This window comes from Bos grunniens, chromosome 19 (genome assembly GCF_055505025.1).
Source record: "Bos grunniens cultivar Pamir isolate PY7600 chromosome 19, Bosgru_T2T1.0, whole genome shotgun sequence".
NCBI classification, from domain to species: Eukaryota; Metazoa; Chordata; class Mammalia; order Artiodactyla; family Bovidae; genus Bos; species Bos grunniens.
In genome coordinates this window covers 55,745,494-55,817,582 of record NC_141183.1, presented here as the reverse complement: position 1 = coordinate 55,817,582, position 72,089 = coordinate 55,745,494, and the positions used below count along the sequence as shown (strand labels likewise).

General features: G+C 45.7%; 1 protein-coding gene across 1 annotated transcript; it reads right to left on the bottom strand.

Annotated features, from left to right (window-relative positions):
- Window positions 1–20,357: 20,357 nt before the first annotated feature.
- TRIM25 (tripartite motif containing 25) lies at window positions 20,358–45,053 on the bottom strand. The gene is made up of 9 exons (XM_086360888.1): window positions 44,390–45,053; window positions 39,352–39,447; window positions 35,889–36,122; window positions 33,059–33,230; window positions 30,961–31,020; window positions 28,106–28,132; window positions 27,673–27,750; window positions 27,496–27,594; window positions 20,358–25,784 (listed from the first exon to the last, which is right to left on the bottom strand). Exons 1-9 carry the CDS (start codon window positions 44,987–44,989, stop codon window positions 25,255–25,257), a joined length of 1,896 nt encoding a protein of 631 aa, XP_086217014.1. The 5' UTR covers window positions 44,990–45,053; the 3' UTR covers window positions 20,358–25,254.
- Window positions 45,054–72,089: the final 27,036 nt, after the last annotated feature.

Genomic DNA, 72,089 nt, shown 5'->3' with positions numbered 1-72,089 from the left:
TTGCTTCTCCTCCCATCAAAAAATGAAATCAAATTCCACTTACATGGTCTGACCTTAGCGACGTGCTTCCACTGAAGAGAAAGCAGCCGAAATGGGGCATAAAAGGTGATATGACTTTTGCCTGGTTGCTGAGACATTTGTCCTTGGAACTCAGCCCTTTTTTCAGTCCTAAACAGAGAAAATCCACCTGCTGCCAGGAAAGGCCCCCTAGCATTAACTGCCGGATGTTGTGAGTAAGTCAGCGTGAAGGCAATTATATAGCCCAGCCTTCAAGCCACCACCGCAGATGCCAAATGAAGCAGAAATGAGCTGTTTCAACCAAACCTCACGCAAGTCACAGAGTCAAGAGCAAAACTGGTGTTGTTTTCATCTCTAAGATTTTGTGCTTTTACATAGCAGTAGATAACCAGGACACATGAACAGCTGACAGCTGTTGATCCCATTTCCCTTTTTCATCTTTGTGCCCCAAAGAATAACCAAGTACTCAGAGAAGGTGATCCCACCCCAACTCAGGGATAACCAACATGGAATCCCATTCTCTTGGCAGCTGTAGGTGGACATATGACCCAGTTCTGGCCAATCAATCTTAAGAGGGAGATTCTGCTTCTAGAAAAGACTCCCTGGCTCTTAAAAAGAGACACAGAGAGAAAGAGATGGTGGGATGCCTGCAATCACTGCAGTCATTTTCTAACCAGGAAGTTAGCAAAACTGAGGACAAAGCTAACAGGGCAAGAATGGCAAGACCACTGAGAAGGTGGAAAGACCCAATGACTACAGTGTTAACCCACCGAGTCAGCCAATCCTGGAATTTCCCTTCCCTGGGATAACTTGGTATGTGAGATGAAAATGTTTCTTTTTTTTTTCCTTTATTTTTTTTTGAAGGACAATTGCTTTACAGAATTTTGTTGTTTCTTGTCAACCCTCAACATGAATCAGCCATAGGTATATATATATATGCCCTCTCTTTATTTTATTTTAATTTATTTTATTTTGTGGGAAATCCTAGTTCAACAACTGGATGCCCTTTGTCTTTGCTTTTATCCCCACCAACCATGTTTTCCAGGTTCTATGCCCTCTCTTTAGAACCTCCCTCCCATCTCCCTCCCCATCCCACCCCTCTAGGTTGATACAGAGCCCTGTTTGTTTCCTGAGCCATACAGCAACTTCTCTTTGGCTATCTATTTACATACAGTAATGTAAGTTTCCATGTTACTCTCTCCATACATCTCACCCTCTCCTCCTCTTCTGTCCATGTCCATAAGTCTATTCTCTATGTCTGTTTCTCCATCGCTGCCCTGTAAATTCTTCAGTGCCATTTTTCTAGATTCCGTATATGTGCGTTGTCAAAAATAAGGTACCCATAAGCACGTGGGTTTATTTCTGGGCTTTCTATCTTGTTTTATTGGTCTATATTTCTGTTTCTGTGCCAGTACCATACTGTCTTGATGACTGCCGCCCTGTAGTATAATCTGAAATCAGGAAGGTTGATTCCTCCAGCTCCATTCTTCTTTCTCAAGACTGCTTTGGCTATTTGGGGTCTTTTGTGTTTCCATATGAATTGTGAAATTTTCTGTTCTAGTTCCGTGAAAAATGCCATTAGTAATTTGATAGGGATCACACTGAATCTGTAGATTGCATTTGGTAGTATAGTCATTTTCACAATATTGATTCTTCCTACCCAGGAACATGGTATATCTCTCCAAATCATCTTTGATTTCTTTCATCAGTGTCTTATAATTTTTTGTCTCCTTAGGTAAGTTTATTCCTAGATATTTAATTCTTTTCGTTGCAATGGTGAATGGGATTGATTCCTTAATTTCTCTTTCTGATTTTTCATTGTTAGTATACAGAAATGCAAGTGACTTCTGTGTATTGATTTTGTATCCTGCAATTTTGCTAAATTCATTGATTAGCTCTAGTAATGTTTTGATACTATCTTTATGGTTTTCTATGTACAGTATCATGTCATCTTCAAACAGTGAGAGCTTTACTTCTTCTTTTCTGATCTGGATTCCTTTTATTTCTTTTTCTTCTCTGATTGCTGGAGCTAGGACTTCCAGAGCTATGTTGAATAATACTGGTGAAAGTGGACACTCTTGCCTTGTTCCTGATCTTAGGGGGAATGCTTTCAGTTTTTCATCGAGAATAATCTTTGCTGTAGGCTTATCATATATGGCCTTTACTATGTTGAGGTAGGTTCCTTCTATGCCCATTTTTTGAAGAATTTTCATCATAAATGGGTGCTGAATTTTGTCAAAGGTTTCTTCTGCATCTTGAGATGATCGCATGGTTTTTGTCTCTCAATTTGTTAATATGATGTATCACATTGGTTAATTTGCATATATTGAAGAATTCTTGCATTCCTGGGATAAACCCAACTTGATCATGGTGTATGAGCTTTTTGATGTGTAGCTGAATTCAGTTTGCTAACATTTTGTTGAGGATTTTTTGCATCTATGTTCATCAGTGATATTGGCCTGCAGTTTTCATTCTTTGTGGTGTCTTTGGTTTTGGTATCAGGATGATGGTGGCCTTGTAGAATGAGTTTGGAACTGTTCCTTCCTCTGCAATTTTCTGAAAGAGTTTTGGAAGGATAGGCATTAGCTCTTCTCTAAATGTTTGATAGAATTCTCCTGTGAAGCCATCTGGTCCTGGGCTTTTGTTTTTAGGGAGATTTTTGATCACAGCTTCAATTTCAGTGCTTGTAATTGGGTTGTTCATAATTTCTATTTCTTCCTGGTTCAGTCTTGGAAGACTGAACTTTTCTAAGAATCTGCCCACTTCTTTCAGGTTATCCATTTTATTGCCATATATTTGTTCATAATAGTCTCTTATAATTCTTCATATTTCTGCATTGTCTGCTGTAACCTCTCCTTTTTCATTTCTAATTTTGTTGATTTGATTCTTCTTTTTTCCTTGGTGAGTCTGGCTAAAAGTCTGTCAATTTGTTCATCTTCTCAAAGAACCAGCTTTTAGCTTTATTAATCTTTACCATTGTTTCTTTCACTTCTTTTTCATAATATTTCTGCTCGGATCTTTATGATTTCTTTCCTTCTACTAATTTTGGGGGTTTTTTTGTTGTTGTTCTTTTTTTTCCAGCTGTTTCAGGTGTAAAGTTAGGTCGTCTATTTGATGTTTTTCTTGTTTCTTGAGGTAGGATTGTATTGCTGTAAACTTCCCTCTTAGAACTGCTTTTGCTGCATCCCAAGGTTTTGAGCTGTCATGTTTTCATGGTCATTTCTTTCTAGAAATTTTTTGATTTCCCTTTTTATTTCCTCAGTAACCTGTTAGTTATTTAGAAACATGTTGTTGAATCCAGATGTGTTTGTGTTTCTTACAGCTTTTTACTTGTAATTAATATCTAGTCTCATAGCGTTGTGGTTGTAGAAGATGCTTGATACGATTTCAATTTTCTTAAATTTACTGAGGTTTGATTTGTGACCCAAGATGTGGTCTATCCTGGAGAATGTTCCATGTGCACTTGAGAAGAAGGTGTACTCTTCTGCATTTGGATGGAATGTCCTGAAGATATCAATGAAATCCACCTCATTTAATATATCATTTAAGACTTGTGTTTCCTTATTAATTTTGTTTTGATGATCTGTCCATTGGTGTGAGTGGGGTCTCCTACTATTATTGTGTTACTGTCAATCTCTCCTTTTATGTCTGTTAGTGTTTGTCTTATGTATTGAGGTGCTCCTATGTTGGGTGCATAGATAATTTATGATGTTATGTCTTCCTCTTGGATTGACCCCTTGATCATTATGTAGTGTCCTTCCTTATCTCTTGTAATCTTCTTTATCTTAAGGTCTATTTTGTCTGATATGAGGACTGCTACTCAAGCTTTCTTTTGCTTCCCATTTGCATGGAATATATTTTTCCATCCTCTCAGTCTATATGTGTCTTTAGGTCTGAAGTGGGTTTCTTGTAGATAGAATATATATGTATCTTGTTTCTGTCTCCATTCAGCCAGTCTGTGTCTTTTGGTTGGAGCATTTAATCCACTTACATTTAAAGTAATTATTGATATATATGTTCCTACTGCCATTTTCTTAATTGTTTGGGGTTGATTTTGTAGTTCTTTTTCTTCTCTTCTATTTCTTGACTATATAAGTCCATTTAACATTTGTTGTAAAGCTGGTTTGGTGGTGCTGAATCTCTTAACTTTTGCTTGTCTGAAAAGCTTTTTATTTCTCCATCAATTTTCAATGAGATCCTTGCCAGGTACAGTAATCTTGGTTGTAGATTTTTCCCTTTCAGTACTTTAAACATATCCTGCCATTGCCTTCTGGCCTGCAGAATTTCTGCTTAAAGATAAGCGTTTGTGGTTTCCCTTGTACGTTACTTGTTGCTTCTCCCTTGCTGCCTTTAATATTCTTTCTTTGTGCTTAGTCTTTGTTACTTTGATTAGTATGTGTCTTGGTATGTTTCTCCTTGGGTTTATCCTGTGTGGGACTGTTTGTGCCTCTTGGACCTGACTATTTCCTTTTCCATGTTGGGGAAACTTTCAACTACAATCTCTTCAAAAATTTTCTCATACCCTTTTTTTCTGTTCTTCTGGGACCCCTATAATTCGAATGTTGGTGTGTTTGATATCATACCAGAGGTCTCTGAGACTATCCTCAGCTCAGTTCTTTTCATTCTTTTTCACTTTATTCTGCTCTTCAGAAGTTAATCCCAGCATTTTATCCTCCAGCTCACTGATGGGTTCTTCTGCTTCAGATATTCTGCTATTGATTCCTTGCAGAGTATTTTTAATTTCAGTTATGGTGTTGGTTGTCTCTGTTTATTCTTTAATTCTCCAGATCTATGTTAATTGATTCTTGCCTTTTCTCCATTCTGTTTTCAAGGTTTTTGATCATCTTTACTATCATTATTCTGAATTCTTTTTCAGGTAGTTTGCTTATTTCCTCTTCATTTATTTGGACTTCTGTGTTTCTAGTTTGATCCTTCATTTGCATAGTATTTCTCTGCTTTTCTGCCGGGGTCCAGCCCCGGTGGATCCAGGGAATTCGAAGCGGGGACAGCGTCGGCGAGGATCAGGAAACAATTGCTTAATTAAACGTTAATTAAGGATATAAAGAGTGGTGAAATAAGGATAGCTCAGTGAGGAAATTCAGTGGAGAAAAGAGGCTGAATAATTCAGCCAGAAGGCGAGATAAAGAACGACATGGGGAGACCAAGTTTCGGTGAACAAGGCCCGCACTTTATTTTCCAAAGTAGTTTTTATACCTTAAGTTATGCATAGAGGATAATGGGGGAAGGGGTAGAGTCATGCTGTAAGCCAGGCTTTCTTCCTGCAAACTTATCATATGCAAAAGTTTAGGTGATTTGCATCATCGCCTGGCCCACAGGCCTGTTAACATTTTAAGACTCTTTCTTCAGAAAACTTATTTTTCTCTAAAGGTGATTAGTCAGGCGCCATCCTCCAAAAGCATTAAATAAAGTTGCATTCCTACAGGGCAAAGGTGTGGTGGGCTATAACAAGAAAAAGAATTAACTCAAGGGTCCCAGGTTACAAACATTAAAGCTACTACTTACACCAATTATATTAATCAATACACTGCCAGGGACACAGCAGGTAAGGGATATGGAGACTTAGCAGCAAACATTGGCCCAAGAAGTGAAAAACCCTTCACCAATACAATTTCTAATCAATCTTTTAACTGCTCAAAGGAATCTGTATTTAGACAGTTTAGAACATCTCATGCCTCTCACAGTTGTGAACTAAAACCCTCTTGTCACGCCCAGGAACTTTATTAACTGGAGCTGTAATTTAACTCTTTTTTCAGAGAGAGGTAGTAGGGGACAACCCCCCGTAAAGTCAGAGATGTAGGTGATAGCACAAAGCAGTAAAGTAGGCAGACTCTGGTTTTGGGGGTAGATGCTCGAGAATTTCCAGGGGGACTCCCGCCTTCGCATATGCCGAGCCTCCTTCCTCATGACCTTTGCCATGGGCGGAGCTTCTCATGCTGGCTCCCGGCACTTTTCCATTATTTTTTTTTTAACTTACTGTGTCTGAGGTCTCCTTTTTCCAGGTTTTAAGGTTGAATTTTTTCTTCCTTTGGGTTTCTGCCCTCCTAAGGTTGGTTCAGTGGTTTGTGTAAGCTTCCTATAGGATGAGATTTGTGCTGAGTTTTTGTTTGTTTTTCCTCTGATGGGCAAGGCTGAGTGAGGTAGTAGTTCTGCCCGCTAATGATTTGGTTTGTATTTTTGTTGTTTGCTGTTTAGATGAGGCGTCCTGCAGAGGGTGCTTGGGCAATGCCGGGTCTTGTATTCAAGCGGTTTCCCTTGTGTGAGTCCTCACTATCTGATACTCCCTAGGGTTGGTTCTCTGGTAGTCTAGGGTCTTGGAGTCAGTGCTCCCACTCCAAAGGCTCAGGGCTTGATGTCTGGTCAGAAACGAAGATTCCACAAGTGGTTTGTTATGGCATTAAGTGAGGTTAAAACAAATATCCAAAAATGAGAAACCAAAGATGAACCCCAGAAAAATGGCAGTTACAAAATCAGGCAAATAATAATTAAAATAATGGAATATACACATATACATATACACCCATGAGCAAAGTTAAAACAGCCCAACAAAAATAAAGTACGATCGACTGACCTGGTGAACAAAGGAAATGAAAAATCATATTGACCAGTTAAGATCAAAACTAACTAAAGAACAAAGTGAAAAACAAAACTAAAGCAAGGTGCCAAGTGGGGAATAAAGCAACGAAAACAAAACTAACAAATATGTTGAGAGGAAAGGAAGAATACATATGCAAAGTTAAATAGAGGTAGATGAAGATTTATAAACATTAAAGATTAACTGCAAGGGGAAAAGATCAGTAGGAAAGGCAAACAAAGGAATAAATGTAGAAAAAATATGACAGGTTTAAAAAATTAAAAGTTAAAATTATAAAAAAGAGAAAAAAAATAGAAAGAAGAAAAAAGGGGAAAATAAGGAAAACTCCATAGAACTGCAAAAGCCCAATGAGATGCAGAGGTTTATAACAATAAAAAGTGTGACTGAATGTACATATACACATATACACCCATAAGAAAAAACAGCCCAACAAAAATAAAGTACAATAGACTGACCCAGCAAAAAAAAGGAAACCAAAAATTATGTCTACCAGAACAAAACTAACTTAAGCACAAACTGGAAAACAAAACTAAAGCAAGGTGCCAGGTGGGGAATAAAGCAACGAAAATAAAACTAACAAATATGTTGAGAGGAAAGGAGAGAAAGAAAAGAAAGAAAGAAAAGACATGCAAAGTTAAACAGAGGTAGATGAAGAAGATTTATATACATTAAAGATTAACTGCAAGGGGGAAAGATCAGTAGGAAAAGCAAACAAAGGAACAAATGTTGGGAAAATATAGGTTTAAAAAATTAAAAGTATAAAAAAGAGGGAAAAAAAAAAAAGCCCAACATAGAGGCAGAGATTTATAACAACAATAAAAAGTTTGACTGAACATACACATATACACCCACAAGAAAAATCAAAACATCCCAACAAAAATAAAGTACAATAGATTCACCCAGCAAAAAAAAAAGGAAACCAAAAAGTAGAGGTAGACAAAGAAGATTTATATACATTAAAGATTAACTGCAAGGGGAAAAGATCAGTAGGAAAAGCAAAGGAATAAATGTAGAAAAGGTAATAATAGGTTTAAAAAATTGAAAATTTAAATTTAAAAAAAGAGAAAATAAAGAAAGAAGAAAAAAAAAAAAAGGAAAACTCCCCAGAACTGCAAAAGCCCAACATAGAGGCAGAGTTTATAACAACAATAAAAAGTGTGACTGAGGGAAAAAAAACCTCAGAAGCTTCATTAGGTTTCATAGTGCCAATAAAATCAACAACTACAACAGAGGGAGAAAAAGGGGTGGGGGGTGGTGGAGAGAGAAAAATCCAGACGAATCTACAGAACAAGTCAAAACGTAAGAATAATAAATGTTTTAAGAGACCTTTCCCTCGCTAGGTGTCACAGCCCACCTCACCTCCCTAGGATGCCCTCCAACACTGTGCTGATCTCTGGACCCGCTGTGACGGCAGCTCAGATCCTAATCTGGTCCTACTCCTGTGTGTTCTTGCCTCCAATGTTCGCAGCTATCAGAACTAGTGCGTTTTCTTTGGTGGCTGCTCTCAATGGCCTTTTATATATTCCATAGACACAGTCCGCCTAATTGATCATGTGGATTTAATCTACAGCTTGTACAGCTGGTGGGAAGGTTTTGGGTCTTCATCCTTTGTCACACTGCCTCTGGGTTTCAGTTGCGGTTTTATTTCCACCTCTGCATGGGGGCTGTCCACTGGGGTTTGCACCTGAGGCTGCCCTGGAGTGCTTGGGTCTGCCCCTGTGAGGGCCAGGTGTGGAGGTGGTGCAGCTGCTTGGGTCACAGGGGTTCCGGCAGCACCAGGTACTCAGGGGGGTTGGCAGCTAGGGCAGCAGGAAATACAGTGCTCTAGAAGGGTATGGCAACCAGTATTGGCCCACACGCTCCTGTATTCTTGCCTGGAGAACCCCCTCGACAGAGAAGCCTGGCAGGCCAGTCTACAGGGTCGCAAAGAGTCGGACACGACTAAAGCGACCCTGTCCGTGTAGACGTAAGACATATTTTGCCTGTGGCAGCTCTGCCCCAGTGAGGGTTGAGTGTGAAGGTGGCACATCTGCTTGGCTTGCGAGGACCCTGGAGTGCCAGGTGTGCAGGGACACGCACTGCCTCCACCCCAGGAGTTACGGCCCTATCAGAGTCTTTTTCGAGCCTCTTGTAGCTGGGGATCAGAAGGTCTCTTTGGCCACTCTTTCCCTGTAGCTCCACCCATTGAGGCTCTTAGAGGGCTCCCTTGCCTGGGGTCCTTCTCTGTTGTTCGGTGCATCAGGCACACAGAGGGGGCCCCCCCTCGCTGGGGTCCTACTCATAGATCAGTGCATCACGCACTAAAGAGGCACCCTGTGTGGGGTCCTACTCTGTAGTTCAGTGCATCAGGTGATTGATGCGCCAGCCTCTCTGTTGTTCAGCTGCCCATGCTGGCCTTTGGGGAGAGAGAGGCTATGGTGATGGCTCTACCCCCTACACATGACTCAGCAGTATTGCCTTGATTCCATGGCTCCCTGGCTTTCCTCCACAGGCATTTCCCACCACAATCTCCTCCCTCACATCCCCTTGATCCGTCTCTCCAGTCAACAGCAGCGCTCATCCCGGGATTGCTCCACAATCCCCAAACTCCAGCTCCCAGCCACTGCGCCTTCCAGGGGACCTGTGTCCCTGTCCGGGGTCTGTATGGCTGTGGCAAGGACTCTCTGTATCTCATTCCATTTAGGCCGCCACAGATCAGCTGTTTCACTCTCAATCTTAACTGTTTCTCCTCTGACTCAAGACAATTGCCCAGATGTGGGGATGGGACCCCTGCTTCCGTTCCCCTACCCTCAGGGGACAAGTCCAGTCCTACTAACACTCCTGTTTTTCCCCCTAGTTCCTTCATCCTACCGAGTTTTGCCTGATTCTATATATTATTTTCCACTGGTCAGGCACTCCTGCCCACTCTCAGCTGGTGTTCTCCACGCACTTCTGTATCTGAAGGTGTATTCCTGATGTATCTGTGGAGAGAGATGTACTCCACATCCACCTACACCTCTGCATCTTCCTTATTTTTTTAAATTTGGATTTTCTGCTCATTGCCTCCAAAAGCAACATCCTGTTATGTTTATCAAGTGTGGTGCATTACAAGGTACATAAGAACACAGTAAGCAGAAATAAATATCAGCAATGATGATGACGATGATGAAGAAAGAGGGTGAATTCTTGGAAATCAGAATACGCAGGTGAGAATAGCAAAAACTGTGGACTTCAAGGAGAACACTCGACTTTAGGGGAGAGTGGCTAGGGAGAGTCAACAATGGACAAAGTGACAAATACCAGGAATGGAAAGAAGGGAAGCATAATGAAAGCCAAAGAGACGATATTACAGGTATCTCTCAATTTCTGGAAGTTCACGTTACACTATTTTGCTTTTACAAAACACCCACCTTAGTCCCTGTTTTCAACAACTTGGAGACATCTGAAGAGAATCTTCGTTCTTATCAAAAAAAAGTCATTGCCATATTAATGTACTAATGTAGGACTTTTGTAAAATCAAAGTGATCTAACTGGAACTATTATTTTAACTTTTTATTTTATATTAGAGTATAACCAATTACCAATATTTAATAGTCTCAGGTGGACAGCAAAGGGACTCAGCAATACATATACATGTATCCATTCTCCCCTAAACTTCCCCACCCCACCCACTCAACCAGGATGTCACATAATGTTGAGCAGAGTTCCTTGTGCTATACAGTAAGTCCTTGTTGGTTATCCATTTTAAGTATAGCAGTGTATACATGTCCATCCCAAACTCTGTAACTAACCCTTCCGCCCATCCTTCTCCAATGGCAACCATAAGCATTGCCAAATCTAAGCCTGTGAGTCTGTATCTTAACTGGAACTAATTGAAAGCCGGGGATACTCGTTATTTTATCCCATAATAGGTGTGCTTTACTTTTCACAGATGTAAGTGTTGGACCATAAAGAAGGCTGAGCACTGAAGAATGGATGTTCTTGAACTGTGTTCTTGAACTGGAGAAGACTCTTAAAGAGTCCCTTGGACTACAAGGAGATCCAACCAGTCCATCCTAAAGGAAATCAATCCTGAATATTCATTGGAAGGACTGATGCTGAAGCTGAAGCTCCAATACTTCGGCCACCTGATGCGAAGAACTGACTCATTGGAAAAGACCCTGATGCTGGGAAAGATTGAAGGCAGGAGGAGAAGGTGATGACAGAGGATGAGATGGTTGGACGGCATCACTGATTCAATGGACATGGATTTGAGCAACTCTGGGAGACAGTGAAGGACAGGGAGGCCTGGTGTGCTGCAGTCCGTGGGGTCACAAAGAGTCAGACACAACCCAGTGACTGAACAACAAACAACAACTACTTTCAGATACAGGGGAAACTTCTATCAATACCAAGGGGTGATTCCACCACACAAATCCTGCAGATCCTCTTGCAGTCTTATCAGTGCAGACCTCAAAGGGGACAAATACAACATGCAAAAGCCCAGGTGGATGTCTGTGCTGATGCCCCCTGAGGTGTTCTTTTAGATCAATGATTCTCAAAGTACATTTCCCAGATCAGCAGCATCAGCAACACCAATGAACTTGCTAGAAGTATAAATTCTCAAGTCAGAGACTCACAGATGGAGCCCAGGAATCTGTTGCTGTTCAGTCTTTCAGTCGTGTCTGGCTCTTTGTGACCCCATGGACTGCAGCACGCCAGACTTCCCTGCCCTTCACTATCTCCCAGAGCTTGCTCAAATTCATGTCCATTGAGTCCATGATGCCATCCAACTATCTCATCTTCTGTCACCTCCTTCTCCTCTGGCCCTCAGTCTTTCCCAGCATCAGGGTCTTTTCCAGTGAGTCAGCTCTTCGCAGCAGGTGGTCAAACATGGAGATTCAGCATCAGCATCAGTCCTTCCAGTGAATATTCAGGGTTGATTTCCTTCAGTATTTACTGATTTGATCTCCTTGCAGTCCAAGGGACTCTCGAAAGGCTTCTCCAACACCACAGTTCAAAAGCATCAATTCTTCAGCACTCAGCCTTCTATATGGTCCAACTGTCACATCGATACATGATTACTGGAAAAACCATAGTTTTGGCTGTACAGATCTTTGTTAGCAAAGGGATGTCTCTGCTTTTTAATATGCTGTCTATTTGTCATAGTTTTTCTTCCAAAGAGTAAGCATCTTTTAATTTCATCGCTGCAGTCACTATCCAAGGTGATTTTGGAGCCCAAGAAAATAAAATCTGACACTGTTTCCATTTTTTTCCCCATCCATTTGCCAAGAAGTGATGGGACCAGATGTCATGATCTTTATTTTTTAAATGATGAGTTTTAAACCAGCTTTTTCACTCTCCTCTTTCACCTTCATCAAGAGGCTCTTTAGTTCCTCTTTGCTTTCTGCTATTAGGATTATCTCATCTGCATATCCGAGGTTACTGGTATTTCTCTCTGCAATCTTGATTCCAGCTTGTGCTTCATCCAACCCAACATTTCTCAGGATGTACTCTGCATATAAGTTAAATAAGCAGGGTGACAATATAGTCTTGATGTACTCCTTTCCCAATTTTGAACCAGTTTTTTGTCCCATGTCAGTTCTGTTATTTCTTGACCTGCATACAGGTTTCTCAAGAGGCAGGTAAGGTAGTTCTGCAGTCCCATCTCTTCAAGAATTTTCCACAATTTGTTGTGATCCACACAAAGGCTTTAGCATAGTCAATGAAGCAGATGTTTTTCTGGAATTCCCTTGCTTTTTCTATGGATGGATGTTGGCAATTTGATCTCTGGTTCCTCTGCCTTTTCTAAACCCAGCTTATAGATCTGGATGTTCCCCAGCTCACATACTGCTGAAGCCCAGCTTGAAAGATTTTGAGCATTACCTTGCTAGCATGTGAAATGAGTGCAATTGTGCAGTGGTTTGAATATTCTTTGACATTGTCCTTCTTTGGAATTGGAATGAAACTGACCTTTTCCAGTCCCGTGGCCATTGCTGAGTGTTCCAAATTTGCTGGCATATTGACTGCAGCATTTCAACAGAATCATCTTTTAGGATTTGCAATAGCTCATCTGGAATTCCATCATTTGTACTACCTTTGTAGTAATGCTTCCTAAGGCCCATTTGACTTCACTCTAGAATGTCTAGCTCTAGGTGAGTAACCATATCATCATGGGGGTCCAGTTGATTCAGACCTTTTTTGTATAGTTCTGTGTAATCTTACTTCTTAATAGCTTCTGCTTCCGTTAGGTCCATACTGTTTCTGTCTTTTATTGTGCCCATCTTTGCATGAAATGTTCCCTTGGTATCTCTAATTTTCTTGAAGAGATCTCTAGTCTTTCCCATTCTATTATTTTCCTCTGTTTCTTTGCATTATTCACTTAAGCAGGCTTTCTTATCTCTCCTTGCTACTCTTTGGTAATTTGCATTCAGATGGGTATATCTTTCCTTTTCTCCTTTGCCTTTAGCTTCTCTTCTTTTCTCAGCTATTTGGAAGGCCTCCTCAGTCAATCATTTTGCCTTTTTGCAATTGTCTTTCTTGGGGGATGGTTTTGATCACCACCTCTTGTACAATGTTGATGAAATAGGAATCCAAGTTCTTGTTCATGAAGCTGAAGGATGAACTTTAAGAACACACAAACACTCAACGTAACAAGCAAATAGGATTTATTAAAGAGAAGGAAAGTGCAAAACTCTCAGCACAGACACTGAGATGGGGTAAAGAGTCCCCCAAAGGTGGGACTTACAACAGTTTATATGTTTACCATTATTAATCGGTACATCTTTGATTGGCTCCTTTCCTTAAAACAGGTCATTTTTAACCAATCAGTTTAAAGGTCAACTTAATATCTCTATGGCTTCCCTTAATCCTCGGATTGAAGAAATGCCCCCTGGCCATTTTACAATGGAACAGAGGTATGGGCTAAAGATTAGTGATCACCAGTTGTTTTTCCCTCAGGCATATGGAACAGAAGTTAATCACAGGCTTTCCCTGGATCTGAGTGCTGATAATTTATCAGACCAAGGACACATTCCAGAAATTCAGGACAAGGGGTACAGCTTTAGGTTAATGGTGTGAGATGTTTACTGAAAACAAGACTGAGGTCTCAGAGTCCTACACGGATGGCCTAGCAATTTCTACCTCATTACAGACCTCTGTCCATGGTTCTTCAGGCACTTAGTCTATCAGATCTAATCTCTTCAATCTATCCCACTGTATAATCGTAAGGGATTGAATTAGGTGATACCTGAATAGCCTTTCAACAGTACATGAACCATGAACTTCCAGATGTTCAAGCTGCATTTAGAAAAGGCAGAGGAACCAGAGATCAAATTGCCAATATCTGTTGGATCATTGAAAAAGAGAGCTCCAGAAAAATATCTACTTTTGCTTTATTGACTATGCCAAAGCCTTTGACTATGTGGATCACAACAAACTGGAAAATTCTTAAAGAGGAATATCAGACCACCTGACCTGCCTCTTGAGAAACCTGTATGCAGGTCAGAAAGCAACGGTTAGAACTGGACATGAAACAACAGAGTGGTTCCAAGTAGGAAAAGGAGTACATCAAGGCTGTATATTGTCACCCTGCTTATTTAACTTCTATGCAGAATATATCATGAGAAACGCTGGGTTAGAGGAAGCACAAGCTGGAATCAAGACTGCCAGGAGAAATATCAATAACCTCAGCTATGCAGATGACACCACCCTTAGGCAGAAAGTGAAGAAGAACTAAAGAGCCTCTTGATGAAAGTTAAAGAGGAGAGTGAAAAAGTTGGCCTAAAGCTCAACATTCAGAAAACTAAGATCATGGCATCTGGTCCCATCACTGCATGGCAAATAGATGGGGAAACAGTGACAGACTTTATTTTGGGGGGCTCCAAAATCACTGCAGATGGTGACTGCAGCCACGAAATTAAAAGATGCCTACTCCTTGGAAGAAAAGTTAGGACCAACTTAGACAGCATATTAAAAAGCAGAGACATTACTTTGTCAACAAAGGTCCATCTAGTCAAAGCTATGGTTTTTCCAGTGGTCATGTATGGATGTGAGAGTTGGACCATAGAGAATGCTGAGTGCCAAAGAATTGATGCTTTTGAACTGTGGTGTTGGAGAAGACTCTTGAGAGTCCCTTGGGCTGCAAGGAGATCCAACCAGTCCATCCTAAAGGAGATCAGTCCTGGGTATTCATTGGAGGGACTGATGCTGAAGCTGAACCTCCAATACTTTGGCCACCTGATGCAAAGAACTGACTCATTGCAAAAGACTCTGATGCTGGGAAAGATTGAAGACAGGAAGGGAAGGGGATGACAGAGGATGAGATGGTCGGATGGCATCACCAACTCAATGGACATGAATATGAGTAAACTCCAGGAGCTGATACGGACAGGGAAGCCTGACATGCTGCAGTCCATGGGGTCACAAAGAGTCAGACACGACTGAGTGACTGAACTGACTGACTGAATGGTCTAGCGGTTTTTCCTACTTTCTTCAACTTAAGTCTGAATTTGGCAATAAGGAGTTCATTATCTGAGCCACAGTCACCTCCAGATATTGTTTTTGCTGACCGTATAGAGCTTTGCTCTCCCCTTACTTTCTTTATAGTAGTTTTATCCTTAGCTAATACTTTGTGTATTATCTGTATCCTCTGCTAGAGTGTAGGATCCATGAAAGCAGGGGTTTGGGGTTTGTTTGTTTGTTTCCATTGTGTCCCCAGCATGAGAACAATGCCTGGCACATAACAGGAACTCAAAAAATGCTCACAGAATAAGTCACCTGTCCATGAGGCCACTGTAGCAACAGGAGCATTGTTTCAAGGGGGGTGGTGGGCCAGGGTTCCAGGTGAGGACGCACTAGTGAACCAGAGCCGTACCTGGGGGAGAGTGGGGACAGGACAGGTCATACGGAGGTGACACAGCACAACCCTGTGACACCCTCCTGGGTGCAAGTTCTCTCTGTGTCCACTGTTCTTATTGGTAGGCAATAGGTTTCATTCAGCCTCCTTAACCTTCCCAGAGTTCCAAAGGGCAGATTCAAACAGTTGCTAATCAGGGAAGGGAAGGAATACAGAAACAGAGGAGGAGCAGTCAATAAATAACAGTACAGCCTCGGGGCAGGGTCCTGATTCCTCCTGATGAATACACATAACAGTATCTTTGAGTTCTTCTGCTCAAACAAAGGTCTCTACCAAGGTGGAGGACAGTAACTTCTCGATACCTCACCATCAACCAATCAGAAGAAAGTCACACGGCCTGCAGCGCTTACCCCAAAATTTGCCTATAAGAAAACCTTCTCCCAAACCATCAAGGACGTCAAGGTTTTCAAGCACAAGCCACCCATTCTCCTTTCTTGACACTGCCATAAACCTTCTCTGCTCCAGACTCTGACGTTCCCATTTATTTGGCTTCACTGTAGCAGGCAAGAGCAAAATCTGACTCTGAGTTGGATCTGTCTCTCTGAGTTTTTTCTCATTGCTTTTGTTATTACAATCACACATGATGGCCTGCCCCAGGAAATGTGCCCCTCTGTCTGAATGATAAACTAAAGTGACTTTGTTTATCTCAGAGACAGACCATCTGACCCTGCCCACCCGTGAAATAGCTACAGAAAAGAATAAATTGACATATCCCCTCCCTGACGCTGGTCAAGCCAGGAGATGTTTTGTAATATTAACTGCCATTTTACTTTACGTTCTCGTCTTCCTTTTTGTTCTATAAAAGAAACTGGCATCCAGACCCCAATAAAATGGTTCCTGGGGGACCACTAGCCCTCCCCCTTCTTGGTCTGCCAGCTTCCCAAATACAGTTGTATTTCTTGCCTCAACACTTCACCTCATGATTTACTGGCCTGTTGTGCAGGGAGCAGAGCAAGCTTGGGCTCGGTAACATCACTGTGCATCAGGCACGTGTACTTGTGTTCAGTAACAGAGGAGCAGCTGTCCTACATGGAGCAGCTGAAGATGAACCATGACCTGGCAGGCAGACCCATGTGTCAGGGGAAGCACACGGACTGCAACCGCCCACCCTGGCCAGGCACCAGAGTAACCACTGCGAGAGCTGTTTTATGACAGGAGGTCCTGGTAAGGAACACGGAACTAATAGGCCACCACCTATGGGAAGAGTTTGGGAAAGATCAAAAGGAGACACCACGTGTCCGACCACCTCCCAGAATCCTCCTCGCTGGCATCCATGTTGGCTGAGCAATGCGTGCACCACCAGGGAGGGCCTTGAGTCAGAATGATTGGTCAGATACAACCCAAAAACTAATCCCATCACCGTAAAAGCCAAGACTGCGAGCCACATGGGAGAGCTGTTCTCCTGGGTTCCCTTACCCTACTGCTCTCCACCCGGGTGCCTTTCCCAATAAAATCTCTTGCCTTGTCAGCACATGTGTCTCCTCAGACAATTCATTTCCAAGTGTTGGATAAGAGCCCACTTTCGGGCCCTGGAAGGAGTCCCCTTTTCCTGCAACACTTGGGCTACAACAGAATTAGCAAGTTAGTGCAATTTTTCATTAAATATTGGTGCTTTTTACAAAGTGTAGTGGCAGGGGAATTCCCTGGTGGTGCGGTGGGTAAGAACCTGCCTGCCAATGTAGGGGCACAAGTGAGATCTCTAAACCAAGGAGATTCTGCATGCCAAGGAGCAACTAAGCCCGTGTGCCGCAGCTCCTGAGCCTGTGCTCCACAAGCCGCAACTATTAAGCTCCGTAACAAGAGAAGCCCCCGCAACGCGAAGCTCATGCACTGCAACGAAGAGCAGCCACCACTCACAGCAACTAGAGAAAGCCTATGCAAGGCAATGAAGACACAGCACAGTCAAAAATAAAAAAAAATTTTTTTAAGAAAGAAATGTAATGGCATAATTGGCAGCATACATGCATGCTGAGTCGCTTCAGTCGTGTCCAACTCTGCAACCCCATGGACTGTAGCCTGCCAGGTTCCTCTGTCCATGGGATTCTCCAGGCAAGAAGATGGAGTGGGTTGCCATGCAGCAGAGGGAAAAGGGAAAGATTAAAAACACACAAGAGAAAAGATGACTGTGGAATAGAATTCCAACCTCTACTTTTCCATTTCTCTGAGTCTCCATCTTGCCATAAAATTAGGAATCATCACTTCTATTACCCTTTCTTTTCCTCATGGTAGAAACTACTATTTCCTAAAAGTGTTCAAGAGTGCCCAATACCACCGTAGTTTCTGATAGTTGGCTACCTTTCAGAAAGATGACAAAGGTCACTGCGTGCCACTGTTGCAATCTGCTAAGCAAATCTGACGAGGCGTATTAAACAGCTAGGCGTAAAGAATCATGAGTCATTATGAATCATTTAGGGTTAGAAATACAAAACAGAAACCACTCCACCTAACAGGTGGGGCTCCTATTTAATAGACCAAAGGGCTGCTCACAGAATAGCACAAAATTGTGCAGCAACCCACAACAGGAAAATAAATGCAGCTTTTTTGTTTACACTTCATAGAATTGTGTTGCAATGACGTCACTGGAATCTATTTCCGACTAAAGATAGTTGGCACTTCCTACACCATTAGAAAATTTAGACTTACAGGTTTTAAAACTTACAGTTTTCCAAAAAGGGAACACAGCACAGATTGCATTCAGCCTTTTCTAAGTGTTGTATAAAGAGATGCCATTTCTTACAGATAAGCAATGACTGTTTTATAAAGTGGGAATAAATTTTTGAGCTTTTTTTTTTTTAAAGTAGTTTCTGTTAAAAAAAAAAAAAAACAACATTGATTTTGGCATGGCATTTTAAGAAATTAGTTTTTGTGCTCTAAATAGGTGACACGATTCTTTTTATAACTTCAAGGGTTATTGTATCTGATACTCCCAGTGGCATCAGAGGGTGATTGATAATCTAACATTATTCATGGATATTGGTATTAAAAGTCAAATGCCATTTGTATGTGTATCTGGATCTTTTACACAAAGATGAATGTAAAGTTGCAAACTGAGTAATTATAAATATATATAAACGTTCCCTTATACTCAAAACAACAACAATATTTTCATAGAACAATACTAAATTATTACAGGTGTTGGCAAGCTGAAACCAGTGTGTAAGTGAAACAGGAAGGAAGGGGGCATGGCCTAACCTTTAAAAGAATGACATAGCCATTGAGTATGTGCTGAAAACTGGTTAGAACCAACTAGGTTCTGGTTGGCAGAATATATCACTTTCAGTGGCCCTGGGCCTCATCATGTGTTCATCATCATATATTAGCATGTGTTAAGTGATACACTCATCAGCACCTTGTCAGTTTCGAGGCCAACCATCAAAGACCAAAAAGTGGGTGGTGGCCTAATTCCTGCAAATATCCACCCGTTCCTCAAAACAGTTGGAATAACACTCCCACTTATTAGCCTATGAAATTACCCACCCCATAAAAACCCATGCCATACTTTGAGGCTCTCTCTCACCTTCTTAGATGGCCCACACACTGTGGTGTCTTTTTCTCTCTAAATAAATCCACTTCTGACCAATCACTTTGTCTCTCACTGAATTCTTTCTGTGATGAGACATCAAGAACCTCAGATTCATTAAGCCCCGAGACCAGGTGTGATCTCGGTTAAAAGATTATGGGTTCAAGTCCCAGCCTGGGTTTTGGCCAGGTTAAAGTCCCCATATGAGTCACACGGTTTCATCTGTTTTCAAGGAGAAAGACGTGACTCAGAGGATTATGACAGATTTTTTTCCCCAGAGATGACCACAGCGTTATTTCCCATTCTACATGCTCAATTACATTAAAAGTAAATAGTCTAAGCATACCAATTAAAAGCAGACTGTCAGATCTGCAAGACCAAAATACACGCTGTCTATAAAAACACACTTTAAATAAAATGACACAGGTTAAAAGCAAAGGAATGAGAAAGAGATATGTCACACTAACATTAATCAAAAGAAAATCAGACTGTCTATATTAATATCACAAAAAGTGGTTTTTCAGAGCAAAAAATAGTAGCAGTGTAAAAAGGGTCAGTTCATAAAGAGGTCAAATCACCAAAAGGACATCAAAATCCTAAGTATTTATACAGTTAGTAAGGCAGCTTCAGGCAGACCCAGGTTCAATTCCTGGGTTGGAAAGATCCCCTGGAGACGGAAATGGCAACCCACCCCAGTATTCTTGCCTGGAGAATCCCACGGACAGAGGAGCCTCGCAGGCTCCTCCTGGGGTTCCAAGAGTCAGACATGACTGAGCGATTAAGCACAAGGCAACTTCAAACTACACAGAATGAAGACTGATAGGACTTCAAGGAAAGATAGACACATTCAAAGTTTCAGAGATTTTAACACCCTTCTCCCAGTGATTAATACAAGTAGACACAAATCAGTAAGAATATAAAAGACCTTGGAGAAGGCGATGGCACCCCACTCCAGTACTCTTGCCTGGAAAATCCCATGGACGGAGGAGCCTGGTGGGCTGCAGTCCATGGGGTCGTGAAGAGTCGGACATGACTGAAGTGACTTAGCAGCAGCATAAAAGACCTGGGATTTCCCTGGTGATCCAATGCCTAAGATTTCATGCTCCCAGTGCAGGGGGCCTGAGTTCGATCCCTGGTCAGGGTACTAGATCCCACATGCCGCAACTAAGGTGAGAGCTCACCTGCTGCAACTGAAAGACCCCACACACCACAACTAAGACCCAGCACAGCCAAATACCATTTTTTAAGAGTGTAAGAGACCTGAACGTTTATCAACCAACTTGAGCAGCTGACACAGAACCCTCCACCCAACAACAGCAGCATACACATTATTTTCTTTTTTTTTCATTTATTGAAGTATAGTTGATCTACAATGTTATGCCAATCTCTGCTGCAAGCAAAGCGACTCAGTTATACAGCATATGAACATTCTTTTTTACATTCTTTTCTATTGAGGTTTATCCCAGGATGTTGAATATAGTTCTCTGTGCTATACAGTAGGACCTTGTTGTCCATCCATTCTATCATAATTTGCATCTACTAACCCCGAACTCCCAGCCCATCCCGTCCCCACAAGCCTGTCCTGTGTCCGTGAGTCTGTTTCCATTCTGCAGACACGTTCAATTGTGCCATATTTTAGATAACACATATAACTTACGTCATATGGTATTTGTCTCTTTTTCACTTCACTTAGTGGGACCACCTCTAGTTGACGCATGCTGCTGCAAATCACATTTTTCATTTTTAACGACTGAGCAGTATCCCATCGCGCCACCTGTTCTCATCCATCTCTCTGCCGATGAACTTTTAGGTTGTTTCCGTGTCTTGGCTATTGTGAGCAGAGCTGCTATGAACACAGGGGTACGTGTATCTTTTTATAGTTTTATCCAGACACATGCCTAGGAGTGGGACTGCTGGGTCATACGGTAATTCTACAGTATTTTTAGTTTTCCTAGGAACCGCCCCCGGAGAAGGCAATGGCAACCCACTCCAGTACTGGAAAATCCCATGGAAGGAGGAGCCTGGTAGGCTGCAGTCCATGGGGTCGCTAAGAGTCAGGGATGACTGAGCGACTTCACTTTCACTTTTCACTTTCATGCATTGCAGCAGGAAATGGCAACCCACTCCAGTACTCTTGCCTGGAAAATCCCATGGACATAGGATCCTGGTAGGCTGCAGTCCATGGTGTCACTAAGAGTCAGACACGACTGAGGGACTTCACTTTCACTTTTCACTTTCCTGCATTGAAGAAGGAAATGGCAACCCACTCCAGTGTTCTTGCCTGGAGAATCCCAGGGAAGGGGGAGCCTGCTGGGCTGCCGTCTCGGGGCGCACAGAGTTGGACACGACTGAAGTGACTTAGCAGCAGCAGCAGCAGGAACCGCCCCACTGTTTTCCACTGTGACTGCACCAGCTTACATTCCCAACAGCAGTGCAGGAGGGTTTCCTTTTCTCCACACCCTCTCCAGCATTTGTTATTTATAGACTTTTTAAAGATGTTCATTCTGACTGGTGTGAGATGCTACCTCATTGTAGTTTTGGTTTGCATTTCTCTAATAATTAGTGATGTTGAGCGTCTTTTCATGTGCACATTGACCATCTGTATGTCTTCTTGGGACAACTACTTATTCAGGTCTTCTGCTCTTTTTAGATTGGATTGTTTTTTATTGTTGTTGCTCTTATATGAGGTGTTGGTCTGTTTTGGAAATTAAGCCCTTATCTGTTACATCATTTGCAAATATTTTCTCCCATTCCATAGGTGTCTTTGTTTTGTTTTCTTTATGGTTTCCTTTGCTGTGTACACGTTATTTTATTTATAATCTCATGGCTGGTCTCTCTGATGACCAGCCCCGATCCTGGATCATCTCACCTCTTAGCATAACCTCAGATGTGATCCAAGGGGCTGGTGAATAACAAGGACATTCCTATTGCCGAGGGCAATTCCAAGGATTTAGAATCTCCCCACCAGGAACAAGAGACAACAGCCAGTCAAGTTATTATACAACAACCTCAAATCCACACCTCCCACAACTCCCTCCCCTTTTCAAACAAAGATAAAATCCGGGCCCCCTGCTGGCTAGTTTTGTTTCATTGTTTTTAAGTTTTTATTATAGGGATTTTCAAACAGAGACAACAGCAGAAGGAATAATACAGTAAACACTCATATTTCCACCACTGTTTCCTTGATTACTCACTCATAGCCCTCCCCTGCCTCCCTACCCTCATCCTCTGATCATCCTGAAGCAAAGCCCAGAAGGACATTTGGCTGAGAATTCGTGGCAAGCTTCCTGAGGGGCTGCCCCACCCACGCAGCCTCAACTAGGCTCCAGCTCTGCTGAAACCTAGCAGGCAGCTGAGTGGGGGGTACCCAGGGGCCCTTGGGCACCCCATTTGCTGACTCCTGCATGACAGTTAAGGAACACTTTCTACACACACTGTAATGTGTGCAAGAACACCTAACACCGCTTTATTGCACTCAAAGCTTCTAAGGCACGTAAGCCAGCCTTGGTCCTGGTATTTCTCATGCCTTTCCAAAGAATGGTGTCTACAACACTGATAATGTCCTAAAGAATCAACGCATAAAAATACAAGCTGAAGAACACAGGCTTAAATACTCCTAATTAAAACCAATGCAGGGTCGGACAGAATAAGGTAAGAAATAATGTATCGGTATTATTTTATAGATCACAGACCCATCTCAAAATAATTAAAACAGGCAAACCAACCAACCAGTCTTTGAACAACAAAAACTTGACCCCGATCTTTGATTTATCATGTCAGAGTGGTGGAGACAGTCCCTGCTACCTAGGTTGGGAGAACATTTGTATGTTTATCTGGGAAGTTCTGACCCTCCCCCAGGGTACCAAGGGGCATCTACAAGGTAGCTCCTCCAAGACAGGATGGCAGGAGCAGTGAGTGGATCCATCCAACACCTGCCCATCTGACTTACTCTGCAAAACAGGAAGTCAAATGAATGCAAAGTTCCCCCAAGTCTAGGACTTGAGCACTGGGTACCAGCCCTGCAAGGCAAGAGGGGACATGAAGTCTCACCACTGGACACAGTATGGTTTGAGACAGCGAGGGCGTGCTCCTCAATTCACGTCTCCAAGGCACCCGCATAAGCCTCAGCTTGGGTTACCTGCTTGCCTTTCATCACAAGAGGGGCTCAGGCTCCTCTGTCCTGAGCTGGACGATGCACTATCAGGGAAGCGCCCCCCCGGCTGCCCTCATTTCTAGAGGAGAGCCCAAGCAGGACCTGTGGTTTAATCTTGGGCACCCTCCTCAACCCAGCTGTTCCCCAAGCATGAACTGGCTCTGAACAAGGCTTTTGTTTCAGGAGATCAATGAAGGTGCTTTGAACCATCTCCAAAAGCAGAGAAGAATCACCAAAGAACTTTTCTTCCTAGTAGCAAAGGAAGAAAATCTTCAAACACCCACAGTTCAGCTGTTGCAGGGAATCTTCCCTACAAAGATGAATTCTCTCCCAAGGAAGTAATAGTTCGTGTTGGAAGGTGACACACATCAACACTTCCGTCGGGAACATCAAGTGCTCTGGGCCTAACTAGAATGCCCTGGGGATCCTGCCAAGACCAGAGATGAGCTGACATAATATCAAACATCTATATGGAAGGCCTGAGGTGCGTGTCTCCAGTGGTATGGTCCTTTTCAGACCATAAGGAGTAAGGAGCCTGACTTCAGCTCCCCTGCTGGGAAAGTCCAGAGCAGGACTCATTTCTTCACAAGCTGTTACATTTCTCCCACTTTGGGGATGAAAACTTACATACTGACAATGTCAGGATGTAAGGAGCTCGGAAAATTCCAGCCATCCACTCCCTCCAGCCCTCAGTGGACTGAGGCTATTTCCACTGCACAGAAACACTGCAGGAAAAATAGCCCCTTGTACTTGAGCCTGGCAGCTGGTTTCCTCCCTGGTTTGTCTTTCTGACCCTTCTCCTGGTCAATTCCTACATCTGCATTTGGCTCAAATGAGGAAGAGAGTAGAAAGGGTTCCGGCCTCTCTGACTCACAAGAGGACCAGCGCTGGGTTGAACAGGAATGTTGCTGCTTCCCATGGATCTGCTAGCAGGCCCTTCTGGCCACAGGTAAGCACCCCAGCAGGTGACTAGGGTGGTCCTGGAGGCAGCCGCACCGGGCCTGTCTGCGTGGCAGCAGGCTTAGCTAACCGATCAGCTCTGTTGGCCACGGTGGGGTCTCCACCAGCTAGGGCAGAGTCTCACAGTCCTGGAGGAAGGAGGCTAGCACTGAGGAGAGCCAGTCAGTAGGCGAGACGCTCTGATGAGAGCAAAACTGCCGACTGCTAATGCCCTCTTGCGTAGGGGGACCGCTGCTCCACAGCCTGTGCAACCAGAAGGTTCTGGGGCCGCAGTCAAAGCCAAAGGCATCTGCGGAAACGCCTTTCATAATACACGGGAGTGGGTGGGGCTTCTGGCCACATGGGGACTGGGTCATGCTGACCCGGAATCACAAATTCAACACAGGCTGATTCAGATTATGGTTTGAAACCTTAGACCGAAAGTGTGGACTCAACATTTTAAAACCGTGGATGGGGTGATGAGGTGCAGGACAGGAAGGGACGACAGAGGGGGAAAAGGACATACTTCTTTGGGAAACTCCGGTCTGGGTGGAGACCTGCTGTGGGTCGCTTCCCTCGAGCACAGAAAATAATCCAAAGTCTGAGCATTCATCCCAACTCCCACGTGGAGGCAGTGGAGGAGAATGAAATTCACTAACTTTGGCTTTTTTTTTTTTTTTTTAATCTACAGACCCAAATAGCTCTACAAAGAGTCATCAGAACTCCAAGATTTGAAGGCTACTTCGGAGAAGAAAGAAGCAGGCACCAGAGGCCTGAGGAATAACGCACAGTGGCTACAGATTATGTCCAGCAGGAAAGAGACGCTTGTGACTTTGACTCCCCGGAGACCCGCTCAGCCGCCTGGAGATCTACCAGAATCGAGAGGGGTGCATCCGGCCAGAGAGGCACCAGGAAGTGGGAGCCTTCCTCACCCACAAGGTAAACACCCCACCCATCCCCGGCCAACCCTGACCTCTCACCCCATCTGCCCAGCCTCCCGCCCTCCGCAGGTCCCCTCCCATCCCTTTGGCCCTGGGGGACCTAGGGCAACTTCCCGGGGGTCCCACCTGCAGCACCCTCCTGGGGGGGGACCTGGAGAAGTGCGCGGGTGGTCCAGCCGAGCATCTGTGGCCAGCCTACTTGGAGGAGCAGATGGAGAGCATGGCACCCGTGGAGAAGAGCCAGAAGGCGGGGTACACGGCCTCAGTGAAGTCCACCTTGTACTTGTACAACAAGTGGACCTTGTCAGCCGCAGCGAAGAAGAGGACGAAGCCGTGATCGCAGTTGAGAAGTACCCCGACCCGCGTGGCCTTGGTGGAGGGCAGGGTTTTCTCCACATTGTTGTGCCAGGCAGAGATCTTGGTGTTGAACCACTCCACACACCAGGACGCGTTGTTGCGGCCAAGCCGGCTTTCGGGGCCCTGCCGCTCCATGCTGCCGTAGCAGATACCCACCCCGCAGAAGTTGTTCTTCTGCAGCTCCACCTCCCAGTAGTGAATCCCTTTCTTGTAGCAGTGCAGCCCCAGCACCTGCGAGCAGTATGTGAACCTCTGGGGATGCGGCCGGTAGTTCAGGGACGCGTCAGCCACGGACGCGACGGTGTAGTTCTCGGACAGGGCCACCTTGCTGTGGGCAGTGTTGTAGTCCAGGACAACTTTAACCACATCTAAGGAAGCATCAAGGAGTCAATCACGAGGAGCTCCAAGCACTCTCACGTTTCATCCTTTCCCTAGCTGGTAGTATTTATTCATTTGTTCCACCCATCCATTCAACCACCCTTCCCGTCCATTCGTTCTGTCCAGCTCGTCAGACATTTGTCCATGTCTCTAACCACCAATCAAGCCATCTGTGTGTCTATTAGCCACCCATCTGTCTGTCTATTCCTCCACCCAGAACCATTTATTGAGCCCCTGGCTTATGCCAGGCTCTATACAGGACGCACAACCATGAACCAGATGTGGTGCCTGGCCTCGTGGAGTTCCCACTCCCAGAAGTAAGGCAAGCGCATCAGTAATGACAACAGTGAAGACTCCATGCTCCACTAAAGGGCAGGCACTCTGCTGGAGAGACACAGCCATGGGGGTAACGAGACAAGGGAGGGGAGAGCACAGAGGAACACTTACTTCATGGGTGGACTGGAATCTGAGCCAAGCAAAAGGGAGATGAGAAGAATTAAACAGGAGAGCAGAGGAGGGAGAAAGGCTACGCTGGACAGAGGAGACAGTGAAGGCAAGCATGGAGTGACGAGGATGACAGACATGTGCTGGGAACACGGAAGGCTGGGCAGCTGGGAACACAGAGGCTGCAGCAAGAGAAGAGGGACCTCTGAAGCCACGAGTGGCGAGCCAAAAGGTCTCGACTTTAACTGGGGGCAGCGGGCAGCCAACCGAGGTCTGCCAAGCACAGCAGCAATGACCTGAATAAAATCCTTGATCAGGACACAAGCCTGGCCTCCACCTCCTCCCTAGGACACAGCCCTCCCTGCCCTTCCACTCACGGAGGACCCTGGACCAATGATAGACAGCAGGGCAGACACGGAAAATCCTGAGCTTGAGAATTTGGGAAGCTAGAGACCAGGGCTCTCTGCCACCCCCTGGCTCAGGAAAAGATACTTTGCACCTGGCCCTGGGTCTCCCCCAGGGCAAAATGAATGGCCTGGGAAAATGTCCTCTGAATACCCTAAGTCCCTAGAATTTCTTTCCCCTGCTTAAACAGCTGTACCGCAGAGTGCAGGGGGCTCCACAGACATGTGACTCAGCACCTCCCCCAGCAGCTGGCATCAGTCATGGGGGCTGGGGGCAGGGGAGGCCTTTCCCAGCCAGGAAGCTCCAGGGAGGCCGGCCCTGATAACCAGGTACCACTGTTCCCTCAATGGGTGAACCACGCCCACTGAGCCAGGACCACGCCCACAGCACCAGCAAGGGTGAGCCACGCCCACTGAGCCAGAACCACGCCCACAGCACCAGCAAGGGTGAGCCACGCCCACTGAGCCAGAACCACGCCCACAGCACCAGCAAGGGTGGACCACGCCCACTGAGCCAGAACCACGCCCACAGCACCAGCAAGGGTGAGCCACGCCCACTGAGCCAGAACCACGCCCACAGCACCAGCAAGGGTGAGCCACGCCCACTGAGCCAGAACCACGCCCACAGCACCAGGAGGGCCAGAGCATACTTTGCAGAGAGAGATTTCTGCAAGAAAGCATTAGCGGAGAGTGCTCCGTGGGTTAAAGCTATGGATGGCCCGAGGCCTGGCCTGGAGGAAGAACTGCCACCACTTCCAGGCTGGAACCACAGAGGAGCAGTAAGGACACCTTCCAGGGGACAGGCTGACCACGCCAGACAGAGGCAAGGGCAAGCAAGGCAGCAGCTACTCACACTCCAGGAGCTCCGGCCTGGACTTGGTTAGGAAGTTCTCCAGCACCTTGGCGTTGAGAGGCGCTGAGGTCGGCGGCACGGTAGGGGCTTTGGCTGCACCTGGAGGAGGAACAGAAAACCATTTGCTAAACAAATTCAGAGCAGGCATTCCACTGTCCACGGCCCACCAGAACTCACCCTCCTGGACAGTTAGTTTGGGATTCACTAAGTGTTCCGAGGATCCAAAGGTGACAGGCTTGTTGAGTAAGGCAGAGCCTGGGATAAGGGAAGAGAGGTATGAGTTGGGGAAACAACAGAGTGACCTGATGGCCTGGAATCCCTCCCACACTATTTCTCAAGAGCTGCCTCCACAAACACACACCTGGACCGCCAGGGTGACACAAGAGAGTCCAGACAGGGCAACATGCATCATACTGGTCTCGTGCATGTCCACTTATCCTCACCCCCAAGCCCAGACCCAGCGGCCAGCACAAGTCAAAGTCATGGAGCCCACGCCCATCTCAGACCCTCCCCCAACACACACCAGCCCACAGCTCAGCTTTCCTTGCTGGCATTTAGTTCTGCACTCGGGCACTCAAGGAACTAAAAGATGCAGAAATGCATAACTTACCAGGTTTCCTGGGCTTCTTCTCTTCTTCTGAAAAACAAAATTTTCAGAATTAAGATGTTTCAAAGCAGAAACAACCATACTTTCAAACACCATAATAATAATCGCTATGTGAAGGTGACCCATACAAACAGAGCTAGTATGTTTTAAGTTGAAAAATGTAAGGGGGTCAACAGGCAAATTAATCTACAGTCCAATCATGGTTTTGGTGGGGAGGGGCTAATAAGGAGCATGAATGGATTTCCTGGTGAAATGGAAATCTTTATCCCGATTTGCGTAATGGGAACACAGATGTATCAGAGAAGGCAATGGCACCCCACTCCAGTACTCTTGCCTGGAAAGTCCCATGGATGGAGGAGCTTGGTGGGCTACAGTCCATGGGGTCGCTAAGAGTCAGACACGACTGAGTAACTTCACTTTCACTTTTTGCTTTCATGAACTAGAGAAGGAAATGGCAACCCACTCCAGTGTTCTTGCCTGGAGAATCCCAGGGACAGGGGAGCCTGGTGGGCTACCGTCTGTGGGGTCACACAGAGTTGGACACGACTGAAGCGACTTAGCAGCAGCAGCAACACAGATGTATGTGTTTGTTAATCTAACTTTACTTTTAAGATCTGGACATTTTACTGTAGGTAAATCATATCTCCACAAAAGAAAAAATGCAAAAACAAACACACAAAAAAAAACCCACATAGAAAACCAGCCAAAAAAAAAAAAAAAGTGCTTGCCAGATATCACTATAGTCTTTATAAAGTATCTGCAGTGTATATCTATGGGGACTGAGTTTAGCTAAAACAACTATCCTCAAAGCACACACACCAAGCCAGCAGTGTCAGCATCACCTGGGCAGCTGTAAGGACTGCAAATTCCCAGACCCCTCAGACCAGCTGAAACTAACAATCTGGGTTACTAGCCACTGGACTCTGATGTGTGCTCAAGTCTGGAGGGCCGGAAGATTTCGGGTCCACTCTTCACCACCACGACTGAAATGAAAAGGGGAGTCCTGGATCTCATCCCCGCCGGCCTGAGGACCTTGCACATTCCAGACCAGCCCCACCGGACCCGCCCACGGCCCCACCTGGCCCCTGGCAGCCCCTTCCTCTCACTCAGAGCCCTGTCTCAGGGGTCATTTTCACTCTCCCCATCTCCCCACCTGCGTCTCCCCCCGACTCCCACTGGACCAGCATCTTGGGAGGACTCCAGGCTGTGACCTCGGCTGTGGGCACAGGGCTCCCTCCCAGTGACCACGGGAGCCTCACCCACACTGTGACGAGTCCACCCACGAGCCAGCCTGATGCCAGCATCCTCGGCTCATGCATGCAGAGCGGGCTTGTGGAGGGGGAGCAGTGGGAGGGAGGCTCTCTGGGCCGGAGCCTTGAGAAGGACACAGGTTGGCAGTGCGCGTCACCTCGTCTTCACATCGGGTGCTCTGAACGTGTCAGGCTCCCCTGACGGCCCCCTCCTCCCCTGCCCCAGGTATGCCAGCCCCGGACTACACTCCACTCCGAAAGCACACACTTGTCTGCCAAAGACAAGCACTAAATACTAACAACAAGCAAACAACAACAAAAACTAGCCCAGGGTTCTCTCAGCCCCTCACCACCCCATGGCGGCGAGCAGCCCTCCTCCGTCCTCACCAACTCTTTCGGTCAACAGTTTGATGACATTTATTGCTGTTGTCCCGTCGCTCAGTTCTGTCCCACTCTGCAACCCCACAGGCTGCAGCACACCAGGCTCCTCTGTCCTTCACTGTCTCTCGGGGTTTGCTCAGATTCATGTCCATTGAGTCGGTGATGCTTTCTAACCATCTCATCCTCTGCTGCCCCCTTCTCCTCCTGCCCTCAATCTTCCCCAGCATCAGGGTCTTTTCACTCCATGCGGCCAGAGTGCTGGAGTCTCCGCTTCAGCATCAGGGACATACGCCTGGCCTTTAAAGAGCTTTCGCCATCAGTGTCCCACATAAACCTCATACAACAGTCCCGTGAGGTCAACGCCGTTATGGTCTGCATTTGATACATGAGGAACCTGAGGACCATTCTGCACCCAGCCCCCATCTCAACAAGGGTTCCAACATCCCCAAGTGAAAGTGAAAATGACGGTCACTCAGTCATGTCCGACTCTTTGAGACCCCACGGACTGTAGCCCCCCAGGCTCCTCTGTCCGTGGAATTCTCCAAGCAAGAATACTGGAGTGGGTTACCATGCCCTTTTCCAGGGGATCTCCCCAACCCAGGAGTCGAACCTAGGTCTCCTGCATGGCAGGCAGATTAGGTGCCATCTGAGTCATCAGCCAATTACCCCCAAAGTGGAGGACAAAAGTTGATCTTTAGGGACTCAGGGAGAGGTAAGGAAGGAAAAATCTTCTTTTTATGGATCAAAGCACCATATGTAAAAGACACACCATATGTGGGGTATTAAACTTCATGTATGGGGTGACTAGGAAAATTCTGTCTAAAAGGGCTTGAGGGGTAAAAGCAGAGGGTAATAATGGAGAAAAGGCTGAGAGGCTCTGTGAGGGCTGACTCACGTCACACCCAGGACTGAAAAGAGACAGCCTCTGCTCGGGGTGCTGCCCCCCAGGCCAGAACTTGGCATCACATTAAGTATTTCTCAAGACGAACCAGCTTTGGTCACGTTGCCATCCCAAGCAGTGGGAATATCCAGCAGGTCCTCCCAGGAACCCTGCAACCTCCCCGCATCAGGGTCGGTTGGTACTTGCCCCCAGACGCTTCCAGGCCACCCAGAACCCGGGGTAGGCTGGGCCCCCCGGGAGGAGTCGTGACACCCTCTGGTGCCTCAGCCTGAGCGCTGATGCCCACGGCTGCCACCGCCCACGGGGATGGAGGTGCGACTACTTACTCACGACCTTCTTCACAGGCTTCTTCGGTGTGTGTGGTGCGCAGGGTCCTCCAGCGTCCCCTGGGCCAAAGAAGGAGAGGTTAGTTTAGGCGGCTCTTCCACACCCAGCCAAGGAGCCAGCCTCACGGTGGAAGGGCAGTGAGCTGCAGGGAGCTTACAAAGGTGACTCCCACCAGCCTTTCCCTCTGATCACTTACAAGCACTAGAAACGAGGCAACAGAAACACAAATTTGGTGTGTTCCCTCTCTTCTCTGCCTTAAAATGTAACTGGGGTGGAGTCTTTGCCCGCACTCCGCTCCACAACCGCTGACCTGTCTGCAAGCTGTGCTTGCTCTCCTGAACCGTGGGGAAGATTCCTCACCCAGGGGGCGAGACCAAGGCGCCTGCTGTGCTCAGGAGGTTCCTTTCCCCCGGGAGTCTCTCACCACTCTGTCCCCAAGCCAGCGAGCACAGGTGTAGCAGGAAAACAAACACACGGGGCTAATGCACCAAATTAGCTTCCCCTTGGCCACGGCCGCGGCACACCGGTTGCAGAGGCTCTTCAGCAGGGCCATTCGGCCAGCCAGGCTGGGACTCAGGCCTGCTCCCTGGATTACAGACCAAACACCCAGCGTGTGCTGGGCTCTGTGCCAGGCACTGGGGACAGTTCTGGAAGAAAAACAGACCCAGCCCCTGCTCTCATGGATCACAAGCTGGCAGGGGAGACAGAGGGCGATGGCAAGGAGGAGTAAAACGACAGGTGTGAAGGAACTTCCCAGGTGGCCCAGTGGTTAAGCATCCACCCTGCAAAGCAGGGGATGAGGGTTCAAGCCCTGGTTGGGGAACTAAGCCTGTGAGCCTGGGCACTCCAGGGCCTGCAAGCCACAACTAGAGGTGCACCTCAATGCAGGAGCCCGCATGATGCAACTAAGACCCAAGCAGCTACGTAAATATATAATTTTTTTTTAAACGACAGGTACAAAAAGGGCCCCAAGGAAGGATAAGGACCTGGGACCTTGTCTGAGGAGCCGGAGTGGCAACAGGGAAGGTTTGCTGAGAAATGTTAACGTTTTAACTGATCTCCAAGGGAGACAGCAGTCACCTGGTGGAGTCTGAGCCCTCTAGGCGGCGAGGAGGGGGGATATACAAAGACCCCGGGGCAGGGACGTTAACATATTTGAAGAACTGAGCGTAAAGGGATGTATTGGGGGGAGGGGGCCGCTTCAGGGCTGGAGAGGTGGACAGGGCCTGATCAGGCAGGGGCTTAACAGCCAGACTCAAGAGTGTGGTCTGCAATCTAAACAAATGAAATTCTCCAAAGAGGAGGCAGGGGAGAGGGTGCCAGGAGAGCAGACTGTCATCCTGAGGTGCTCTCTCCGGCTGCGACAGGAGCAGCTGCAGAAGAGCTCGTTAGGAAGTTGCCGCAGGTGATTCAACCGAGAGCAGGCATGTGGTGGCTGCAGTGGAACGAGCTGAGTCCGGAGATATTTAAGAAGAAATCTGACAAGGGGCTGGATATAAGCAGAAGGGCATGGGGTGGCGGTTGTTTAATTGCTAAGTCGTGTCCAACTCTTTTGCAACCCCATGGACTGTAGCATGCCGGGCTCCTCTGTCCATCGGATTCTCCAGGCAAGAGTACTGAAGCGTTGCCATTTCCTTCTCAGGGGATCTTCCCAACCCGGGGATCAAACCCACGTCTCCTGCTTGGCAGGTGGATTCTCTACCACTGAGCCACCTGGCAGGCCCCAAGGAAGGGGATATCAAGAAAGAATTTCATGTTTCTCTGACCTCCAAACTAGCTGCTTCCTTACCAAACAACACTGACAACCCAGAATCCACTCAGCCCATCTGAGCCAGCCTCAGATTCAGACCAAATAAAAGCCTATCCAGAAAGGCCCTTCATAACACCTGGCCACAAAAGACACTTTAGGAAGGATGGCTACAGTCTCAGGATGAGGTGAAGACTGCCCACCACCTCCTAGATGAGGGCAGTGGTCTTATAACATCTGAAGCTCAAGCCCCAGTGCTCCAGAGCAGGACTTCCCTTCCCGAACCGCAGAGGGGACCCATCCCGTTTCTAGAACCCCAGTGGAAAGCCTGAGAGGCTGCCAACAGTTACCTGGGATGGTGAGCTCCTCAGGCTTCTTGTCCTGGGGCTGTCTGAGGCACCGCTTCAGCTCATTCTTCAGGTCGGAGGTGCCCTGATAGATTTCCTTAATCAGCTCGTGGTTCAGCTCCACCTTGGGGACAAAGACTGGCTTCGTGGTGATTCCCTGCAGCTTTGTCGCTTTCTGCAATGAGCCAGGGGGTTAGTTCAGGCAGGTCTGATGAAGCTAGGGCCCGGGCTCAGGCCTCATGAACCCCGGAACGAGCTTCCCCGTGCCCATGGGCACTCAGTCTAATCAGCCTCTCAAAAGTGGCTGGGGGTTGAAGTGCCCCTTTAAGACACAGCCATCTGGAGGTGGAAGAGCCCTCACCTTACAAAGGGAAAAACTGCAGTCAAGAAATGACAGGTGTCCTGCCAGGACCTCTGCCGATTAGTACCAAGGACACAACTGGGACCCAGGCCTCCTAACCCATGGATAATGCTCTTTCCACCACTATCGCCCCTCAAAGACCAGCTCTGAATGCACGTTCTGAAAACAGAACAGGAAGGCCCCGAGGGCTGCAGGATTCAGCCACACATCCAGTGAAGGAGAAGAATCTTACGGAAGGTCTCCCAAGCTTGGAGACCAAATCAGATCATATGGTATCAAGAGGCCCAGACGTGGACTCAGAATCCTTCTGGGAGAGCTCGAGGCAACTGGATCAACAAACAGGAGTGAGCATGTGAGAAGAAAATGCCATCCTGCCCAGGCGTGGCTAGAAGACCCTGCACACAGGAGAGAAGGTTCCTGGGCACTCCTGTGCCTCCCCAGGGCCTGAACGTGGAATCTGGGCCTTTGAGGTGTCAAAGCAGCATGCCACCCAGTCACCTGGGCTCCCAGAGACACCCGTTGAGTACCTGGCACTCTGCTGTACAGCAGACACACTGGGAGGGTGAAGGGCCCCTCTTGAAAGGCGCAGACAGCCTTCAAAACAGACAAGGAAACAAGCACGTCTAGACTGAGGTCATCAAGGGAGAGAGCAGAGGCAGGTCACACGCTCTGGATCACCAGCAGTGGGAAAACAATGGGATCCCAGGAAGATGGGGGAACTGGGGCTGCCCTGGACAAATGACAGGGTTTACGAGGCAGAGGCCAGTCTCAGAGTTCCCTGCCCACACTCAGGGCCTCTGAGGAGCACCCTGCTGTGGTCAGAGCCCCAGGCATGGGCTGGGGGTGGCTCGCAAGAGATAAGACTGCTGGCAAAGGCAGGCAGGTCACCGAGGGCCCTATGGGCCACGCTGAGGAACACAAAGTCAGAAAGGGTGTCCATGCTGTAGAAAGATACTTCCGGGGACCATGCAGAGGCGGGATGGGAGGAAGAAGGTGGAGGCCTAATGCAGGCAGCATCCCAAGATGGACCCCGAGCCTCCTGACTGCCCTGGGCGCACACGTTACACATCCTCGCCCCCAGATTAAGGGCAGGACAGTGAGTATGAAAGGGTATCACTCCTGTGAGTAGGCTACATTACATGGAAACACTGAATGAGTACTGCGGATGTAAGTAAGATCCCAAATCTGTTGATTTTGAGTTCTTCAGAAAGATGATTCTTCTGGGTGGGCCTCACCGAATCAAGTAAAAGCCCTTAAAACAGAAAGTGGGCCTTCCCGGAAGGAGAAATTCTCTGCTGGTTCTGAGGAAACCAGCTGCCCAGTCGAAAGAGGACCACATGCTGAGGAACCGTGGCAGCCTCTAGGAACCTCAAGGACACAGGGCCCTCAAGCCTGCACCGTGAGGGACTGAACTCTGCCAACAAGCATGTGAGCTTCCCCAGAAGGAAGCGGCAACCCCGTCCAGCATGCTTCTCTGGGAAATCCCATGGAGGGAAGGGCCTGGCGGGCTACTGTCCGCGGGACTGCCAGAGTCAGACACAACTTAGCGACTAGAAACAGCAACGGCAGAATATGCTCCTTTCTTCAACAGGACAGACTTCCTATTTATGAGTTATTAGAACTCACAGGTACCAAACACACTGGAACCCAACAAAGGAGAATTAGGCTCTTTTCTAAGGCGGAGAGAAATGCATGTCTTGGGGGAGATGTCCAAGGGACACAGGTATTCTGTCTGTGTTTGTCAGACAGGCAAAGGAGAGACATCAAAGAGCAGAAAATACTGAAAAATGGGTCTTCAGCTAAAACTTCCCTGAAGTTGGTAGATTTCTGGGAGTATGAAGCCCTCTGAATGAAGAGTTTAAGCCGTACACAAAGATGGAGCTCAATTAGGACTGGATATCCACAATGACCTTGCTTATTCCAAGTGATTTGACCAGACACTGGCTGAAGAGAGCTTAAGCCGAAAAGGAATTAGTAACGTTGTCACGAAGATTCTGACAGATGTGAATAACAGGAAGAAGAACTCTGGGGCAATCCAGAAGAATAAAAGTGGAAAAGAGGCTGAACGGATACAAACTGCTGACTGTGTTGATTGAATCTCATCCCAGCTATGAATTCAAACAGTAGATCTATCATTTCAGAGAAACAAATCTCTTTTAATAAAGAAAAATTACACAGTGGAAGAAAAAAAAAAAAGCATGTCAGCTTAGAAGACAACCCTGAGCTCCAAAAGGAACATACAGCCTAGTGAGACCACAGCCTCAGCCACACAGAGTGTGAGGTAACGGACAGCTTTTCTTCTAAGCCACGCAGTTTGCGGTAAGTGGTCACAAAATGTAGAAAACTAATACAGCGTGTGTGTCTCGGGGATGCGTCCCAAAACCCCTTACCGCCCCAACCCCTTGAGAGTCCCGCTCCACACTGTAATGCAAGGCAGAAAGAGGATTCAACAACGTGCTCATCATGACCCACCTCCAGAAACTCAAACTCGTCCCCCTTAGTCAGGGCCAGTTCAACCTCCTCCTTCAGGGTCTGGATCTCACTCCTCTTCTTGAGGATGATCTGGTAAATGTTGTCGAACTTGCTGGTGACCCTCTTCTCCTCTTCCTTTATCTTCCTTGTGGTGCTGGCCTCGGAGGCATCAATGAGAGCCTTCATCTCCAGGTATTCCTGTCTCAGCTGGTCCAGCTTCCTATGTGCAGCGTCCTGAGAGGCCAGGACAAGAGGGCATCCATCAGACGGGCAAAAGGGCTGGGCCTGACACACGGAGCACCACAAGCTCTCACCTGGACTTCACGGGAATTCAGACGGGTGCAACCACTTTGGAGAGCAATCTGACAAGATCAGTGAATTTCATACCTTATGACCTAAATCCTAGAGGAAATCAACCCTAAATATTCATTGGAGGGACTGTTGCTGAAGCTCAAATACTTTGGCCTCCTGATGCAAAGAGCTGACTCATTTGAAAAGACCCTGATGCTGGGGAAGTTGAGGGCAGGAGGAGAAGGGGACGACAGATGCTTGGATGGCATCATCAACTCAGCAGACATGAGTTTGAGCAGACTCTGGGAGATAGTGAAGGACAGGGAGACCTGGCGTGCTGCAGTCCATGGAGTCATAAAGAGCTGGACATGACTGAGCAACTGAACCCCACCATCACCACCAGCACCTTAGGACCCAGCAATCGAGTCCAAAGAAGGTACTCAAGAAAAAGACTCTGCTCCTGAGACACCCAAGAATGCTCTAAGCAGCACTGATGAATAGCAAAATCAAGGAAACAAGCTGAGCGTCAGTCAGCAGAAGACTGAAAATTATTCCCTGGGATGGAATATTAACCTATGATAAGGGAAAAACAACTTATAGAAGACACACAGTAAGAGGCACCGGACACAAGACTTAGAAAGAAATAGAATGGCGCACGTCTGCGCGCTCAGTCACTTCCGTCGTGCCCAACTCTTTGCGACCCCATGGACTCTCTGCAACTTCTGGACGAGAGGATGAGGGATACAAAAAGGGAAAGACGAAGCCAGGCCTATATTCTCTTTGGCAATATTTTACTTCTTAAGCTAGAAAGCGGTTCGTGAGTAATTTTTTTAAAGGGCATGAAGCTGCCCTAGACAATTTCCTCTAGAGCTACACTACATGCAGCTGAAGTGCCCTTGAACTATGGCCAGTCCAAGTTAAGATGTGAGATAGTGTAAAATAAGAAGAGTATGAAACATCTCATTAATACCTTATATTGATTAAAATAACACTTTGGATATACTGAGTTAAACAAAATATACTAACAGAACTAGTCTCGTGCATTATTCAGATTCAAGTTATATATAAGGTTCGCTTTATATTTCTACTGGACTGCACTGCTCTAGAAGCTGCCGTTTCCCTTTACAGGTTGGGTCACCTCATCAGCTCAGAATCGAACGTGACAAAGAGAAACACACACAAGAGGGTCAGGGAGACTGGAATTCAACTTTTTTTTTGCGGGGGGAGCCACACCATGTGACATTCAGGATCTTAGTTTTCCTACCAGGGATTTAAACCCAAGCCTCCTACACTGGAAGCTCAGAGTCTTAATCATTGGACCACCAGGAATTCCTGAGAATTCAATTTACTTCTTAAACCAGTACCTGACCCTGCCACTTCCAATGTGACTATCAATGTCCCCGAGTAGTCATCCTCCTTCTCCCCTGTCAGTAAGAAAACACCCCTGGGTTCAGATGGGCACACGGCTGCCCAGCCACAGACTACATCTCCCAGCATCCCCTGCAGCTGGTCACGTGACTACACTGCTGCCTAGGCAACGCAAACAAAAGTGGCAAGTACAACACTCTCCCTCCTTGTCGCTCCTTCTCACAGGCTACAGCAAAGATCTAATGGTGTCCCAGTGGCAGCTAGACACGAGGAAGGGCAGGAAGAAGGCAAGGTCCTGAACCCTGAAGGGTCACAGGCCGCAGACCATCCCATAGCCTGCCTGGGTTACTCAGGTCCAGCCCTGAGCCGTCACAGTGAGGAACTCACACAGCTATCTTATTTAAGCCTCTGATTCAGAGGGGTATCTCTGCTACAAGAACTTAGCCTGCCCGCCAATCAATACAGGTATTCTCATCTGCATTCTTTCACTTAAGCCTCAAATTCACCTTCAGAAAGAGGTTCTGGAAGTAGATGGAAAAACTAAGGCTCAGAGATTTGCCAACATGACCACAGCATCACAGGCTAGTATTCTAATCTAGATCTCATCTAATCTAACCACAGCGGTGGCAATGAAACCAGATGCTGCCACCCCAGAAAGGATGCTTAAAAATCAAACCTTCTCTCAATATAAAAGCACTGTAACCTTATAAAAATTACGAACCTGGAGGGGAAAAAAAACCTCTATAATTCTACCACTCCAACACTTGCTCTACTGCTCCTTGACTATATTTCCTTCCAGTCTTTTTTCCTACACTTTCTGTAATGGGTTTAATGGTGGCTCCCTAAAAGTTACATCCGTGTTCCAGAACCTGGAAATGTGATCTTACTGAGAAAAGGAGTCTATGCAGATGTAACTAAGGTAGAAATCTGGAGCCAAGATGATCCTGGCTTACCCAGGTGATTCTAAATCCACTAGCAAGTGTCCTTATTAGCGACAAAGAGCAGACACAGAGGGAGGAGGCGATGTGAAGATGGGGGCAGAGACTGGAATGATGCAGGCACAAGTCAAGGAATGCCGGAAGCCACCAGAAGCTGGAGAGGCGGGGACAGACTCTTCCTCGGAACCTTCGGAAGGAGTGTGGCCCTGTCGACACTTTGGATTTGGACTACTGGCCTCCTGGAGGTCATTTTACAGATGATAAAACTGAGGCAGAGGGGACAGCACGGGGGTCAAGTTCACAAAGATAGAACGAGCTGAGACAGCGGCTTCAGTAAGTGGCAAATGCGGTCGTTCAAACCAAGCCTCTGCCTGCAAACAGCCAGAAAACTAAACTGTGAGAGACTACATTTCTCGGAACCCAAGTGTGTGGTAATCTGTTACAGTAGTCCTAGAAGACAAATACACTTTTTACAAACAAATAGATGCAGGAACTTTCCTGGTGGTCTGGTGGTTAAGACTCTGCTTCAAATGCAGGGGACATGGGTTCAATCCCTGGCTGGGGAACAAAAGTTGCTCCATGCTGCATGCAGCGCAGCCAAAAACTAACTAGATAGATGCAGCTTTTGCTTCCTGTTTCTCTCCCATTTAAACGGTAATTACTTTTTATGTTGCTATGTTTTAACCTTAATTTTCAGTGATTCCTCCCACCCAGGTTGGACTCGTAGTCTATTAAGAATCTCTCTGGGCATGTAGATTTTTGCATGTTTTGTTGAATTCTGACTCTGTGAGTGGACCCAACAGGAGCTGTTCGGATGCCAGAGCTGTGCTCGCCTCCCCGGAGGGACGGGGCGCCCCATCTCTCACCTGCACCTCCTGCTGCCTGGCTCTCACGTCCTCCAGCGCTCTTGACGCCCCATTGATCTGGCCGTACATGACAGTCAGTTTTTGCCTCAACTTGTTCTGCAGAGAAAACGAACTGGGTAAGAACACACCTTGTCCCAGCCCCCCAGAAGTGCCCAACACCAGGGACCCACAGCTGTTTCCACCACCCAGGTCTCGCCGGCTTGCAGTTTTCTGACACATGCTCGTATTTACTGCCTCCATCCTTTCAGGGGGACAGCACAGTGAGAAGTTATAAGGACAGGACTTGGAGCGAGACATAGCAGACTCAGTTCTCAGCTGTCCAACTGTCTCTCACCTGTTTCTCTGGTCAGGAAACAGATATAGCTGTTCCTACCCTGCAGGGCTAGAAGGACAATTAACTGAAGCAGTGTCAGCCCTCAGCCTAGTGCCTGGATCTTAGCAAGGACAAACGTCCTTAGTAAATGTCAGCTTGGATTATTACGAGCTTCTTCACTAGAACCCATTTTACAGATGATGAAACTGAGGCAGAGAGGAAAGCAAGGGGGCCAAGCTCACCCAGACAGAATGAGCTGAGACAGCCGCTTCAGTAAGTGGCAAATGGAGTTGTTCACACCAAGCCTCCCACTACAAACAACCAGCAAGCAGACAAAATACTGGGGGAGGAGGGACCTACTGAAAACCAATGGGGGGCTAACAAAGAAAGGGAGGACCACACAGTTAAGATCCAGGAGAAAGAAACCCAAAGAGATAAGCCTGGCATCTGGGGTTCTCCCAGGGCCATCTGCCAGTCCGGGAACACAGCTGGGAGAGCCTCTGTGCGCCTTAGAGAGGCAGGAAGACAAAAACCAAAGTCCACGGCTCACCTGATAAGCCCCACAGACCGAGCCCTCCAAGGACTACACCCTGGAATAAGGATGAACCGGCGGCAAACCAGCTCAGTCCCTGAAACTGAACTAGGGTGATTCAGAATCACTAGGCCCCAGGTCACGTTCCAATGCACCAAGGCAGCTAATGCCACCTGAAGCCCCCGAGTATTTTCGTAAATTTTCATAATCACCAGCCGACTTGCACCCAACTCAGGCAAAATGCTGCAGTGTAGAAATGGGTAGGAAAATCACCACCACCTCCACCGTAATAACGGCAGCTGGTGTTGGTCATGAACTTACTCCAAGTCAGACACTGTTCTAGTACTTTCCACATATTAACTTCGTAAAGCTAAAAACAACACTAGGAGGTAGGGGATTATCCGCCCTTTACAGATGACGTCGCTGAAGCAGAATAATTAAGGGGCTTACCTAGGCCACATCACTATTAACTAGTGTTACAAGATGCTGGTATTACAATAACAGACTTATGTCCAAACTAAGCACACAGGAAATTTCTAGGGGAAAAAAATGCACGTCCCTTAAGTAGCTGGCTCAACAATACTCTGGCCTTCCCTTCCTGTCCTCTGGCTCTCCCAGGTCACTGACCTTCACCCTGGATTTGAATAACCAGTGACAGTCACATGGAAAGGCTGGAAGCACAAACCAAGGCCACACCAACTCAACCTCGAAAGCCCGAGTCACTCATGGTGTTTCAGATGTGACTTCTGTGACAATAACCTCTGACCCAGCCTCTAGCAGCGGCCAAGATAAACTGCGGCCAAAGGCAGAAGGCCAGCCCTGGGCACATCCAGCCTCACGGGTCTCAGATCTGGAAGAGACCTCAGGACTCCTGGGGGCTGCCAACTGTTTCCAAGACCCACTCTCAGTGGTCATTCTTGTAGCTGTTCAGTCTCCCAGTCGTGTCTGACTCTTTACAACCCCATGGACTGCAACACATCAGGCCTCCCTGTCCCTCACCATATCTTGAAAGATTTTACACATATTGATCAAAGGCATGCAACAGTCCCTGTTGGTACACAGGGGCCCACATGGCTATAGACCAAAGGAAAGCCACCCAAGGCCTTTGAGAGCAGCCAATCAAGGACAGGGAACATTTCAAAGTTCTGAGCATCCCTTTACAGGCTGGAGACTTTGGTCCTCCAAGTAGGCACCAAAGTCCTGAGTCCACCTTACACCAGTGATCAAACCCAGCTGGGCTGGCTCTGCAGCCAGTACTGACCAGCAGCAGGGCTGGGAAAGGAGACGGGTTAAAGCAGGAGTTCCCAACCCTGGGCTGTAGGCCGGTACTGGTCCAAGGCCTGCCAGGAACCAGGCCGCAGAGCAGGAGGTGAGCAGTAGGCGAACAAGCGAGGCTTCATCTGCCACTCCCCACACTGCCTGAACCACCTCTCCCTGTCTTTCATGAAACCATTTCCTGCTGCCTGCCAAAAAGGTGGGGGGCCGCCGGGTTAAAGGACGCAGCAGGCCAAGAGATGGAGGGCAGGCAAGGCTTGATAAAAGGATTAAAAAGCCGAGTGTGTATGGCATACAGATAATCTGGGCACAGATTTCAGCTCCAGGCCCTGGAGGTCGAGTGGAAGCTGTGGCTCCAGACCAGACTACAACGGGTCCTTCTGCCCCTCCCTGCCTTCTGCCTCCTGGATAAGAACTGCTAGCAGGCCTTCTGAGCAGATCTAGGCCGCCCAAGTCCTCAGGCCCACACGTCTTGAGAAGAAGAAAATCTGGGCAGTCTAACACCCTCCATGCGGCAAACTCTCCTCGGGGAATTTCTGAGTAACAGAAATGTTAGCAGGAGCTGCTAGCGAGCTATAAAAATGCCATGCATGGGGAATTCCCTGGTGGTCCAGTGGCTAAGAATCCACCTTCCAATGCAAGAGACACAGGTTCAATCCCTGCTCAGGGAACTAAGATCCCATGTGCCAAGGAGCAACTAATCCCGTGCACCAGAACTAGAGAGGCTGTGTGCTGCAACTAGGACTGTCAGAGCCAAAACTTAAAATAACTATTTTTTTTAAAAAAGCAACTCTGATCTCTGTCAACTGAAAAGAAAAAAAAAAATACACAGCCTAAAAGCTAAGAAGTGAAGTGTTAGTTGCTCAGTCGTGTCCGATTCTTTGCAACCCCATGGACTGTAGTTTGCCAGGCTCCTCTGTCCTTGGAATTCTCCAGGCCAGAATACTGGAGTGGGTAGCCATTCCCTTCTCCAGGGGATCTTCCTGACCCCGGGATTGAACCTGAGTCTCCTACACTGAAGGCGGATTGACAGCTGTGTTTAAAACAAATAAACAAAACCCGCCATTTATGGATCACCTCATTAATCCTCCCAACCACCTCCTCAGATAGGCATCATTATTGGGCCCTTTGATGGGTTCCCAGCCAGGAAGTAGAGCCAGAATTCAAACCCAGGTCTCAACATTCAGCTCCGGTCAGAGTCCGAGTCAACCAGCTGGGCCCTGGGGCCTGCCTAAGAAGAACTTCCCAAACAGCTCAGCCCCGTAAGAGCCTCCTGGCCACTCTTGGATGTGCAGAGGGAATGCTATTAATTCCATTTTAGGGATGAAGAAGCTGACCCTCAAGAGAAATGCAATGACTTGCCCTGAACCACAGCTGATGTACGCAGAGCAGGCCTCCAGGCTCTGAAGGCCAGGCAGGTTCTTTCCTATAACAGGTGGAGACCCAAGTGGGCTGGGCCTGAGACAGTTGTACCTCCCAAGTCAACGTCAGGCAAGGCCTGAGGGACTCAGGGAAGCAGGCCGCAGGAACCCAGCTCAGCCTGGACAGGCAGACGAGGCAGGGAGGGTCCTGCCCAGGCCAGAGCAGCACCTGCCCCCGAGCCGTGGAGCCACTGCAAAGGTCCCCAGGCTTCACATCTCCTTAGACAGCACAAGGACAGTCCCGGTTTTCCCTGAGAGCCTGGGAGAGAGAAAAGAACCCAGGCCTGACCCTGAAGTTTGACTGAAGCAAGGAAAGGGAGTGGGACTACGCCTGTTCAACCTCTGCCTCCATTCCAGACGGGACATCAGGGTCCGCGAACCACTGAAACCATCTCAGACCAAGAAGGGCCCTGAGGAATCCACCTGATCCCCCTCCTCACATTGCTGATGAGGACCAACCCCAGGCAACCACTGAAACCATCTCAGACCAAGAAGGGCCCTGATCCCCCTCCTCACATTGCTGATGAGGACCAGCCCCGTGATTTAAAGTGGCTCAGGCAGGAGAAAGGGCACAGCAAGCGTGCGGCTGGGCCTCCTGTCCAGGGCTTCCGGGGACCCTGCCCACCCTCCCCCTCATAGTGGTTGGTCCTCCCTGGTCACCAGAAGTCTCTGGCTCACAAAGACTTTATCTCACATGACCTCAGAAATGTCCTGTGCTCTGAATTCCAGGACTTGGCTTTGAGGCTGATCCACCAGAAGAAACAGCAACAATGGTGTCAGACCAGCTGGCCAATGACCACTTGGCCACTTGGGTTAACTCAAGTGAAATGAACTTCTCTGAATGTCCATTTCCTATTTCCTCAGCCGTAAACAACTCATTATACCCACCACCTGGGAGCTAGGGGAACTTAAGAGAACAGAGGTAACCTCTAGCCCTCGTATTTGATGTTCAAAACCCTCTACTAAACATGTCAGACCACTGCTAAAGTGAAAGTGTAGTCACTCAGTCGTGTCCCACTCTTTGAGACGTCAGGGACTGTGGCCCGCCAGGCTACTCTGTCCATGGAATTCTCCGGGCAAGAACACTGGAGTGGGTTGCCATTCCCTTCTCCAGGGGATCTTCCCGACCCAGGGATAGAAGCTGAGTCTCCAGCATGGCAGGCAGATTCTCTACCATCTGAGCCACAAGGGGACCCCCAGATAACTGCTAGGCTTAATGCAAACAACATGTCACCTGTGTCTTAAGTAGTTAGTTCCCTCTGTAAAATGGGTGAGTGGGGTGAGCCGCGAATACGAGGGCTATATGTTCTCACGGCCTTTTCTACCAGGACACTAGCTGTGCTCCTGCCCCCATCTCAGGCACAGCAAGGCCTGAGGGTGCCCCTCCACCGCCCCCACGGGAATCCGCCTGGTCGGCCACACTGCCCACAGCGGGGCCCTGTGCGCCACCCAGCCGGCCCAGGCTGCCTCTCGGCGCCGCCGCCCGCCGCCCCCTACCTCCAGGTCGGTGCTGGCCTCGTTGAGGGGCGCAGGGGAGCAGGTCTTGTGGTCCACCACGCAGACGTGGCAGATACACTCGCTGTGCTGGGGACAGAAGAAGTCCCGCAGGCGGTTGTGCCGGGCGCACTTGCGGCGCATCAGGTCGCGGACAGGCGGCTGCAGCGGGTGGTCCTGGAAGGCGGGGCTGTCCAGGTGCGGCCGCAGGTGCTCCTGGCAGAAGGAGGCCATGCACACCAGGCACGTCTTGACGGCCGTGGCCTGCAGGCAGTGGTCGCAGGCCACCTGGCCGGCCGCGCTGGGGGCGGCGGCACGGGTGGGCGGCGTCCAGTCGTCGGCGGCCAGCGCGGGCCGGGCCTGCTCGGCCTGCAGGAACTGCTCCACCACCGCGCACAGCACCGTGTTCTTGCGCAGCTGCGGCCGCGCGGCGAAGCCGGTGCGGCATTGCGGGCAGAGGTACGGCGCGCCCTGGACGGCCCACGTCTCGTCCAGGCACGCGCCGCAGAAGTTGTGGCCGCACGGCGTGGTGACCGGGCCCTTGAAGGGCTCCAGGCAGATGGAGCACGACAGCTCCTCGGCCAGCGGGCACAGCTCCGCCATGGTGTGTCGTGGGCGCCCGACGGGACGTGCGGGGACGCGGCGGCGCAGTGGCCCCGAGGCCGCCGAGGAAACGAAACCAAGAGGCGGGGCGGGGCCCCGGCTTCCAGGAAGTCACGTGGGGCAGGCGGGGCGCCCCAGGCGGGGGCGTCCCGGGGTCCCCGAGGTCCCGGCCGCCGCGCTCTGGCCCCGGCGACGGGCGCTGGGTGGGCGCGGGGCGCGCGGTGCCGGACCCCGGGCGTTCAGGCCGGCCTTTCGGCCCCCGGGCCGTTCCCGCGGCCGCGCGGCGGAGGAGGAAGCGGGCGCGTCGCGAGGAGTGAACCCCGGGTCCCGGGCACGCCGGGGCCCCCGGGGGGACGCGCCTGCGCGGGTCCCTGCCCTCGGGGAGCCAGGCCGGACGCCAGCCGCCCCCGCGAGCCAGGCGGGCTTATCGAACGGACCTGTGAAAAAAGCTACAGCAAGGGCTTTCCGGGTGGCCCGCGACTCTCTTCCTTTTTTAAATTTTTATTTATTTCATCCTTCCTTTCTTTTCCCTGGTTCTGAGCCCTGGCGTTTGGGCAACACGATCTCCGCAGGCTGGAACTCGTGATCACACACTGAGGCTTCAACTTGGGAGATTTCTTTCCCCGCCGGACGATGTAACACGCTTTCCCCTCTACGCCCCGCCTCGCCTTCTAGTTTCCTGGAGTTTGGAGATACCCCAGTCTCAACAAAAATCTCCTGTCTCGTACATACCCACTTTCACGCGCGCCTGTGCACGCACACAAATATAATTTTGAGACATTGTTCTCAAAATTGTTTATTTAGTTATTTTCTTCTAATTGTAGCTTTGTTTCCCTGGCTGCTCTAGCCTCGGTGCAGGACAAGTGTGTGTACATTAGGGGAGACGTGTTCAAGAGAGGAGATGCGGCGCGAAAGGAAAGGTAGTGCTTTGGGAGGAGTGAACTGGAGTTTACTTTGGGGACAGGGTGGGCGCCAAAAAGGGAGGAAAGGCAGCTTCTAATTCTGATCACTACCATTTATCAGTACCTCTGGGTGCCAGGCGAGTCATAGATATCCTTATAATCTCCCATAATCCTTGTTAGCACTGCAGGAGGGACGTCATTATGTCCATTTTATAGATGAGGGTCACGTGTTTCATACAAAAGAGGACTGGGATACTAGCTCAAGATTGCTTTATTCAACATCCTAATTCCAGCTTTCTATTGCTCCAGGACTATTTACCCCATTTCTTCTCTTGCATATGACGATGTTATTTGCATGAGAAAAAGAAGACTGAAGAGGGTAGGAAATTAAGATATATTTAGCATCTAAATCCTTGAGGTATAAATACCTTATGGTACAGATGAGAAAGCTGAGGCTTAGGAAAACTAAATAACTTGTCTAAGGTAATGATTATTGGTATCCAGACTATGATTCCAAAAACCAAGCATGTCCTACTATAAAATGTTGTCCCCCATGGGGAGCATTTTCCAGGAAATAAACATTATGAAATTCCCTCTGACCTAGCTCTTGTGGGTGAGGTGACCTGACTCATGCCAGAATGCTTGTAGAACTCTCCTTCCAGGAAGAGAAGTTTAGAAAGGCTGATTAGTCAGTGAATAACATTAGGAGGGACATGGCGTTATTAACAAATTCCATGCAGTGGCTATTTACTAAGACCTACCTAAATACATTCCATTATGGAGAGAGAATATACTTTGTATTATTTCAATCCTTTAAGTTTATTGAGACCCAAATGTGGTCTATCTTGTTATTGGTTGCTATTTGCCTAGTTTCTCTTTTTGTGTCCTTTTATTTTCAACCTATTTGTGTCTTTGAATCTAAAATGTGGTTCTTATGGACTGTATATGGTCAGATCCCATTTTTTTGTGATCCTGCCAATCTCTGCCTTTTAATTGGAGCATCTGGCCCATTTACATTAAATTCCTAAGAAAGTGAAGTCAGTCGTGTCCGACTCTTTGGGACCCCGTGGACTGTAGCCCACCAGGCTTCTCCGTCCACGGGATTTTCCAGGCAAGAATACTGGAACGGGTTGCCATTTCTTTCTCCAGGAGATCTTCCCCACTCAGGGATCGAACCCAGGTCTCCCACATTGTAGACAGACACTTTACCCTCTGAGCCACCAGGGAAGTCTCTAAATTCCTAAGAAGATAGGATTTATATCTGCCATTCATATCTGCCATTCACTACCTATTTTTATGTCATATATCTTTTGCACTTCAGTATCTCCATTACTGGGTTTCCCTGGTGGCTCAGCCACAAAGAACCCGCCTGCCAGTGCAGGAGATACGGGTTGGATCCCTGGGTTGGGAAGATCCCCTAGAAAAGGAAATGGCAACCCACTCCAGTATTCCTGCCTAGGAAATTCCATGGACAGATAAGCCTGGTGACCTACAATCCATGAGTCACAAAAGAGTTGGACGTGACTCAGCAACTAAACAACTTCCCAATTACTGTGTTAAATATTTTCAAGTAAACTGTTTTATTCTTTTGTTATTTCTTCCAGCATTCTTTCCTCCCTCCTTCTCTCTCCTCTCCTTTAGGAATTTCCATCCTGTGTATGTTGAAGAGCTTGTTGATATCTCACAGGTCTTTGAGCCTGTATTCATTATTCTTTTTCTTTTCTACTTCACCGACTGGATTGTCTCAATTAATCTATGTCCAGATTCATGAATTCTTTCTTCTGCCTGCTCAAGTCTGATGTTGAGTCCCTCTAGTGAATTTTTCATTGCAGTTATTGTACTTTCCAAAACTGGAATTTTGATCTGGTTCTTTTTAAGAAATAATAATAATTTCTGTTTCCATCCTGATATAGTAAAGAGACATCACTCTCATGCTTTATTTCTTTAGACATGATTTCCTAATGTTCTTGGAACATATTGTGCATAACTGATTTAAAGAATTTATCTAGAAAGTGCAACATCTGTGCTTACTCAGGGACAGTTTCTGTTTCTTTTTCCTTATATGGGCCATGACTTCTTCTTTGTATGTGTCATCGATTTTTTGTTCAAAACTGGACATGGACATTTAAAATAATACAGTGTGGCACTGTGGACACCACATTCCCCCATTCCCGGGGTTTGTTGCTGTGACCATCTGTTGTTGTTGTTTGTTTAGTGACTTCTGAATTAATTCTGTAAAGTCTGTATTCTTTGTCATGTGTGGCTCTAAACTCTGCTTGTTTAGCTTCATAATCAGCTAACAATTAGATACCCATTTCCTTAAGTGCCTAAAACCAGTCCCAGTGTTTTCTAAGGAGTTATTTGCAGACCATTACCTTTTTAGACTACCATGGAACTAGGGTGGGGATATTGGGAAAAGGTCAAGTTAAAACCCCACAAAACTTGCTGTTCTTACCAAGATTCAGCCACTTTCTTTGAGTAAGCATTTTTCTGAGTTGTTGCAAGCTTTTTGCTGATTTATAGAGTGCTAAAAACATTTATCCTGAGAATTTTTGTTAGTTTTCTTTTATAGAGGCAGAATTTTCAGAGGTCTTTATTTCTACCATATAACTCTTTTAATGTCAGTAGAATCTGTGGCGGAGAAGGCAATGGCACCCCACTCCAGTACTCCTGCCTGGAAAATCCCATGGACGGACGAGCCTGGAAGGCTGCAATCCATGGGGTCGTTGAGGATCGGACACGACTGAGCGCCTTCACTTTCACTTTTCACTTTCATGCATTGGAGAAGGAAATGGCAACCCACTCCAGTGTTCTTGCCAGGAGAATCCCGGGGATGGGGGAGCCTGGTGGGCTGGTCTGTGGGGTCGCATAGAGTTGGACACGACTGAAGCGACTTAGCAGCAGCAGCAGCAGAATCTGTGGCAGTAACCCCTCTTTCATTCCTGATATAAGTAATCTGTGTTTTCTTTCTTTTTTCTTGGTTACTCCATCTACTAGATTATTAATTTATTAATTTTTTCAAAGAACCAGCTTTTGGCTTTAATTTTCTCTACTTGCTGTTTTTTTCATTGATTTCTTCTCATAGCTATTATTTCCTTCTATTTACTTTTGGTTTAGTTTGCTCTTCTTTTTCAAGTTAATGAAGTTGGAACATCAGATCATTATTGTTTAACTTTCTTTTCTAATATAAATGTTTATAAATCTCCCTCTATGCATTGTTTTAGTTCTATTCCACAAGTTTTGATATGTGTATTTTCATGGTTACTTCATTCAAAATATTTTCTAATTTCCTTTGTAATTTCTCCTTTGTTATTGTAATTTCTTTGTAATTACTTATAAGGATATGGCTTCATTTCCGAATATCTAGTGCTTTCCTGGGTATCTTGTCATTAATTTCTAGTTTAATCCCATTTTAGTCCGCTCTATTAAGATGTTTGTCTTTTGAAATGTGTTGAGACTGACACGATGTTAATTTCGTCTATGTGATGATGAACTTCTTTTGAAATATGTTGAGACTGACACGATGTTAATTTCGTCTATGTGATGATGAACTTCTTTTGAAATGTGTTGAGACTGACACGATGTTCATTTCGTCTATGTGATGATGAACTTCTTTTGAAATGCGTTGAGACTGACACGATGTTAATTTCGTCTATGTGATGATGAACTTCTTTTGAAATGTGTTGAGACTGACACGATGTTCATTTCGTCTGTGTGCTGATGAACTTGTCTATTTCTTTCTTTGTATTTGCCCCTCCCCCCGTGTATTCTGAAACGTTGTTATTAGGTACTGTTATGCATTGAGTTGTGTCCTTACAAAATATATGTTGAAGTCCTAACCCTTGGTGTCTATACATATGACCTTATTTGGAAATAGGGTTTTGCAGCTGTAATCAATTAAGATGGGGTCATTAGGATGGCCCTAATTTGGCATGATGTAGGAAAATGCCATGTGAAGACAAACTCAGATGACACTGAGGACGGAGACAACTGCTGTAGCCGAAAGCCAAGGGACACCAAAGATCGCTGGAAAATCATCATAAACTGGGAGGAGGCAAGAAGGGAGCCCCTCTTACAGATGCCGGAGGAAGCACGGTCCTCTGATTCCTTGATTTCAGACGTCCAGCGTCCAGAACTGTGAGTGACTACATTTTTGTTCTAAGTCTCCTAGTTTGTGGTACTTTGTAATGGCAACCCTAGGAAATTAATACGAGTACATACACATTAAGGTTTTTATATGTTTCGTGGTATTTAACCCCTTGAAAGTCCACATTTATGTCTCATAATAATCTTTCTCTTAAAATCTACTTTATTGGGACTTCTCTGCTGGGGATGTGGGTTCAATTCCTGGTCGGGAAATTTAGATCCCACATACAGTAGAGCAACGAAGCCCAGACACCACAACTCCAGTCCACACGCCACCGCTGGAGCGTGTGTGCACCACAACAGAAGATCTGCGTGATGCAACCAAGATCTTGCAGGCCACAACTAAGACCCAGTACAACCAAATAAATAGATGATACATCATTTAAAAAACAAAAAAAATCCACTTTGTCCAATGTCAGCATAGGCGAATAGTTTTCTTATCTTCCTACCTGCGTGGTATAGATTTCTAACCTGTTAATTTCTGTTTCTCTCTGTCTTTATATTCAAGGTATGTCCTGTAGATTGAACATAGTTGGGTCTTCTTTTTACATCGAGTCTGACAATCTCAGCCTTTTAATTAGAGTGTTTAGTCCATTTGAATTTAACGTGTTTATTGACTTGAAATGTACCAAAATGTTACTTGTATTTGGTTGTGTCTTTGGGTTTTCTCTGTTTTTCCTCTTTTCTAGTCTTCTTTTGGACTAATCAAAGATGCTGTACATTTCTTTTTCATTTCTCTTTTGGCCTTTTGCGTATACTTTTTTTTTTGTACTTTTTATTTTATATTCAAGTATAACTGGTTGACAGTGTTGTGTTAGTTTCAGTGTACAGCAGAGTGATTCACTTATACATGTATCTATCATTTTTCAAGTTATTTTCCCATTTAGGTTGTTGCATACCATTGACCAGACATAACATAGCACATTCCCTGTGCTATATACTGTAGGTCCTTGTTGGTTATCCATTTTAAATATAACAGTGTGTACATGTCAATCCCAGACTCCCTACCTATCCCTTCTTTTTATTATATTTCTCATGGTTATTCTAAGGATTTTAATATGCAGCCTTAATTTATCACAGTCTGTTTATAGTGAATATATTAAAATGAATAAATATATAAAATGTGACAGTCTTAGTACATTAAACTTTTATTTACCACTTCTTATGCTCTTGTTGTCATGTAAGAGTCTGACGTGACTTATCGACCGAGTACACATGCACTTTACATATACATACCTAATACCTGCACAGTACTGTGAAAGTCATTAAACAAGGAAGTCATTAGACTAGGGTGACTCCCATGCTTTGGCAGCCAACGTAAGCAAGCCGCAACCTAAGCCAGAGTCAATTTCTGTAAATACCTCAAGGTTAAGAAATCAACACTTGAAAGCAACCAATCACAAACTCCACTAACTAGACTTTCCCGAATAATGCAACTGCCCAAACTAAAACCAGTTAAGCGACGACCCCCTTGCTTTGCTCCTGTGTCTGCCCTGTGGGAGCCTTTCCCTTCGTCCCTGCTGGTAGAGTGAGTGCCCTCTGACCACTTTCAGTTTGGCACTGCCTGATTTAAATCGTTTTCTCCAACGAACTCTTCACAAGTTTAATGTTCCTCAGTTAATCTTTTAACAGTATTATATTATTACATTTACTTTAAGCAATCACCTCTCAGAGGAAAATACAGTTATACGTAAAAGATAGATCTATTCTCCACAAATTCACTATTGCCATACTCTTCCTCCTTCCGATGGCAAGTTTACTTCTGCATATCCTGTAGTGCAGAACTGCTGGCAATTCTTTCATCTTTTATTGATCTGAAAGTGTCTTTTTTTCATCTTCATTTTTAATGGGTCGTTTCACAGAATATGTAATTGTTGGTTGACTTTCCTTTCAACGCTTTAAAGATGTCATCCTGTTCTCTTCGGCCTCTGTTGTTTCTGATGAGACATCAACGTTCATTTGTACTGGGGCTCCCATGCTGTTCTTGTTCAGTTGCTGACTTATGTCTGACTCTTTGTGACCCAATGGACTGCAGCACACCAGGCTTCCCTGTCCTTCACTATCTCCCGGAGTTTGCTTAGGCTCATGTCCATTGAGTCAGTGATGCCATCCAACCAACTCATTCTCTGTCACCCCCTTCTCCTCCCGCCTTAAGGTCTTTTCCAATGAGTCTGCTCTTTGCATCAGGTGGCCAAAGTATTGGAGTTTCAGCTTCAGCATCAGTCCTTCCAATGAACATCCATGACCGATCTCCTTTAGGATGGATTGGTTGGATCTCCTTGCAGTCCAAGGGACTCTCAAGAGTCTTCTCCAACACCACAGTTCACAAGCATCAATTCTTTGGCACTCAGCTTTCTTTATAGTCCAACTCTCACATCCATACATGACTACTGGAAAAACCATGGCTTTGACTAGACAGGCTTTTGTCATCAAAATGAAGTCTCTGCTTTTTAATATGCTCTCTAGGTTTGACATAGCTTTTCTTCCAAGGAGCAAGCGTCTTTCAATTTCATGGCTGCAGTCACTGTCCCCAGTGGTTTTGGAGCCCAAGAAAATTAAACTTGTCACTGTTTTCATTTTCCCCTCATCTGTTTGCCATGAAGTGATGAGACTGGATGCCATGATCTTATTTTTTTGAGTGTTGAATTTTAAGCCAACTTTTTCACTCTCCTCTTTCACTTTCATCAAGAGGCTTTTTAGTTCCTCTTCACTTTCTGCCATAAGGGTGGAGTCATCTGCATATCTGAGGTTATTGATATTTCTCCCAGCAATCTTGATTCCAGCTTGTGCTTCTTCCAGCCCAGCGTTTCTCATGATGTACTCTGCATATAAGTTAAATAAGGAGGATGACAGTATACAGCCTTGATGTACTCCTTTCCCAATTTGGAACCAGTCTGTTGTTCCATGTCCAGTTCTAACTGTTGCTTTTTGACCTGCATACAGGTTGCTCAGGAGGCAGATAAGGTGGTCTGGTATTCCAACCTCTTTAAGAATTTTCCACAGTTTGTTGAATGTTTTTTACTTCCTCTGGTGAGTTTTGAGATTATCTCTTTGTGATTTTCAGCATTTTAACTATGATGTGCCTAAGTGTCTTTTTTAAAAAATATCTTGCTTGGGGTTTGCTATTTATAGCTTCTGGTGAATGATGTCAGATTCGTCATCTCTGAAGTAGAGAATTTAGCTTTGGGACCAGAGACACAGCTTCAGGCACTCAGAACTTCGGAAAAAGTTTTATTACAGTGAAAAAGAGAGAAAGCTTCTGCCATAGAATTCAGAAAGGGGCAGAGAGTGCCCCACTCACTAGTCTTATCAAGACCTTATATACTTTTTTCAGTTGGTTACTAACAAAAGAAAGGTCTTGCCAGACCTACTCCCACAACATACATTTTAAGATAATAGGATTAGTTAGAAGGTTCTTGTTAAGAAGGAGAAATATGTCCTTGAGCATCCAGACTATGGAATAGTATTCAGTACAAAAAAGAAATGAGCTGTCAGCTCATTTACATTTCCTCCATGCCTTGACTGACAGCTGACAGCTGGGTGGTAACAAATTTGCTTGCCAGTGCAGGAGACACATGGGATGTGGGTTCAATCCCCTGCAGTAGGAAATGGCACCCCACTCCAGTACTCTTGCCTGGAAAACTCCATGGACAGAGGAGCCTGGTGGGCTACAGTCAATGGGGCTGCAAAGAGTCAGACACCACTGCGTGACTAAGAGGAGGTGGGTGGGAGCCAGAGGTGGACATTTCTTATGTCTTTTTCAATAACAGATTCTTTCAGAACATTTCGTTTCTGATGTTTTTGATGCTGTTTTCTACTGGGGCCGTAAGCTTAGTCCTAGTCCACCACTTCGGTAATCCAGCACCACCCTGTCTCCTGTTTTTTTCCCACTCTATCTTCTAATCCTAAAAATGGATTAGGATCAAGAGAATAAGGAGACAAGCCACAGGATGTGAGAAAATACATGTACCTGATGAAAGACTATTTTTCAAAGTATACAAAGAACTCATAAAACTCAACAATAAGAAAACAAACAACCCAAATTAAAAAATGGACCAAAGACCTGAACAAGAACTTTATCAAAGAAGACATATAGATGGCAAATAAGTATATGAAAAGATGCTCCACGTGATCTGTCATCAAGGAAATGCAAATTAAAGCAACAAGATACTGGTTTACATCGATCAGAAAGGCCAAAATCTAAAACTTTGACAACACCCTCCAGGAACTCTCAGTCATTGTTGATGGGAATAGAAAAATGGAACAGCTATTTTAGAAATCAGTTTGACAGTTTCTTACAGAAGTGACGTACTCAATACACAATTCAGCAATCATGCTCATTGGTATTTACCCAAAGGGGTTGAAAATCGGTGTCCACACAAAAACCTGGACGCAGATATTTATGGCAACTTTATTCATAATTGCCACAACTTGGAAACGGTCAAGACGTCCTTCAGTAGGTAAACGGGTAAATAAATGTTGGTGCATCCAGACTATGGAATAGTATTCAGTACAAAAAAGAAATGAGCTGTCAGTCAAGGCATGGAGGAAATGTAAACGTACATTATTAAATGCAAGAAGTTAATCTGAAAAGGCTAAATACTGTATGATTCCAACTGTATGACATTCTGAAAGTGAAAGTCACTCAGTCATATCTGACTCTTTGAGACCCTATGGACTACACAGTCCATGGAATTCTCTAGGCCAGAATACTGGAGTTGTTAGCCATTCCCTTCTCCATGGGATCTTCCCAAGCCAGGGACCGAACTCAGGTCTCCCACATTGCAGGCGGATTCTTTACCAGCTGAGCCACCAGAGAAGTCCAAGAATACTGGAATGGGTAGCCTATCCATTCTTCAACAGATCTTCCTGCCCCAGGAATCGAACCAGGGTCTCCTGCATTGCAGGCAGATTCTTTACCAGCTGAGCTACCAAGGACATTCTGGATATGTCCCTGGTATGACATTCTGGATCAGGCAAACTATATGGAGACAGTAACAAGATGAGTGGTTTCCAGAAGATTTTTAAGGCAGTGAAATGGAAACCGTTCACCTCATATTGGGACTTAAACCCATGTGCCGGGACTCAAACCCAGCCAAAACCCAGCTTGGGACTCTTACGCATGTGGCTGGGACTTGAACCTGGCCAAAAGCCATAGTTTTCCAGTTGAGATCATACACCTGGTTTGAAGACCTAATGAAACTCAGGTTCTTCTTCCGTTTTGCTTGTGCAGGGTACCCAGTGCCGCGTGGAGCATTCTCTAGTTGCGCTGAGCAGGCTACTCTTTGTTGCCGTGTGCAGGCTTCTGTGGCAGTGGACTCTCTTGGTGGTGGAGCACAGGCTCTGGGCTTCAGCAGTGGCCACTCACAGTAGTGGCGGTCTGTGAGCTGGGCTTCAGTAGCTGTGGCTCCTGAGCGTGAGTTGCTCTGTGGCATGTAGAATCATCCCAGACCGGGGACTGGACTCGTCCTCTGCATTGGCAGGCAGATTCCCATCCACTGTACCACATGGGTAGTCCAAAGCTCAGGTTCTTGATGTCTCATCACAGAAAGAATCCAGTGAGAGACAAAGTGATCGGCAAGAAGTGGATGTGTTTAGCAAGGAACACGCTCCAAACAATGTGGGCCATGTCAGAAGATCAGAGTGGCCTCGAAATGTGGTGTGGTTAGTTCTTATGGGCTGGGTAATTTCATAGGCTAATGAGTGCAAAAATTATTCCAACTATTTTGGGGAAAGGGCAGAGATTACCCAGAGAGGGCAATGGCACCCCACTCCAGTACTCTTGCCTGGAAAATCCCATGGATGGAGGAGCCTAGTAGGCTGTGGTCCATGGGGTCACTAAGAGTCGGACACAACTAAGCGACTTCACTTTCACTTTCATGCATTGGAGAAGGAAATGGCAACCCACTCCAGCGTTCTTGCCTGGAGAATCCCAGGGACGGGGGAGCCTGGTGGGCTGCCATCTATGGGGTCGCACAGAGTCAGACACGACTGAAGTGACTTAGCCTTAGCAGCAACAGAGATTACCAGGAATTGGGGCCCCACATGATTTTTTGATCTTTGATAGTCGGCCTTGGAGCTGTCACAGTACCTGTGGGTGTGTCCCATAGCTCGCTGCTGTGTTACAGTGAGCATATACTGAAGATCCAGGGCTAGTCAAGTGGGCTTGTCTGCCATCTTGGACCCATTTGATTCTAATCAGTTTATGTTGTGTCCTAAGGCTATCTCATTCTTTCAAATGTTATGTCCTACCCTCTTCTCTCCTATTTCAAAACTAGTCTGTGATACCATTAATGGTCTATTTTGATAAATTGATTAGGAGTCAAAATGGTGCTGGATTAAGCAAATGCTAGAGGAGTACGTCAAGGCTGTATATTGTCACCCTGCTTATTTAACTCATGTGCAGAGTACATCACGCGAAATGCTGGGTTAGATGAAGAACAAGCTGGAATCAAGATTGCTGGGAGAAATATCAATAACCTCAGATATGCAGATGACACCACCCTTATTGCAGAAAGTGAAGAAGAACTAAAGAGCCTCTTGATGAAAGTGAAAGAGGAGACTGAAAATGCTGGCTTAAAACTCAACATTCAAAATACTAAGATCATGGCATCTGGTCCCATCACTTCATGGCAAATAGATGGGGAAACAATGGAAACAGTGACAGATTTTATTTTCCTGGGCTCTAAAATCACTGCAGATGATGACTACAGACATAAAATTAAAAGACACTTGCTTCTTGGAAGAAAAGTGATGACCAGCCTAGACAGCTTATTAAAAAGCAGAGACATTACTTTGCCAACAAAGGTCCATGTAGTCAAAGCTACGGTTTTTCCAGTAGTCATGTATGGATGTGAGAGTTGGACCATAAAGAAAGCTGAGTGCCAAAGAATTGATGCTTTTGAACTATGGTGTTGGAAAAGACTCTTGAGAGTCCCTTGGACTGCAAGGAGATCAAATCAGTCAATCCTAAAGGAAATCATACCTGAATATTCATTGGAAGGACTGATGTTGAAACTGAAACTCCAATACTTTGACCACCTGATGCAAAGAACTGACTCCTTGGAAAAGACCCTGATGCTGGGAAAGATTGAAGGCAGGAGAGAAGGGGACAACAGAGGATGAGATGGTTGGATGGCATCACAGAGTCGATGGACATGAGTTTGAGCAATGCTGGGAATTGGTGATAGACAGGGGAGCCTGGCATGTTGCAGGCCATGGGGTCGCAAAGAGTTGGACACGACTGAGTGACTGAACTGAACTGAACTGAGAGGGAAAGCCAACTAAAGGAATTGTAACAGGCTTAGGGGAACTTTCAGTAGAGTGTGCGGTTTGCATTGATTATCTAAAACTAGACAGCTTGTATATTCCTAGCACATAAGCGCATTCTCTTAATTGGACTCTCAGAGGAAGTAATGGTTCTAAGAATTCAAAACCTCAAATAATTGCTTAACAACAAACAAACACGATGGCCATTTTGGAGGCCAGGGGTTTATCATCCTCAGTAGTCTGCCTGAGACTACTTTTATAAATTAGTTGTATTTCACGAGCTGCAACAAGAGAACCCACCTTAATGCGAAGCCTGTGCACCGCATCTAGAGTAGCCCCCACCTTCCGCAGCTAGGGCAATCCTGCGTACAGCAACTCAGCCAGAAATAAATTAATTTTTAAAAAGAAAGAAAATGTAATCTAGGGCTGATCTTTTTGGTTTTAAGAAAATTGCTTTAACCAGGACTTATGCCTGAGTGGAGGCCGGTTCACAGCTACAGAAAGGTGAGCTGGAGATCCTGAGCAGAGCGGAGTTTTCCTGAAAAACAGTTTCAGATAAAGGGGAAATCGAGTGCCTGGTGTTCTGTGTCCTAGTGCTGTGAGTCTTTAACCCTAGCTGTGCACCAGAATGACCTTGGAGCTTTGAACAACACAGGAGTCCAGTCTCCCAGGGGATTCTAATGTATCCCCAAAGATGGGGACCACTGCCCAGAGCATGAGGACGTTTCAGGTAGAAAAACCCAAAGCAGTTTCTACCGATCACTGGCCACAGCCGCAGCTATTAGTTAGGCGCACATACTGGACCTGACTGTGAATGATGGAAAATCCTGGTGAACATGGAGGAAAAATGCACTCACAGGCAGTGAAACCTGCTGCACCAGATTGTGGGAACTTAGCCAATGAGTCTTGGAGGACCCCTGCCCACAGGAATACCTGAGCCCTTGCATCCAGGGCGCCGTGGGCATTTGCCGTGACTCAGATTTATGGAGGCTGATTAGCCATCCTAGCTCACCCAGGCTAGCCAGGTCACATGGCTCTTGTTGCTAACACTGGAGAGGTCCCAGGCAAACGGTTGAGTTGGTCACCCCAGTGGTTTGGCCTCTTCTCTGTAGGATCCAAGAGGGAAGGGGTTGACTTGGCCAATGGAGTCAGGCCTGAGGCCGAGAGGGGGACATTTACTGGTGGCTTCCTCTCTAGCTGGGCTGTAAGAGGCAGCGTCCTCTCCTCCTACCTCTGTTCCAGTCTCCCTGAGACATTCCTGTATATGTTCTGGATTCCAGCCCGGGCCGTCAGAGCCTGGGAGCCTCTGGGGCCTAGAAGAAAATGGAATTTCCCCCAAACTCTAAAGATCTGCTCTGTTGACCTCTGTAGGACCATGACTTTCCTCCAGAGTCAGGACGTGGGGCTTTGAGACTCACTGCCTTTTGCCTGGAGCCTTTGTTCTTGAACGTCAGGTGGATCGCCTCTGGGGGAGAAATGACACAGGCTGGGACCTGGCAACCCTTTGCTGCAGTGCTTGTACCTGGGAAAAATCCCCGTCTTGAGCAACAGAATGCAAAGAAACTTTAAGAATAACAGAAAACAAAGAAACTCTGTAAGGGTTTCCCTGGTAACTCAGATGGTGAATAATCTGCCTGCAATGCAGGAGACCCGGGTTCGATCCCTGGGTTGGAAAGATCCCCTGGAGAAGGGAACGGCAACCCACTCCGGTGTTCTTTCCAGGAGAATTCCACTGGCTACAGTCCATAGAGTCACAAAGATTCGGACGTGACTGAGTGACTAACGCTTTCACTTTCATAAGGGACTAAAAATAACGGTGTGCGTGTGCAGTTGGAGGAAATTATGGACTACAAAACACAAAAAGGCCAAAGACGCAACTCCACTTCTGAAGAGCTGGGAGCAAAGGCACGGTGCCCGGAGTAAAAGCAGGGTACTGCTCTTGCCCTCTGCACACAACATGACCAGTCACCCCTTCAGCCTGGACACATCCCTGCCCTCACCCCATGCACGGAACCAGCTCACCCCTGCTTGGGGAGTGAGCAAGGGAACCTGTGACTTGTTCTCACTCTCTCCTGCTGCAGCAGGAGCCCCCGTGAAGCCTTGCCTGAAAAGAAATCAGTTGTATTTCTATGCATTTTACTTCCAAGGGTATTCATTGTGTCCTTGGAAACCATCTTAACATCTAGTTAGCCATTCATTGTGGACTTAGAAATAAAACGTCTATAGAGGACTGCTTAATTAAGGAAATTGATACATCCAAGTGATGTGATAGTTTACAGATCTTCATAAAGATGTAAAATATTTAAGGACATGGGAGAATAAGATTAATACTTTCAAAATAACATTTTTTGTTTGTTTTTGAGATGATTGTGTTTTATTATAGCTTTAATTCCTTTAGGAAAACAGTTTACTAAAATGTTTTATTAAAATTATAAAACATTTGGTGAAAACATATTTTTAACCTTGTTTCCCCATCTTTTTTTTTTTTTCTGTTGAGGAACATCAAAGACACACCATTATTTTGTTTCTGTTATATTTTCTTATATTCTTTTTTGTGTTCTATCCATTGTTCTAGAAGTTTTTAGCCATTATATAGCTACATCATTTGGGAATATTGGTTAAACAGCTATTTGTACATAGTGATTTTATATTTCTAGATACTAATGTTTCCCTTTCTTTTTTGCAATACAGTTGATTTACAATGTGTTAATTTCTACTGTAAGCAGTGACTCAGTTATGCATATATACATATATATACATATATATACATATATATATATATACACACAGACAGAGGATGAGATGGCTGGATGGCATCACTGACTCGATGGACGTGAGTCTGAGTGAACTCCGGGAGTTGGTGACGGACAGGGAGGCCTGGCGTGCTGCGATTCATGGGGTCGAAAAGAGTCGGAAACGACTGAGCGACTGATCTGATCTGATCTGATATATAGAGAGTCCCTTGGACTGCAAGAAGATCCAACCAGTCCATCCTAAAGGAGATCAGTCCTGAGTGTTCATTGGAGGGACTGATGTTGAAGCTGAAACTCCAGTACTTTGGCCACCTGATGAGAAGAGCTGACTCATTTGAAAAGACCCTGATGCTGGGAAAGATTGAAGGCAGGAGGAGAAGGGGATGAGAGAGAATGAGATGGCTGGATGGCATCACCGACTCAATGGACATGAGTTTGGGTAAACTCTGGGAGTTGGTGATGGACAAGGAGGCCGGGCATGCTGCGGTTCATGGGGTCACAAAGAGTCGGACATGACTGAGTGACTAAACTGAACTGAATACACACACACACACACATACATATACATTCCTTTTTAATATTCTTTTCCATTGTGGTTTATCAGTTATTGAATATAGTTCCCTGTGCTATATATAACAACAGTAGGACCTTGTTGTTCATCCTTCCTATACGTAATAGCTTACACCATGATAACATTTTTAAGACAAAGCAGCTTGCAAAAAGTATATACAGTTTGATGCTGCTGCTGCTGCTAAGACACTTCAGTCGTGTCCGACTCTGTGTGACCCCATAGATGGCAGCCCACCAGGCTCCCCCGTCCCTGGGATTCTCCAGGCAAGAACACTGGAGTGGGTTGCCATTTCCTTCTCCAATGCATGAAAGTAAAAAGTGAAAGTGAAGTCGCTCAGTCGTGTCCGACTCTTCTCGAACCCATGGACTGCAGCCTACCAGGCTCCTCTGTCCATGGGATTTTCCAGGCAAGAGTACTGGAGTGGGGTGCCATTGCCTTCTCCGCAATTTGATGCTAGTTTTATTTAAGTGTATTTGTGTGTAGAAAGAGGTTACACATCAAAATGTTGAGTTATTTGTGGGTAAGTGTATTATGGGCATTTTTTTCCTTATCATTTATGTGTTTCTATATTATTACAAACAACACATATATTGTTTTTAAGTAGAAAAAGGTATAGTTTTAAAAATGAGTTGAGTCATATGAACAAAAAGGAGTTAATGTTAAAAATAGGATAGATTGTTCATGATATTAAGCAAAATTTTATTATATTAAAGTGGAATCATAATAATCTTCTCGTAATGTGCCCGCCACCCTGTAAAAAGTAAGTAGTAAGTGGACATTTTCTATAGTTGACCCTTCTTCTATAGGAAGTGGCCAGCATGCCTCTTAAATACCAGAAGCTTTGTATCCATTTTTTTAGGGAATCCTTATAGCTTTGAGTCTGTGTTCTGCCTATTTCTTCAGATGACAAAGGGAGGCTTGGAGCAGTTAAGTGACGTGTCCACGTTCCTCTGACTTTTCTAATTACTTTTATTTCTTTATTTGGCTGTGCCGGGACTTAGTTGCGGCATGCAGGATCTTCGATCTTCCTCGCAGTGAGCCAGATCTTTTTAGCTGTGGCACACGAACCCTTGGTTGCAGCGGGTGGGATCTGGTTTCTGGGCCTGGGCTCGAAGCTGGGCCCCGTGCCTTGGGAGTGCAGAGTCTTAGCCACTGGAACAACGGGGAAGTCCCAAGTTCCCATGACTTTTACATGAGACATCTGCTAAAACAAACAAAACTCCTGCATTATAAGATTCTGAAGTACACACTTAAGTGGCTTAAGATCCTTGTCAGTATAGCATGGTGGTTAAAGACACCAACACTGGCTCTGGAGCTCAGCATAGCTGATTTCAAGTCCCAGCTCGGCCGCTTATTCTGTGACTTCTGGGCAAATTACTTGGCTTTCTGGTGCCCTCGCATATCTGCTATAAAAGGGAGGCAACACGATTTAGGGTTTCTGTGAGGATTAAATGAATAAAGCACTTAAAACAATAAGAACGCAATAACTGACACATGTCAGCTGGAGTGCAATGTCACGTCCATCCTCTTCCACGCTAGGAGCCAGATCACTGCTCGGCTGCAGTACTGTGACTGGAAAGAAGGAGCTCCTGTCTGCAGGGAGCCCTCAATAGTTTAAATCGCCATGGCCTCTGAGGGTGTGCATGCATGTGTGTGTGTGTGCATGTTTGTGTGTGTGTGTGTGTGTGTGTTCAGTTGCTTGGTCATGTCTGACTCTTTGTGACCCCATGGACTATAGTCTGCCAGGCTTCTCTGTCCATGGAATTTTCCAGGCAAGAATACTGGAGTGGGTTGCCATTTTCTTCCCCAGGGGATCTTCCCAACCCAGAGATCGAAACAGAGTCTCCTGTATCTAGCCACCTGATGGCTGGAGCGTTAATAGATCCCTTAGTTAAATGAGTCAAAGGAAATTCTCGAAAGTTGGAGTTTTTCTTCTGAGGTCCTTGGATCCCCACTGTTAACAAGTAACACAGTAACATCAGGGACATTACCTTATAGTTGTACCTCATTTGAAAACAGAGATGGTATCTCCACTTTATCCACCAAACTTGTCTGTCGCCAGAAATTAAATCTGGAATTAAAAATAGTAGATTAGCTATATTTTTATTACTGTCATTACTGTAATTACTTCAGTGGCATTCTCAAGACTGCTGCCCAAAGGAGATTCTAAGAGAGTTGGCTACAGGCAGCTTTAATGCAGTAAATGTTTGGAAATCCAGGGCTTTTGTAAGACAACATTTGTTTAAAAAAAGTGGGACGGGGGGATGATGTTACCTATATTTCTTCTATTTCTGTATTATTGTTAAAAAATTTAATATGACCAGGTATGACACAATAAGACATTTGAATTTATACTGAAGGGGAAAAAAAAATATTGCACTGATCATTATCATAAAGAAGTTAAAAAAAAAAAAGCACCAAAACCCTTATTCATGTTGCACACAGAGCAGCTCATTCTAATTATCTGTTAATAGGCCCAAAACACATTGTTGTATTCAATTATGCTTGGCTTTTTTTACTTATTGATTTTATAAGAGCATATTCTTAACCGAAAGGGATTCCACTCCAAACCTTTTCAGTTCAGTTCAGTTCAGTCGCTCAGTTGTGCCTGACTCTTTGCGACCCCATGAACCTCAGCACGCCAGGCCTCCCTGTCCATCACCAACTGCCAGAATCTACCCAAATCCATGTCCATTGAGTCGGTGATGCCATCCAACCATCTCATCCTCTGTCATCCCCTTCTCCTCTCACCCTCAATCTTTCTCAGCATCGGGGTCTTTTCAAAAGAGTCAGCTCTTTGCATCAGGTGGCCAAAGTAATAGAGTTTCAGCTTCAATACCAGTCCTTCCAATGAACACCTAGGACTGATCTCCTTTAGGATGGACTGGTTGGATCTCCTTGCAGCCCAAGGGACTCTCAAGAGTCTTCTCCAACACCACAGTTCAAAAGCATCAATTCTTCAGCGCTCAGCTTTCTTTATAGTCCAACTCTCACCTCCATACATGACTACTGGAAAAACCATAGCTTTGACTAGACGGACCTTTGTTGGCAAAGTAGTGTCTTATCAAGCATTTACTATGTGCCAGGGCCTGTGCTAAATACTTTACGTGCATTATTATCCCATTCAATCCTCACCATACTCCTTTTTTTTTTTTTCAAGGTGGTAAGAAAAACTTTATTCAAGGTAAGAGTACTACAGTGGGGTCTTATAATCAGGGAGAGAGATTGAGCTTAAGTCTGACCCCAGCAGGGACACAGCTGGGATTTACAGCTAAGAACAGGGTGGGTCCACGGGGTTGCAAAGAGAAACTGGGAGACTGAAAAGCAATGAACAGCAACAGGGTGGGTGTCAGTGGGTGGAAACGTACTCAGAGGACCGTAAGGGTGAGGGTGGGTTCTGGCTCAACTGAGAGTGATAAGATACTGAGGCCTCACCATACTCCTATTGGTGGTTACTGTGATGAGGAAATTGAGGTTCAGCAAAGTTAGATAACTTGTCTTATGGGGAAATGACAACAAAGAGAAGAAGACAGAGCTGTACCTGGTTCATCAGACTCTAGTGCCCGTGTTCTAACCACAAGCATCTCTGTTATTTCACCACCTCTGAACCTGCTGTTTTAGGGTAAAATGGAGTTTGGGCTTCGTCATTCCAAAGGTGGCTTCTAGCTTTAACATTTTATGACCCTACAATGATCAAAGATTGGGTGCTTAGATTCCAGTAAAGACTCACAGTTCAGACCAGAGCTTTATTTCTCCCTTGAGTCCACTGGGACATGAAGGAGATGATGTTCTCCTGGCTGATCCATTCCCAGCTTGGTGCCTAGACTGTTTAAAGAGCTGGGTGTTAGCTACAACCCCACTCTGATTTAGGCAGTGAATCTTTAGAATGAACATTTTAAAGAAGGATACATAAATATAACTTGAAAAGTGAAATGAATCTATCAACCATGAAGAATGTTGTTCAGTCAGTCAGTCATGTCCAACTCTCTGCGACCCCATGAACTGCAGCATGCCAGGCTTCCCTGTCCATCAACATCTCCCAAAGCTTCCTCAAACTCATGTCCACTGAGTTGCTTTTCCTCTATTTCTTTGCATTGATCACTGAGGAAACCTTTCTTAGCTCTCCTTGCTATTCTATGGAACTCTGCATTCAAATGGGTGTATCTTTCCTTTTCTCCTTTGCCTTTAGCTTCTTTTCTTTTCTCGGCTATTTGTAAGGCCTCCTCAGACAACCATTTTGCCTTTTTGCATTTTTTTTTTCCTGGGGATGGTCTTGATCACTGCCTCCTGTACAATGTCATGAACCTCCGTCCATAGTTCTTCAGGCACTCTGTCAGATCTAATCCCTTGAATATATTTGTCAATCCACTGTATAATTGTAAGGGATTTGATTTAGGTCATATCTGAATAGTGGTTTTCCCTACTTCAATTTAAGTCTAAATTTTGTAATAATGAGTTCATTATCCGAGCCACAGTCAGCTCCCGGTCTTGTTTTTGCTGAGTGTATAGGGCTTCTCCATCTTGGGCTGCAAAGAATATAATCAATCTGATTTCAGCATTGACCATCTGGTGGTGTCCATATGTAGAGTGTTCTCTTGTATTGTTGGAAGAGGGTGTTTGTTATGACCAGTGCGTTCTCTTGGCAAAACTCTGTTAGCCTTTGCCCTGCTTCATTTTGTACTCCAAGGTCAAATTTGGCTGTTACTCCAGCTATCTCTTGACTTCCTACTTTTGCATTCCAGTCCCCTCCAATGAAAAAGACATCGCTTTTGGGTGTTAGTTCTAGAAGGTCTTGTAAGTCTGCATAGAACCGTTCAACTTCAGCTGCTTCAGCATTACTAGTTGGGGCATAGACTTGGATTAAGTGATATTGAATGGCTTGTCTTGGAAACAGAGAGAGATTGCACCCAAGTATTACATTTTGGACTCTTTTGTTGACTATGAGGGCTACTCCGTTTCTTCTAAGGGATTCTTGCCCACAATAGTAGATATAATGGTCATCTGAATTAAATTCACCTATTCCAGTCCATTTTAGTTCACTGATTCCTAATGTGTCAATGTTCACTCTTGCCATCTCCTGTTTGACCACTTCTAATTTACCTTGATTGATGGACCTAACAAACAATAGAGTGGGAAAGACTAGAGATCTCTTCAAGAAAATTAGAGATACCAAAGGAACATTCCATGCAAAGATGGGTACAATAAAGGACAGAAATGGTACGGACCTAACAGAAGCATAACATATTAAGAAGAGATGGCAAAAATACACAGAAGAACTATACAAAAAAATATCTTCATGACCCAGATAACCATGATGGTGTGGTCACTCACCTAGAGCCAGACATCCTGGAAGGTGAAGTCAAGTGGGCCCTCAGAAGCATCACTATGAACAAAGCTAGTGGAGGTGATGGAATTCCAAATGCACAGAACTGTTGAGCTATTTCAAATCCTAAAAGATGATGCTGTTAAAGTGCTGCACTCAATATGCCAGTAAATTTGGAAAACTCAGCAGTGGCCACAGGACTGGAAAAGGTCCATTTTCATTCCAATCCCAAAGAAAGGCAATGCCAAAGAATGCTCCAAGTACTGCACAATTGCACTCATCTCACTTGCTAGCAAAGTAATGCTCAAAATTCTCCAAACTAGGCTTCAACAATACATGAATCATGAATTTCCAGATGTTCAAGCTGGATTCAGAAAAGGCGGAGGAATCAGAGGTCAAATTGCCAACATCCATTGGATCATAGAAAAAGCAAGAAAATATCAGAGAAACATCTACTTCTGCTTTATTGATTATGCCAAAGCCTTTGACTATGTGGATCACAAGAAACTGGAAAATTCTTCCAGAGATGGGAATACCAGACTGCCTTTCCTGCCTCCTGAGAAATCTGTATGCAGCTCAAGAAACAACATTTAGAACTGGACACAGAACAAAGGACCGATTCCAAATCGGGAAAGGAGTATGTCAAGTCTGTATGTTGTCACTCTGCTTATTTAACTTATATACAGAGTACATCATGTGAAATGCCAGGCTGGATGAAGCACAAGCTGGAATCAAGATTGCAGAGAGAAATATCAATAACCTCAGATATGCAGATGACACCACCCTTATGGCAGAAAGCAAAGAGGAAATAAAGAGCCTCTTGATGAAAGTGAAAGAGGAGAGTGAAAAAGCTGGTTTAAAAATCAACATCCAAAAAACAAAGATCATGGCATCCGGTCCCATCACTTCATGGCAAATAGATGGGGAAACAATGGAAACAGTGACAGACTTTATTTCAGGGGGCTCCAAAATCACTGCAGATGGTGACTGCAGCTATAAAATTAAAAGACGCTTACTCCTTGGACAAAAAGCTATGACCAACCTAGGCAGCATATTAAAAAGCAGAGATGTTATTTTGCCAACAAAGGTCCGTCTAGTCAAGGCTATGGTTTTTCCAGTAGTCAGGTATGGATGTGAGAGTTGTACTGTGAAGAAAGCTGAGTGCCAAAGAATTGATGCTTTTGAACTGTGGTGTTGGATAAGACTCTTGAGAGTCCCTTGGACTACAAGGAGATCCAACCAGTCCATCCTAAAGGAAATGAGTCCTGAATATTCATTGGAAGGACTGATGCTGAAGCTGAAACTCCAATACTTTGGCCACCTGATGCAAAGAACTGACTCATTGGAAAAGACCCTGATGCTGGGAAAGATTGAAGGTGGGAGGAGAAGGGGATGACAGAGATGAGATGGTTGGATGGCATCACCCACTCAATGGACACGAGTTAGAGCAAGCTCCGGGAAATGGTGAAGGCCAGGGAAGCCTGGCGTGCTTCAGTCCATGGGGTCGCAAAGAGTCGGACACGACTGAGCGACTGAACCAGCTGAGTCAGTGGCCCCATCCAACCATCTCATCCTCTGTCATCCCCTTCTTCTCCCACCTTCAATCTTTCCCAGCATCAGGGTCTTTTCTAATGAGTCAGTTCTTCCCATCAGGCAGCCAAAGTATTGGAGCCTCACCTTCAGCATCAGTCCTTCTAATGGAATTTCAGGGCTGATTTCCTTTAGGATTGACTGGTTAGATCTCCTTGCAGTCCAAGGGACTCTCAAGAGTCTTCTCCAACACCACAGTTGAAAAATATCCAATGCTAATACTCATTAGTGACTTTTCTTTCTGAAAGTTGAGTTGGAGTTTTTTATGTATTTATTTTTAGGGGACCTGCATGGAGGATCTTAGTTTCCCCAACCAGAGATTGAATCCATGACCTCTGCTGTGGAAGCATGGAGTCTTAACCACTGGACCCTCAAAGAAGTTGGAATTTATTATTATTATTGGCCACTCTATGTGCCTTGTGGGATTTAAGTTCTCTGACCACGGATCAACCTAAGCCATGGGTCCTGGACACTCAGGGAACCAAGCCCTAAACACTGGACCACCAGGGATTTCCCCAGAGTTTATTTGATCAATCCGTTTCTGTAGACTCATACTAAAGTCTTAAGGATAGACCAATACTTTCTGAATGTCACATTTTCCAAGCATTACTTTGACCTTTCACTATAAATCTAAAGGTGGGTTGGTCTCATTCTACAAACGAAGGCACTCACCCTTTGTCACCTAGCTCAGACTTCAAAGCCCATTTTCTTTCCACTATAACTTTGCTCAGCAGTTCCTCAAGTGCAGCCTGTGAACTCCCTGCAGGTAGGTCCTTTAGACACTTTCAGGGGTTCTGTGAGGTCAAAACTCCTAAGACATCACTTGTCCTTTCACATGTTGATGTTTGCTATGATGGTGCAAAAGCAACCAACTGCTGCCCTTGAGCACCAACCTAGCTAGTGGGGTCCTCAGTTTCCTGCTCACAGTGGGGGGCGGGGGGAGGGGAGGGAGACAGTTGCACTTAAGAATGGCCTTGATGCAGCTGAGACAATTGTTATTAAATCGTGACCCTTAAAGGCTTCATACCACAGTATAGCGGGGTTGTCCCAAGGAAAACCACGTGTGCAACTGGTTGCACTGTGAGCTGGACTACCCCATTTTTCATGGAACACCATTATTACTTGAAATAACTACTGACAGAAAACCAGTGGTCATGCAGACATGGGTATTGCCAGACATTGTCTTGACAATGAATGAAGTGACCTACTCCTTCAAGAAGAATAATTGTATGTGTGTGTGTGTGTGTGTTAATTGCCAATGAAAAAATTTGAGCTTTCAAGCAAAAATTACAATTTTGGAAAACTTCCCAATACTAAAAGACCTTTCTGGTGAGATCAGATATTTGGCAGTATTAATAAATGTAATTTTAAAATTCTGCATAATTAAATGTGTCAAGATTTGAAAGATGGTGGATTTCCAGCAACCCTCCCAGCAAGGTCTGATCACAAACCCCAGGGGTGGGGGTGTTGGGGGCTCTATCTCAGCCCCAGGGGTTGTGGCCGCCCTTCATAACTGCTATTACCATATTTTTAAGAGTTCTATTTCCTAATAGCCAGTCCCTCATGACTCCAGCTCTTGCTATAGTTAGTAATTCTCTGGTTGAATTACCGTGTGTTCTCTCTCTCCTGATTGGATTGAGACTAGTACAGTTGGCCTTGCAAGCAAAAGCTGAGAACAGTCACCAGGGAAGAAACCAAACCTTAACAGTCACTGCTGAGAAGCGAAGGGAGCAAGGAGAGGGGCACGACCCACCGTCCTCCTCATCTTTGTCAACAGCAAGAGCCCCCAAAGGGAGGGGGTGCAGTTTGAAGAAGAAAGTTTGGAATCGCTGCTTTTAGATATAAATAAGAATTGAAAATTAAACCAAATAGTACCCACATCTCCAGCAGGCTATTTTTTTCACCTGTGAAGAGTGTGATGTCGTCCCTTCAAAACAGTTAAACGAGTAGGAAGTGAATGACCCAACCAACTGAGGTTTGAAAGTAACTAAATAAGAAGTCATCAGGTGATGAATTGACCATCGCAGTGTCCATGATGAGGACAGCAGAGAGGAGATCAATCTTATCAGTGACGGGGGTGGAACTGGAGAGCTTGAAGCTTTCACAAGTAGAGGGGAAAGATCCAGCGTGACATGGGGCGAAGTCGGGGTCTTTTTATACAGAGCTGGACACCTGAGGGCTCAGGCAGTTTAGAACTTAACAGCGGGGACTTCCAGTGTGGTCCAGTGGGTGAGAATCTGCCTCCCGAGGCAGGGAACATGGGTTCAATCCCTGGTCGGGGAACTAAGATCCCACACGCTGCAACTGAAGAGGCCCGTGCACCACAGCTAGAGAAGCTCCGACACACAGCACCACCAGAGAAAGCCCGCACGCGCCACACGTAGAGAAGCTCCCACACACAACCAGAGAAAGCCCGCACACACACCTAGAGAGGCTCCCACACACCGCCAGAGAAGGCCACACACAAGACCCAGCAGGGCAGCACAGCCAGAAAAAAAAAAAAAAAAGTTTCCATGTATTTATTATTTACAGTAGCCAAGAAGTGGAACAACCTTAAGTGTCCATCCATGAATGAATGGATAAAAGAAATGTGGTAGTACATAGAATGGAGTATTCTTCAGCCTTGAAAAAAGATGGGAATTCTGCCTTATGTGACAACACAGATGTACCAAAGGGCATTCGTTATACTAAGTGAAGTAAACCAGTCACAGAGGGACAAATACTGCATGACTCCACTTACACACGGCATCTAGAATAATCACATAGAAGCAAACGGTGGTTCCCAGAGACGGGTGGTATGGGAAACGGGGAGGTGTTGCTCAACGGATGTGAAGTTTGTTATGTGAGATGAATGCATTCTAGAGATCTGTTGTACAACAAAGTTAACAATATTATATTGTGCACTTAAAAATCATGTTAAGAGGATAGGCCTTATGCTGTTCTCACTACAAGAACAAAACCAAAAAAAGGGGTATAGGAAACTTTTGGCAGTGATATTTTTTAACATTTATTTTTAATTGGAGGATAATTGCTTTACAATGTTGTGTTGGTTTCTGCCATAGGACGACATGAATCAGTGGTGACAGAAACACTTATTACCTTGATTATAGTGATGGTTTCAGAACTGTGTGCATGTCTAAACTCATCAAATTGAACACATTAAAGATGTGCAGTTTTGGTATATAAGTTATATCTCAATAAAGCTGTTTTCTTTTAAAATTTTTTAATCCAAACCAAAAATATATATAAAAATTTGATTTTTTAAAAAGAGAACTTAATGAACTTAATAGTGAGTGGACAGCCTGAAGATGGACGAAACTGGGTCGTGGGGCCAGAAAGGCAATTAGCCAGATTCATATGAGCTCCCAAGGACAAAGGCAGCAGGGGGGCGAGCACTCAGGCCAAGACGGAGCCGCTTCAGGGACGGCCGTCATCCTGCTCTGAAACGACACTAGGCTCTCCCTCTTCTGTTGGGTGGTCTTTGGCAACTTATTCGATACTGAGTTGAGAAGTTAGCAGAGTCCCTATTTTGAGCCCAGAGAATAATCCTAGAATAATACTGACTGGCATCAAGAACTGTGCTTCTGGGACTCCCCCGGTAGAGCAGTGGTAGAGAGTCTACTTTGCAATGCAGAGGATGTGGGTTCAGTCCCACTAAGGGAACTAAGATCCCGCGTGCTGTGGAGCAACTGAGCCCCAACGCCACAAGTACTGAGCCCGTGTACTCCGGAGCTCACGTGCTGCAACTAGAGTCCAAATACTGCGAGGAAGACCCCTCATGATGCAACTAAGCCAAATAAATAAATATTAAAAACAAAACTGTGTTTCTGGACCACGAGTCAAGGAGCAGTGAGGCGGATTCGGTCCTAAGCATGGACTTTTTGCCTACATTCTCACCTCTCCTCTTCCCTCTCACTCCTGGAATAATTCTGTACATGATGATCCAGGGCACACATGGGTATATGTAAATTGTTTCTTTCATAAAGCAAACTGAAATTTACTTTTCTATCCTATTTCATTTTTCAAAATGCAGGTAATGACCCCCTACCTTGATACCAAGACTCTGGTGGCCTGCTATTCACTTTGACCACCACCACCACAGAGGAAAAGGTGACTCATGAACTGATTATAACCCAAAGAAAAGACATCCTGAGGTCTTTTTTATTTTTAAACTGAGGTCTAGTTGACACATAACATTAGTTTCATGAGTATAACATATTCAATACTTACATACATTGCAAAATGAACACCACAAAAAGTCTAGTCACCACAGTAACATTTTTTTCTTGTGATGAGAACCTGTAAGATCTACTCTCTGAACAACTTTCAAATGCAGTATGCAATACAGTATTATTATCGATACCATACTGTATATTGTACCCCAGCACTTATAACTCCAAGTTTATACTTCTGACCTTCTTTACCATTTTGCCTACCTTCAGCCCATGCCACTGACAACCACCCATCTGTTCTTTATATCTTTGTTTTGAAATTCGATAGGTGAGATCATGTAGTATTTGTCTTTGTCTGATTTAATTCATTTAGC

What these genes read in the sequence shown, in the direction of transcription:
- TRIM25 (XM_086360888.1), bottom strand. Translation starts at nt 44,989, where the DNA reads ATGGCGGAGCTGTGCCCGCTGGCCGAGGAGCTGTCGTGCTCCATCTGC. An exon ending in AGGCCAGCACCGACCTGGAG is followed by an intron (nt 39,448 to 44,389) that starts GTAGGGGGCGGC and finishes TTTTCTCTGCAG; the next exon opens with AACAAGTTGAGGCAAAAACT. An exon ending in CCAGGCAGCAGGAGGTGCAG is followed by an intron (nt 36,123 to 39,351) that starts GTGAGAGATGGG and finishes CTGGCCTCTCAG; the next exon opens with GACGCTGCACATAGGAAGCT.